The sequence below is a fragment of the Eriocheir sinensis genome, unplaced genomic scaffold, assembly GCF_024679095.1.
Source record: "Eriocheir sinensis breed Jianghai 21 unplaced genomic scaffold, ASM2467909v1 Scaffold847, whole genome shotgun sequence".
Lineage (NCBI taxonomy): Eukaryota > Metazoa > Arthropoda > Malacostraca > Decapoda > Varunidae > Eriocheir > Eriocheir sinensis.
Genome location: NW_026112216.1, coordinates 69694 through 141782, shown reverse-complemented (window position 1 = coordinate 141782; position 72089 = coordinate 69694). Strand labels below are relative to the sequence as shown.

The 72089-nt window shown below is 45.0% G+C and overlaps 2 protein-coding genes across 2 annotated transcripts; one reads left to right on the top strand and one right to left on the bottom strand.

The window, feature by feature from the left end:
* Nucleotides 1-29025: 29025 nt before the first annotated feature.
* On the bottom strand, nucleotides 29026-65892 carry LOC126994672 (organic cation transporter protein-like). The gene is made up of 12 exons (XM_050853960.1): nucleotides 65700-65892; nucleotides 45409-45588; nucleotides 44732-44867; nucleotides 43592-43772; nucleotides 43320-43423; nucleotides 39519-39673; nucleotides 38896-39064; nucleotides 30920-31064; nucleotides 30496-30686; nucleotides 30120-30292; nucleotides 29621-29805; nucleotides 29026-29326 (listed from the first exon to the last, which is right to left on the bottom strand). The coding sequence occupies exons 2-12, from the start codon at nucleotides 45581-45583 to the stop codon at nucleotides 29144-29146; spliced, it is 1797 nt and encodes a 598-aa protein (XP_050709917.1). The 5' UTR covers nucleotides 45584-45588; nucleotides 65700-65892; the 3' UTR covers nucleotides 29026-29143.
* On the top strand, nucleotides 52397-53581 carry LOC126994673 (uncharacterized). The gene is made up of 2 exons (XM_050853961.1): nucleotides 52397-53076; nucleotides 53362-53581. Exons 1-2 carry the CDS (start codon nucleotides 52975-52977, stop codon nucleotides 53575-53577), a joined length of 318 nt encoding a protein of 105 aa, XP_050709918.1. The 5' UTR covers nucleotides 52397-52974; the 3' UTR covers nucleotides 53578-53581.
* Nucleotides 65893-72089: the final 6197 nt, after the last annotated feature.

The window sequence follows — 72089 nt, the reverse complement described above, 5'->3', positions numbered from 1 at the left end:
AAATCACGTGTTTTTTTTTTACCCCCCCCCCCTTCCAACCAAGAGACTAATGATTTGCGATAAAAAATTTAGAGCACATTCATTCAAAACAGACCGAAATCTACCAGAAAAAACTAGTTTCGTCCACACAGGTGCATTTAAACTAAACATAACCCTAACATAACCTAACCTAAAACTAACCTAACCTAACACTAACCTAACCTAACCTAAAACTAACCTAACCTAACCTAACCTAACCTAACCTAAAACTAACCTAACCTAACACTAACCTAACCTAAAACTAACCTAACCTAACACTAACCTATATGCGTGCGCAAATCTGAAACGCACGCACGAACAAACACAAGGCTGGGGCTGGGAGGCGGCGGTGGGTCGGCGGGCAGTAACCCATCAACCATCAGAGCGGTCGTGTGTCACGTCCTGGCCTTGACCGCCCTCCCTCCCTCCCTCCGTTATAAATGATTTCCGAAGGGTGTTTATGGGGATGAATTTACTCAGAATGCGGAGCTCTTTCTAATGGTCAGGGTAAGAAAAGCCATCTCTAGACTGGTGTACTCCTACAATAATACCAGAACGACACACATACCACCCTTTAGGCCTTCTCCTTCCTTCCTCTCTTCACACACCCTGCCACAGGCAATCCCCCACAACGCAGCTTCAAAGTAGTAGTAGTAGTAGTAGTAGTCGGTCGGGAGTTTTGCCTTTGTAACGGCACTCCCTGATGTGTCTACTGTCTGGGTCTGTTGTTTTCCTTTTTCTTTCATTCTTTTTTCTCTTATTGTCCAAAACTTGTGTACTGTTGTTTTCATTTGTTCGGTGTATTCATTTTCAAATAAAAATTTTCCAATGGTGTCGTCCTCTTCTTCCTCGTAAGGCTGTTGCAGCCTCACGCACTTTATTCTTTCCTCTGCATAGGCCGGGCACCAGAGCAGGAAGTGTCGCAGGTCTTAGTGTTCAGCTTCACACATGTCGCACTTGGTTTCCTCTTGCCGGTGTCTGTTTCTGTCTTTTAGTTGCATGTTGTTTGTCCTGCATCTGAATAGCACTTCTGAGGCTTGGTTGTTGGTGTATACTTCCTCTTGTCCTCCCAACTCCTGTCTCCATTTTCTATATATCTTAAGGCTTGCTTTCTCATTCATTTGCCTCTTCCACTCTCTTGTATCCACCTCTCTCATTCTCTGCTTTATACTCTCCTTTGTCTCATTCCTCACACTCACACTCAGTCCCTCTGTTGCTCTCAGTTCATTCAACAAACCTTTCACCCACCTACTTTGTCTCTTCTCTATCATCTCCTCTCCCACCCTTCTCACCAATTCGTTTCCTTCCACAAGAGCATACCTTAAGTACTTCCACTGTCCCTCCCTTATCCTGTTTTTAACACTGGAGCTTCCTATCTCTTCTTCTTCTTCTTCGTGGGTGTTTTATGGCCCTGAGTGCTGCTTCCTGTGCATACATTGCTGCCCTCAAAAGTGTTTACTGCTCTTGCTCTTGCTCTTGCTGTACAGGTGACCCGTTGGAGAGTCAGGCCTTCGTATCGGCACGCCCTGTAAAAATAAAACAACACAAGCAGTATCCATTACAAATCTTCCAATTCCCTATTTCTTGCACACCACATCTTTTCCAGAAAACTCTTCATGGCTTCTATAATTCTATCATTTGCTTCATCACTCAGTCCCAGCAGCAGCAGCATCCATTCCCTCTCTGTCCTTGCAATCCTCCCATTCACATCCCAGCCCATCTCACTCAGAGCCACCCTCATCATCTCCGTCCTTTCTCTCCGGTACCTCCCACACACCAGTATCACATGCACGACAGTTTCATCCACACCCCTGTCACACAATGTTGGCCTTGGTCTGGGCGACGCCCAGCCTCCCATCTGTCAGGCTTGCCTTTGGCGCACCTGAAAGGGGCGATGTCGCTCGTGAGAATCCAGTCTCAGTTATAGTATTATAGCCAAAGTGAGTTGAACACCGTGAACAGTTCTTTCCTCACCTGAAAGGGGCGATGTCGCTCGTGAGAATGAGCTCGCTCCCACAATCTAGGGCGAGCAGGGGGCAAGCTAGGGGCGTTAGTCTCGGCCCCAAAATGCCTTGGTGTGACGTCACGGAGTGACAAACTGGTCGCAGGGTAGGCCTGCTTGAGACCTATTGTAACGTACCCGCCGGCATACCAACACCGCAGAAGCCAGTTAAAAGCCAACTGGCTTATTTACCGGATCCAGTTTCTCCTCAGCCGAAACAATACCCGTAGCAAAAAAAAAAGTCAGATTTATAATCAGCACATCGAAATCTATCAGAAAAAAAGTACTTTCAACCCCAAAATCCTATTCTGACCACTGTGATAATATTACCGAAAAATACATACGAACAATAGACTTACCAATAAGACTTACCAATAAAATCCACGGGATTTACATATGATCTACATTGATCCTGTTGCCCGCCTCCATATTCATCTGTGTTTTGTGTTTGTCATATTTGTTTTTGAATGTTGTGGATGTAGCATTTACTACGTGTTCTGGTAGTGAGTTCCATGTATTTATAACTCTGTGCGTGAAAGTGTGTTGTGTTTGCGTTTTGTTGCATCTCTGTTTGTATATTTGTTTGGAGTGGCCACTTCGTGTTGTGTTTGTGGTTTGGAAAAGTGTGTGTTTGTCAATGTTTTCCATGCCACTCATTATTTTGAAGACTTCGATCATGTCCCCTCTCTCTCTCCTATCCTCCAGCTTGGGAATGTTAAGTCTTCTCAGCCGCTCTTCATAAGGGAGGTTCTTCAGTGATGGGATGATTTTGGTGGCTCTTCTTTGTACTTTTTCTATTCTATTGATGTTTACTCTACCTTGTGGACTCAACACTTGCACAGCGTATTCCAGATGGGGGCGTATGTATGTTCTGTATACACTGACAAAGCCTTCCTCTGTCCAGTGCTTGAAAGTACGTTTGAGGAGGCCTAACATGCTATTTGCTTTCGATGTTATATTATCAATGTGATGCGTAAATTTTAGATCTTCTGAGAACAGAACACCCAGATCCTTTTCTTATGTTATTTGATTTATGTAGATGTCTTCCATCTTGTAAGGGTGTCTGTCATTATGGTGGCCAATGTGCATCACTTTACATTTGGGGATGTTAAATCTCAGCAGCCATGTTTTGGACCATTCCATCAGTTTGTTGATGTCTTCTTGTATGATGTTCTTTTCTGCAATTGTGCTGCTTTTGTCATATAACTTTGGGTCATTTCCAAAGAGTTTGCATTGTAAAGTAATGTTGACAGGGAGGTCATTTATGTAAATCAGGAAGAGCAAGGGTCCCAGTACAGAGCCCTGGCTGAAGTGGACAAGGCTCCATTCACCCTCACCTTCTGGACTCTGTTTGTGAGGAAATCTTCAATCCAGCTGAGCATGTGTCCCTTTACACCAGTTTGATAGAGCTTGTGGATGAGTCTCTTGTGTAGCACAGTGTCAAAAGCTTTTTCAAAATCAAAATAGATTATATCAAATGGGTGGTTGTTGTTGTGCAAGTCTGACCAGTCCATGATTGCAGTCAATAAATTTGTTAGGCAGGATCTTGCTTTTCGAAAGCCATGTTGATTGTCGCATAGGGTTTGTTTTTCTTCATAATTGGTTATCAATGTGTCTCTTACTATTAATTTTCTTCTATAACTTTGCATAAAATACTTGTGAGGCTTATAGGTCTGTAATTTTTGGCTTGGCTCTTGGATTCCTTTTTGTGGATTGGGGATACTATGGCTTCTTTCCACAATTTGGGTACAGTGGCTGTTTGTATGGATTTATTGTACAAGATGGTGAGTGGGTGGCAACGCTCTTCTGCTAGTTCTTTCAGCAGGGTGAAGGTTGTCTGGTCCTGGAGTCTTGTATTCATTTAGGGCTTTCAACTTTGCTTTAACTGTGGCTTCACGTATATGGATTATGTCTACATCAATCGTGTTTCCAACTACGCTGGCAGTGAGTGGTTGTGGTGTGTTTACTTCATACAGGAGGGGGGCAGATTCATTGAGTAGAAGTTCCATTTGGTCATCCTCCTTTGTGAAAACAGATTTGAAAAAGATGTTCAGTTCATTTGCTGTGTCTAGGTTGTCCGAAGTGAGTTCATTACTGCTTTTCAATAGCCTGCCAACATGTTCTTTGACCCTTTTATTGCTATTCACATATCTATAGAGTGCTTTGGGGCTTGTTTTCACCTCTTCAATAAGTTTTTGCTCATAGTCTTTTCGCACTTTCCTGAGTGTCTTGGTGCAGGTGTCTCTCTGTCTGATGTAGTCTTGATAGGTTCGCGGACATTTGTTTGCAAGGTAACGCTTCCAGGCAAAATGCTTCCTCCTGACTGCTCTCTTGGCAAGGTTGTTGAACCAAGGCTGTTTGTCTTTCTCGGTTTCCACTTTCTTCCTTTCAGGTATAAATTCTTCTATTCCTTCCTGTAAGATTTCCTGAATGGTGTAAGCAATTTCATTTGTGTCAAGATGTTGTAATAATGAATCCCAATTTTTCTCGCTCAGTTTCTCTTTGAAGTCCAGCTAGTTTCCTTTGAAGTAATTTAGGTTTTTCCTTTAAGGGTTTGTTTTGGTCTTGCATTGGTAAATATAGTCGAAAGAGACAACACAGTGGTCACTTTTTCCTAAGGGGCTTAAATAATCAATGTTTTCAATGGATTGTTGATCGTTGGTATACACAGCATACACAATATATTCTCTAAACATGGCACACCACATTCTCTCCAAGTACTCCTTCACTGCCACAATCATCTTTTCAGTCGTCTCCCCACATAGTCCCAGCAGCAACACCATCCATTCTCTACCTGCTCTTTCCACCATTTCATTCTCACAAGTACACCCCAGTTCTTACAGAACTACTCTCATTATCTCCCTTCTCTCTATCATACTTCTCACATTCCAGTACCACGTGCTCAACAGTTTCATCCTCTCGTCACACAGGTACACAAGGTTCCTGTTTTCCAAGTTTAGAGTTGGTCTTGGTACCAACACAGGAAACCAAAGTTCACGCCTCTCCACTCCACCTGGTGGTCACACCACTCTCACACACGCCACAGGTGCTCACAGGCATCTTCAAGTGTAAGTAGGCTTACTCACAGCAAAAACTAGGGTCAGAAGAGTCGCAAAATCGTCGTTAAATCAGGTGAATCAAGTCCGTCCTCTCTCCGCTCCATTTTGAATATTCTTGATCCTGATCTTGATGTTACAGGTGTCTCAAGATTCCTTTTGAGTCAGGCCTTTGAAACGGCAGCTCCCGTAAAAGACAAAACAAAAACATACGAACAATACACAAACTACACTACCTGGAACACTACAATCATCGTTTCTGTCATCTCCTCACTCTTTATTGTTTACGCCTTTTCCTCGGCCGGACTAAACAGCTTTGCAACAAAATAATGTGCTATCCAGATTAATAATGAAGTTTTATTTTAACTTTTCAGGCTTCCAAACTATCATGGCCTTTAAAATTAGAGAAAATTCACAAAATACGTTTTAGAACACTCCTGACAGCTGATCCAAGGTGGCCCACATTGCCCAAATGGGTCCCACATCAGACCCATGCTTATAAACATTCCCCACATATTGCACAAGGGCCCACATGGGCCAAATGGGCCCAACTCCGCCCACTCACAAACCCATATGGGGCCCACATTTTTTGCTGGCTGGGTCCTTTACCAAGGCAAGTATAGAGGTATCGTCACTCATAGAACGTGAAGAACCAAATTTTGAAATGAGCTTTTTTATTAGGACCTCTCGGATGTTTTTGTATGTTATAAACTACTACAATAAAATAAAATAAGATGTGGATTTTTCCTTATATACCCTATGAAGCAATTGTCGGTGAATAAAAAATATAAATAGAAATGTTCACGGCATCTCATCCTGGACGATGATTGGCTGGCGTCTCGATAAGCTCCGCCCCTTCCTCGAGCCTAATTAAGCCCGCCCATCCTCGTCGTCTGCCCAAACGACGACACACCTCACTCACACCTGTTTCCTACCTCAGCATTTATTTTTACGAAAACTGAGACCACCATCATCTTCCTGAAAATTCTATCACAAGAGGATAAAATTGTAACCATAATGTAAAATTACACATACGAAAATCAGAGTTAAATGAAGTAGGGAATACATATTTTCTTGCACTTATTTCCCTTCAACTCCTTAGTACTCAGCTGGTTTTCGACGCATCACTTTTTTAAGCACAGATCCTAAATCTGCATGCTTTTCTGCTTCTGATGATATGTGGTACGTCCCGAGGTAAAAATACGCATAGGGTCAAAATCGCCTCTGAACATAAGCCGAGCCATGACAGCGTTCATGCGCATCGGCATTTGTTTACTCAAGTCAGACTCGCCGCTCACGCACAGCCCCAAGGCCACGGCTTGAGGCAAAGAGACTTGGCTTGAGGTGGGCGGCGAGCCTGACTTGAGTAAACAAAAGCCGATGCGAATGAACCCCGTCACGGCTCGGCTTATGTTTTGACCCTATGTATATTTTTACCTCGGGACGTACCTTACATCATCAGAAGCAGAAAAGCATACAGATTTAGGATCTGTGCTTAAAAAAGTGATGCAACGAAAACCAGCTGAGTACTAAGGAGTTGAAGGGAAATAAGTGCAAGAAAATATGTATTCCCTACTTCATTTAACTCTGATTTTCGTATGTATTTACATTATGGTTACAATTTATGCTCAGTGATGCAGAATTTTCTCAGGAAGATGATGGTGGTCTTTTTTTCGTAAAAATGAATGTTGGGGTCAGGAAACAGGGTGAGAATGAGGTGTGTGAAGTCGTCGGTTTGGGCAGACAACGAGGATGGGCTATAGGAGTTGCCGTGAAGCGTGAAGGTTTTAGGAGTTGCCAACGAGTGATTTCCTCCCGCCAGTATGACGATACCTTCTCTATACTTGCCTTGACCAACATGTCGGTTACTCGTGTGGTCGGTAAGTTGTGGTCACAAGAAGAAGAGCGTATCGGCTGTTCGGTTCAGTAGCTCTCCACGTGTTTATTCCAATACTGCAAAGAGTTCCACGAAACCAGGTAAGCTTGGAGCAATCATTTTGAGCAAATTTAGGACTTTAATCTTGTTCAAATGTAGTCATTGCCTCATTCTGTCTGGGTCCTCACTGCCAACTTCTTGAGCATTTAACGGTAGCAAGCTGTAACACACTCTCCCTTTGTCTCCGAGCTAACCGCTCACGAACCAACAAATGCTACGGTCGCTGAGCCAATCAGCGCCCAGGATACAGAACACTGCTCTGGTTGGTCGCCTCCCATCCATCAGCCAATAGTGTGCCGTGTACGATCACACGTGGGCAAACTAGATCAAGCGGAAGCGGCCGTAGCTGCGTTTTACATACGTGCGAGTCTTTGTCTATTCATCTGCTGTGCGCTACGTATTTTATTTCAATTTAATATTCATTTAATATGTTCTTATTAATACTTTCTTAATCTCTTTATACTGTTTACAATTTTTTATGATAGAAAATGCTTCTTTTACTGCAAAATAAGTAAACTAATAAACATATTAAAATACCTCTATACCGCAAAATCCCGCGATATAGCGAAAAATCCGCGATATGAAACTAAATACTTACAATTTAAAAATCCGCGATACAGCGAGACCGCGATAAGTGAACCGCGACATGGCAAGGGATTAATATATATATATATATATATATATATATATATATATATATATAGATATATATATATATATATATATATATATAGGGATGAGCTAAAGTAGAAAGTCGAGTGCAGCTGGACCGCGGGAAGAGGAGAGGCATGCAGTTAGCAAGTTCAGAAGAGCAATCAGCATTAAAATATCGATAGAAGATAGATGGCAAAAGGGGAGATGGCGATTCGTGGCTCTTTTACCGCGCTGGACCCTCGCTGTACTACCCAGAGTATATACAGAGAGGTATTCCATCCGCTCGGCTTATTTTGGTCTCGCCCGCGCATGTGCGTCACGTGAGCCTCCTTTGACCGCCTCGCTCTGGGAGCCAGCGTTAGTCTGGGATGGGCTGTGTGAAGGTGATGATCTCCAAACGCGCTCCTGTAGCCCGTGATACGCTCCCACCCCATCACTCACCCCCCCCCCCCATCCTCTCAACCACCAAGTGGTCCCATTCTCTCAGCTTTCTGTCTGTATTTAAGGGGCTCTATTTCAATTTCTCAATCTGGCATATTTATAATAACAAGAATTCTCTCTCTCTCTCTCTCTCTCTCTCTCTCTCTCTCTCTGTATTTAAGAGGCATTTATTCCAATTTGACATACTATAATAAGAATCTCTCTTGGGGAACTGGGGCGCGGCGCGTGCGCAACGAGCTGATGTCAAGGTTAGACTGAGTGAATGAGCCCCAGCCTCGCACCGACCTGAGGCTCACATGAGTCACAGTCACGTGACCTGGGATGCGCGGATGGAATACCTCTCTGTATATACTCTGGTACTACCTCCCGTCTTTTCGGCTGGTCGGAGTAACGGATACAGCGCGGTGATTCGGATTGCTTTCGCCGCTCCTCGGCCGTTCCTGGCTTCCGGGGCTTCGCCTCTTCCTCCCAGCTGTGCCAGTTGGCTGGAGTGTTGGATGCAGTGCGGCGATGCGTGGTTTATTCGCCGCTCCTCGGCCGTTCCTGGCTCCCGGAGCTTCGCTATACTTCCTCCTACCACTGACGGTTGGCCGGAGTGAAGGATCCACAACGGCGATGCATGGCCTTTTCGCCACGTTCCTCCTCGGCCGTTCCTGGCTTCCGGAGCTTCGCTACTTCCTCCTCCCTCTGTCGGTTGACCGGAGTGAAGGGCACAGTGCGGCGATGCGTGACCTTTTCGCCGCTCCTCCTGGGCCGTTCCTGGCCTCCGGAGCATCGCTACTTCCTCCCACCTCTGTCAGTTGGTCGTAGTGAAGGACATAGTGAGGCGATGCGTGGCTTTTTCACCGCTCCTCCTCGGCCGTTCCTGGCTTCCATAGCATCGCCTGATCCTCCTCCCACCCCTGTCGGGTGTTCGGAGTCACGGGAGGAGGGAGTGCGACGATGAGTGGCTCTTTCGCCGCTCCTCTGTGTTCACTCGTGGCTTCCGGGCCGTTGCCACCACCTCCATCCATCCCTGTCAGATGGTCGGAGTCACGGGAGGAGGGCGACCACTCTTGGCTCTTTTGTCGAGCTTCCTCGGCTTTTCTTTCGGGAGCTTCGCCGTTACGTCCCTTCCTCTTCGAATGGTCGGAGTGAGGGACAGTGTGGTGTTTCGCGGTTCTTTCGCTGCTCCACTTCAGCTTTTCTGGCTTCGTTGTCGCCTCCCTTTTCGGTTTAATTGCTGGTCGGAGTGACGGAGGGAGGGCGGTGTTTCAGGGCTCTTTCACTACGCTTCCTCGGCCGTTCGTGGCTTTCAGAGGTTCGCCGCCACCACCTTGGTCGTGATGGAGATGCGCTGAGATTCGTAGCCCCTCGTTGGTGACGCCATCTCCTAGTCACTTGCAAAAATATCCAACCGGTCCCGACTCCCAATACACTCCCCTGGTTTAGGCGAGGTGAGGTGATGGCCTGCTGGGGTGAGGTGAGGTGAGGTGAGGTGATGGCCTAATGAGGTGAGGCGATGGCCTGCTGAGGTGAGATGAGGTGAGGTGATGGCCTGATGACGTGAGGTGAGGTGATGGCCTGCTGAGGTGAGGTGAGGTGAGGTGATGGCCTAGTGAAGTGATGGCCTGATGAGGTGAGGTGAGGTGAGGTGATAGCCTGATGAGGTGAGGTGAGGTGAGGTGATGGCCTGATGAGGTGAGGTGAGGTGAGGTGATGGCCTGATGTGGTGAGGTGAGGTGAGGTGATGGCCTTCTGAGGTGAGGTGAGGTGAGGTGAGGTGATGGCCTGATGAGGTGAGGTGAGGTGATGGCCTGGTGAGGTGAGGTGATGGCCTGATGAGGTGAGGTGAGGTGATGGCCTGATGAGGTGAGGTGAGGTGATGGCCTGATGAGGTGAGGTGAGGTGAGGTGAGGTGATGGCCTGATGAGGTGAGGTGTGGTGAGGTGATGGCCTGATGAGATGAGGTGAGGTGAGGTGATGGCCTGATGAGGTGAGGTGAGGTGAGGTGAGGCGAGGTAATGGCCTGATGAGGTGAGGTGAGGTGAGGTGATGGCCTGATGAGGTGAGGTGAGGTGAGGTGATGGCCTGATGAGGTGAGGTGAGGTGATGGCCTGATGAGGTGAGGTGAGGTGAGGTGATGGCCTGATGAGGTGAGGTGAGGTGAGGTGATGGCCTGATGAGGTGAGGTGAGGTGGAGGTGAGGTGAGGTGATGGCCTGATGAGGTGAGGTGAGGTGAGGTGATGGCCTGATGAGGTGAGGTGAGGTGATGGCCTGGTGAGGTGAGGTGAGGTGATGGCCTGCTGTGGTGAGGTGAGGTGAGGTGATGGCCTGATGAGGTGAGGTGAGGTGAGGTGATGGCCTGGTGAGGTGAGGTGAGGTGAGGCGAGGTAATGGGCTGTTGAGGTGAGGTGAGGTGAGGTGATGGCCTAATGAGGTGAGGTGAGGTGAGGTGAGGTGATGGCCTAATGAGGTGAGGTGAGGTGATGGCCTAATGAGGTGAGGTGAGGTGAGGTGAGGTGATGGCCTGATGAGGTGAGGTGAGGTGATGGCCTGATGAGGTGAGGTAAGGTGAGGCGAGGTGATGGCCTGATGAGGTGAGGTGAGGTGAGGTGAAGGCCTGATGAGGTGAGGTGACGTGAGGTGATGGCTTAACGAGGTGAGGTGAGGTGAGGTGATGGGTGGAATTCTGAGATGTGAAGTGATTGATGGCCTGCTGAGGTGAGGTGAGGTGAAGGTCTGCTGCGGTGAGGTGAGGTGATGGTCTGCTGAAGTGAAATGAAGTGATGGTCTTGTCAATTTTGGTGATGAAGTGAATATTATAGTTGTTGAGATATGGTGGGAAAATGGACAGCTGAGATGAGGAGAGATGATAACTTGGTGAAATGAAGTAAGATGATTTCATGCTTAGGTATGTACGTACAGTGAGGCTATGGCCCGGTTGGGGTGAAGGCCTGCTCGGGTGAAATGAGACGGTGATGGCCTGCTGAGGTGTAGAGGTGATGGCCTGACGAGTTTTAAGCCCCGTTCACACCATGCCGACTCTGGGCCACGACAACCCACGACTCTAGGGTACACGAGGTCTTGGGTGTTGATGTGAAAGGGTCGAGCATGTCTTGGAAAAGGTCTTGAGACTTGCCGAATGCTGCGCCAACGTCGTGACGGGAGTCTGGAGTCGTGAGGGTTAGCACAACATGCTGGCAACTAGTTGGCCGAATGTCCCAGACAGTCGGCAAGACACCAAAACCCCAATAAAACCTTCCCCCCTTCTTGGAGCGTGGGAACCAACTTGTCAAATGGAAAAGTCGCTGGGTTGTCGTGGCCCAGAGTCGGCACAGTGTGAACGGGGCTTTATTCAATCGTGTTGCACTGAACCACTGAATGCTTAGGTGTTTTCCATTCTCGTGCTACGACGTTGGAAAAGAAAACAAATGGTGCAAATCTGAATCTTTTTGTTTTTACTTAAGTTTTGGACATTATTTCTCTTTCAGAACGTGTCATCAAATACAATCAAATACAAAAAAAAAAAAAAAGGGCCCAGCATCATATGGTTCGTTGCGCAAAGAAGAGATCATCTTTGTTGCCCTCAGTTGAACATCTAATTTAGCGGTATATCCCTCACATGGTGGAGAGACTAAAATTGTGCCGCCTATTCCAAGTGGAGTCTGACTAAACTATTGTAAAGTGGTAGCAGGGGCGTAGTTAGGCCTGGGCTTTCGGGGCTATAACCCCGAATATTTTATGAATAGCCCCGGATCTCAAAGTGTTTTTTTCTTCAAAAGAATAGCCCCAGCCAGGCTAATATAAAATGTTGATTCTTGTTAAAATGTTAGTGCTAGAAATTAGATTTCATATATCTCGTACAGAGATCATACGGTTTCTTCCCGTCGGGTTCACGTTCCTATCACGCATACACGGCCACTCGCCAGTCGGCCATCAGTCAGGCAGTGGTTCCAGGCGCCATCGAAACTGCTTATCCCGGCCCACGCACACGGGTGAGCGAGAGAGCTTGTTGATTGGTAATAGCGAGCAAGACCTGAATCTATAAGGCTGTGGATATAAGCAACTTTAAAAAAAAAAGGGGGACCAAGGCGATGAATTGCAGCCTGCAAGGTTGTATGATTTTCCATTAAAAATTGCATTTTTCTCCACTTAATGAAAATAAAACATGTAGGCTACATCAACATGTTCCGATAGAAAAATAATTGTTTTTTTTTATTGATAGTGACTGTGAACAGCTTTCAAATGATACCAATAATATATAGATTGTATGACTTGCCGTTCAGAAGTTGTAACATTTTTTGCAAAAAGTTTAAATACATATGGGGCCTACATGTATTGGCGAGTAGCGCATCACTGGCAGAAAAAGGATGCTTGGATGGGTGATTTTGAAATCAGCGGCCAAAATTACAGAAGAGTAGGCCATGTCCACACTTGCATCACGCCTGGTGGAGCGAACGTCCAGTAAGAACCCTACTAGCAGTCTAAGGCCACTCGGCGGCGGGTGAAAAATCCCAGCTTGGTGTCATCGGGCGGGGTGCGAACCCGCGTCTTCCTGAACGCGGCGCCGTCACGCTATCCACTCAGCCACCGCCTCCCCCTTTTTGTAAAGAGACGCATAGAAAACGGAATTTTATTGGCTAGATTATTGGCACCTCTGCTCACTGACATCTGAAGATAACCAAAGAGTTTGGAAGGAAAAAGTAGGTGAAGCTCACCCTTCTCTCCCGTGGTCATACCGATTGTTTACCTTCAAATGATTCATATCCTGGAAGATGAAGCACTCAGATGTCGCCTCTAGCTCAATAGGGCGATTTTTGGCGCACTGGTGGCCCCTCTGCCGCTCAGTGCCTCATATCCGAGCAGTGTTGAAAGTTGGAAATGGCAATTCTATAGAGTATATAATTGTGAGTGTTTGGTACATCACAACTACTCCAGCCACCATACATCACAAAGCTGGAGTCAGTGAAGGGAGTTAAGTTTTTTTTTTTTTTATAGTAACGCACGGACAGCACATCACGAACCGTTGACCATTATCACTTTCAAAATGCCCATTTTCACTTGACATACGTATTTCACCAGTTTGTCATTCCATTCCATCCCAATAGCACAAAATTCATCTCGAAATAATACCGTATTCATTTCACGGTACCACAATAAAACATCGTATTTCTTAGGCTTCGGTATGTATAATCAAACAGATATGATCGCTGTTGTCATCGCTGATGTTGGTGGCAGCAGCGGTCAAACTCATACTGATTACTGGGTACCGAAGAAAAAAAATTCAGTATGATCGCAATATTTTTTTTACAACAAAGGAAGCAGCTCAAGGGCAACACAAAGAAAGCATAGAAAAAGCCCTCTAACCACTGCTCCTATAATAAGACGAAGTAAAGAGTAGCCGAAAGAGAGGACAATTTTGGGTAGAGTGGTGTCTTCATACACCCCTCTTGAAAGAGGTCAAGTCATAGGCAGGAGGAAATACCGATGAAGAAAGGCTGTTCCAGAGTTTACTAGTTTAAGGGGTAAAAGAGTGAAGATGCTGGTTAACTCTTGCATAAGGGGTTTGGACAGTATATATATATATATATATATATATATATATATATATATATATATATATATATATATATATATATAGATATATATATATATACAGTAATCCCTCGTTTATCGCGGGGGTTAGGTTCCAGAACCCCCGCGATAGGCGAAAGTCCGCGAAGTAGCGGCCTTATATATATTTTATTATTTATATAATTTATATATTATATTTTATATATATCATTTATATAAGCACGCATATCTGTGAATCTCACCTCAGCCCGTGTGAACAAGGTCACGCAACCACTAACTTCTCGAGAGATTCAAAGTCGGCTACATTTCACAGGAAACTCGTCGAAATTCTAGTCAGAAACTCAGTCACCAACATCAAGGCAAGTATAGAGGTATCGTCACTCTCATAAAACGTGAAGAACCAAATTTTGAAATGAGCTTTTTTATTAGGACCTCTCGGATGTTTTGTGTGTTATAAACTCCTACAATCGTCTCGATAAGCTCCGCCCCTTTCTCGAGCCTAATTAAGCCCCGCCCCATCCTCGTCGTCTGCAGAAAAGCATGCAGATTTAGGATCTGTGCTTAAAAAAGTGATGCGTCGAAAACCAGCTGAGTACTAAGGAGTTGAAGGGAAATAAGTGCAAGAAAATATGTATTCCCTACTTTATTTAACTCTGATTTTCGGATGTGTAATTTTACATTATGGTTACAATTTTATGCTCGTGTGATGCAGAATTTTCTCAGGAAGATGATGGTGGTCTCAGTTTTTCGTAAAAATGAATGTTGGGGTCAGGAAACAGGGTGAGAGTGAGGTGTGTGAAGTCGTCGGTTTGGGCAGACAACGAGGATGGGTTATAGGAGTTGCCGTGAAGCGTGAAGGCTATAGGAGTTGCCAACGAGTGATCTCCTCCCGCCTGTATGACGATACCTTCTCTATACTTGCCTTGTCCTTTACAACCTCCCGGATGCTTCCTGAATTCGGGTGTAAGGGTCGGAGGTTGTACCTCGGCCTTACAACGTTGTAATGTTTTCTGAATATGGCGGGACTCAGGGAACGGAGTTCTTCTTTTTGGGTGTTTTATAGGGCTAGTTAGGCTGTGGGGCCTCAGCCTCTAGAGCCCCGTCAGTGGTACTTGTTATCAGGTGTTGTTTTTTGTGTTGGAGTTTGTGTCGTGGCAGCACCGGCTGGGAGTGAAGGCGAGGTCAGTACACCCATACAAAACAAAGCTGCAAAATGGGCTAGACTTGATTACAGACACACCATATCAGTCACTTTGCTTAAACATGACATAAAAATAGATCATTAGCAACACGAAGACAAATAGGGGAAAGTGGGGTAAGATGAACCGTAGGGTAAGATGAACCAACCCTTGCATGGAGGTATTAAAACAGGAGGCGCCCTTCCGCGCCGTTCCCATACAGGCGAGTGAAGCCAGTGGGCGGAGCTTACCGAGTCTGTGGGCGGAGCTTACAATCGGCAGATAGACCCAAGACATTGCGATCTACTGGGCTGAACTAAGGGAATTTACCACTTTGTTTTGCATACCAGACAAAAAATTAAAAAAAGAATTGATGGTTTGAGTTATGAAAAGTACATAATATTTTCCTATATATTTAATGTAGATCTATTATCAACGACATTTAAGGTCAAGGCAGTCCCGTGGCTTAAAAAAAGCAATGAAAGGGCCCTGGCATTCCATGACAGTGTTGCAGTGTGTGACCCCTCGGCCTGGCACACAACGTGCAGCAGACAGGGGAGTTACTAACCTCCCAATAGTACCTATAGCCTAGCCTAAGACGCATTGCTACCACATCCTGAGGTGCATTGTGTCGCCCATAGGGGTAAACACAGTGGTGGGAGACACTTGCATAATGGAGGCTGCTGGTGCTGCCATTGTCACAGCAGTGTCTGAGTTGGGTAGCAATGCTATTATGGAAATAATCCCTAATTCTATTCTTAACATAGCTAAGCGTATAGTCAGTGCCAGGGTCCACTGTGTCATCCTGAAGGGCACGTCGAGCAAGGCAGTCGAGATATGCTGTCTCCGTAGGAGGCAGCGGACGTGCTAGGTGGCTGTGTGGCCACGTGTAGACCTGCTGGAGTGCTGGAGTGATCCCGGGCTCTGTCTATCGGGACGCGCCCGCTAGATTTTTGCTCTCGTGCGTCGAGTTGCCGCGGAGGCCGAAACATCGCAGGACATCGCGCCTTGAGGAGCCAGCAGGAAGACAGGCTGCACGGCACCTCATCCTTCGTCTCCACACTGAGTTAAGTAGCCAATCGTTAGTGTAGCCAGGTTAGGTTAGACTGTGCTCGCACGAGTAACGAGTTAGGCCAGCTTGGTGTGTGAGCTATTTGTGTCTTTCTTTTGAGTGTGTAATAAAGTTAGTGCACACGAGCTTTATCAGTAACCCTTTTGCCTGTGCGTATGTGCCTTCCAGCCACATAAGGAGAGTAAATAAGAACCCCACGGGAGATTTGAGCAGGTAAGTCGTGTTAGTACTCCCTTTTCAGGGTGTGTACACCGTTGTGTCTCCTGGCGTGCCGCGGGAATCAACCATTGTCGGCTAGCTACCGCCTTGTGAGCACACTCCTGGTATAATTTTATTTTACCCCGTGACAGCCAATTATTGTGAATGTTACCCGAGATACCGTGCGCCAATAGTTTACTGAGCAACCGTTTGGGGGGGACATTATCAAATGCCTTCTGAAAATCCAGACATATGATATCTACTGATCTGCTTTCATCGAACACCTAAAAAATACAATGAAAAAAAATCAAGTAGGTTAGTTAAACACGAACGTTTACTACGGAAGCCATGTTGCGAGTTATTTATTATATTATTTTTTTCGAAGAATTTCACAATATTGTCGCGAATTATAGTCTCCATTAACTTACAAACAATCGATGTCAGGCTAATTGGTCGAGTGTTTCCTGGATGAGACTTGTCCCCCGTTTTGAAAATTGGCGTGACATTTGCAAGTTTCCAATCCGACGGCCGAAACTTTTCCAGCTGTTAAATATTTATTGAATAAGACAGAGAGCGGTTTACAAATTTTATGTTTCATTTCTTTTAAAATCCTAGGGGTAATTTTGTCTGGACCAGGAGCTTTAATTGCTTACTTTAATATTTTCAATTGTGTGTAAAATGTCACTTTCTACGGTGTGCACTCCATTTAAAATCTTTTCGGCCCTTCTAACCTCCGGCGGTTGAGGTGATAAACAACCTTCGTCGGTAAATACTGATGCGAAAAAGTTATTTAGGATTGTAGCTATTTCATTTTCATCGTTCGTGTGGTTACCATTTTCATTAGCAAACAAGTGAGTGACTTTTTTATTATTTACATAGCAAAAAAATTCTTTACGATTAGATTTACTTGTTTCCACTATATATTCTTCAATTAAGATTTTTCTTGCCTCGTTTTATTAATTTCTTGGTTTTGCGGCGAATTCTGTCCAACTTTAGTTTGTCAGCCTCACTCTGGGTTGATATATATTTACTGTATACGCGTTTCTTTTTTTCTTTTTTTTTCAAGAGAGCGGCTATTTTTTATTTCGTTATTCCACCATTTGGGTTTCTTCTTAAAAGTTGAACGTTTGTTACGATAGGGTACACATATGCTTATGGCATTGTTCACTATTGTTGTGAAGGCCTCCTAAGATTTATCAATATCTGTTTCCATAGAAATTACAGTCCAGTCAGAATTATTTAGAATTGATCGGAGTCTTACGAAATTCGCTCTCTGATAATCTGGCACCTTTTCTTTACTAGGAGTTTCTTTACTTTCTTTCATCTTGATGCTGAATGTGATTATTCGGTGATCGCTAGAACTAAAAATTGGACCACCTTTTACTTCGTTAACTAGATCAGCTGTTGTTGAAAAGATAAGGTCAAGTATGTCATTTTCCCGAGTCGGTTTGTAGTGCCAGATTTTTATAAAGTGTTAAGTGTTAAGTGAGGCCCGCAGTGGCCGTTAATTTTCTCACGCCAGAGGCCCATCCCCCCTCCCCGGGGTTACCCCTACTCTCCGCCAGACATACTCCCTGACCCGCCGCACGGCCAGACACGCCCGCTTCCCTGCCAAATTCCTGGCTTGGCGTCAGCCACCTCACCCTTGTTCCCCCCTCTCCCTCTCCAAGTCACGTAGTCCAGTCCTTCTAGAAGCTTCCTCCCCTTCCGGCCGCGCGCATTGACCGAGATGCCATACAGTCCCTTGCAAATTTACCTCCCCGTAAGTATTGAACCCAAAATAGATTTTTGCCACGAATAACCTTGAAAACCATGCTAACTGGATTACTTTGTAATACAGTAGTGGACGTTGTTAATTTCCTCCCCCTTTTATTAATTTAAGAAATCATGTAAGCCTTTCCGGCAATCTCACCCCCCCTGTCTCTGGCCTCTCCCGGCCCCGTATAAAAGAACCAGCAACCCTTCACACGCCCTCATTCTGCCCCCCTCTTCAACTCCAGGTAAGCGCTACGCCGTGCATTGAATAACGCCCTCCCATCCCCCAGTGAATCCAACCCCCATTTTCCCCAGTGCATTTATTCTCCCCCTGCTATTATACTGCTTACCATCTTGGTGAAATATGCCCCTCACACGCCTCTCATTCTGCCCCCCTCTTCAACTCCTGGCCCGAGCTTGCCTTGCAATGTGACTCCCGTCCACACACACACACACACACACACACACGTCCTCTTACCCCAACTTATATTTAACGCACTGAACGCTTGTGAGTTTAACGCCGCGCATTTCGTAATCGAACTTCTTATTTCTTGTTCCAACTTGAAGGACCTGGCACTTGTCTACGTTAAAGGGCATCTCCCATCTATCCGACCAAGCTGAAATTTTGTGCAAATCCTCTTGGAGGCTTTGCCTGTCTTCGTCAGTGAGAACCGAGTTACCAATCTATGTGTCGTCTGCAAATTTACTAATGCGATTATTGAGTCCAACATCCACGTCGTTGATGTAAATAATGAAGAACACTGGGCCAAGAACCGAGCCCTGAGGGACGCCACTAGTGACCGGCGCCCACTCTGAGTTAAATTCGTCAATCACCACTCTTTGTTGTCTGTTGCTCAACCAATTCGCGATCCATTGGTTTACTTGACCGTCAATACCTATTTGCTTTAATTTATAAAGTACTTTATGATGTGGGACTTTATCAAACGCTTTCTGGAAATCAAGATAGACTACGTCCAATGATTTGGTTACGTCATAAACTGAGAAGAGGTCGTTATAAAAGGTCAATAGATTTGATAGGTAGGATCTTTTGTTACGGAAGCCATGTCGTGAATCCCCAATTAATGAGTGGCTTTCGAGGTAACTCATAATTTTGTCTCTAATTATGCTCTCAAGTAGCTTAATTACCTACAATTGAAGTTAGACTAATGGGTCGGTAGTTACCTGGTATTTTTTTGTCTCCTTTCTTAAAAATCGGTGTCACGTTAGCCTTTTTCCAATCCGAAGGGACGATGCCTTGTCGCAAGGACATGTTGAATACGGTTGTGAGGGAGGAGAGTATTTCGCTCTTTGTTTCTTTAAGCAGTATAGGATATACTTCATCGGGTCAGGGACTTTTATTTGTTTTAAGTGAATGGAGAGCTTTAAGGACTTCATCGGTTGTTATTTCAAAATTAGGCAATGCATGCTCGAGATTTACATTAGTATTGGTGTTGGTGGTAGCGGGAGGAAGACTGTTAGTATTAAACAACGAGGAAAAGTAATTGTTTAAGAGGTTTGCAATGTGTTGGCTGTCAGTCACTAGTGCACCGTTGCTGTTTGTTAAAGGTCCAATTCCACTTCTGATCGCCTTTCTGTTGTTTATGTAACTGAAGAAAGATTTCGGATTATTCTTACAGTTGGCTGCAATATTTTCTTCATATCTGCGCTTTGCCTGACATACTAATCTTTTTATTCGTCGCCTGGCATCATGATAAAGTCTAATGTTTTCGGGCGTGCTTTGTTCTTTCTTTAACCTGTAAGACAATTTTCTCTCCTTGACTGAGTGTTTAATTTCGCTATTAAACCAAGGTGGGCTTTTATTAGTGTTAATTCGCTTCTCGCACAAGGGGACGAATGTGTTCTGCTGAGTGAGTAAATGATTTTTAAAGCTTAGCCAGGCTTCCTCTACATTGCCGTCATCTGATAGTTGTATTTCTGTTAGTTTTTGTCGGATTTCTACGAAGTTAGCTCTTTTGAAATTGGGCACCTTTACTTTATTTTCAGTCACTGATGTTTGAGCTCTAATGTCGACGCGCACTAATTTATGATCGCAAGAACCGAGGTGTTCTCCTACCGTGACATTACTGACTAGGTTATCTTGGGTCGTTATAACAAGGTCGAGTATGTTATTTTGTCGAGTTGGTTCAGAAACCATTTGGCTTAGATAATTTTCTTCTAGAAATTCGATCATTCTATGTGACTCGCCTTCTGTACCTGACAGTGTCGCCCAGTCGATATGGGGGAGGTTAAAGTCTCCTAATATCAGTGAGTCGTTGTTATTAAGTGAATATTTCAAGGTCGTCATCGAGTGATTGCCCGGGAGGTCTGTAGGTGACAGATATATTTAAATTGACTTTTGCAATGTTTACTCGCACGCACAAATGTTCAACGTTACTGTCTCTTGGTGTTTTGTCAGTGGGTTGCAAATAGCTTTTGACAAAAAGGGCGACGCCACCGCCTCTACGGTTTACACGATCTTTGTTGAAGAGTCTGTAGCCATCTATGTTGTATTCGGAACTTAAATCAATGTTTGTGGTGTCGATAAATGTTTCGGTTATAACAATTATGTCAAAATTTTCTGTTAGATCAAGACATCTCAGTTCATCAAATTTGTTTCTTAGGCTACGTGCATTGAAACTAAGGATTTTTAAGTTATCTAGAGGCTTGGTAATAGAGGTGGTGGTACTTACGGGATCACGGTTACGGGTTACGGGTTTGTTGCGATGCATGGCGTCTATTTACACGGGCGGGCTGGAGGGACGTGGCTGAGGGTCGTTTTTTGACCGGGTGTCACGTACTGCGTCGTTGAGAGAGAGAGAGAGAGAGAGAGAGAGAGAGAGAGAGAGAGAGAGAGAGATTTACTTAGATTTACATAGAAAATCAGACCACACAGACCCCATGGTCCAGACTTGGTGGTCTGTCCTTAAACCTAAGTGATTTTACATTAATCAGAAGACTCCAAAACGTTGCATTTCTACTCTAGTTGATATTAAGTTGAAGGAAGTGACGGTCGAGCTTATTTTTGAAGGAGTCAATCGTGTTACACTGGACCACTGACGGTGGAAGCTTATTCCATTCTCGCACTACAACGTTGGTGAAGAAAAATTTGGTGCAGTCTGAATTTACTTGTCTACATCTGAGTTTTACGCCATTGTTCCTCGTGCGCAAAGTGTCATCGATCATAAACAATGTTGATCTGTCTACATTCGTGAAACCATTAAGTATTTTAAAACATTCGATCAGTTTTCCTCGGAGGCGACGTTTCTCAAGAGAGAACATGTTTAGGGTAGAAAGCCTTTCTTCGTAGGATTTGTTGCGCAAGGAAGGGATCATTTTCGTTGCCCGACGCTGAACACCTTCTACTTCTAATTTAGCAATATCCTTTGCATGGTGGGGAGACCAAAACTGTACCGCATATTCCAAGTGGGGTCTGACTAAACTGTTGTAGAGCGGGAGTATTACATCTTTATTCTTGAATACAAAGTTTCTTTTAATGAAGCCCAACATTCTGTTCGCTTTATTTGCTGCATCGATGCATTGCTGTGAGAATTTGAGGTTTGACGCGATTTTGACCCCCAAGTCTTTGACGCATTGAACGCTTTTGAGTTTAACGCCGCGCATTTCGTATTCGAACTTCTTATTCCTCGTTCCAACTTGAATGACCTGGCACTTGTCTACGTTAAAGGGCATCTCCCATCTATCCGACCAAGCTGAAATTTTGTGCAAATCCTCTTGAGGCTTTGCCTGTCTTCGTCAGTGAGAACCGAGTTGCCAATCTTTGTGTCGTCTGCAAATTTACTAATGCGGTTATTGAGTCCAACATCCACGTCGTTGATGTAAATAATGAAGAGCACTGGGCCAAGGACCGAGCCCTGAGGTACTCCACTAGTGACAGGCGCCCACTCTGAGTTAAATCCGTCAATCACTACTCTTTGTTGTCTGTTGCTCAACCAATTCGCGATCCATTGGTTTACTTGACCGTCAATACCTATTTGCTTTAATTTGTAAAGTAATTTATGATGCGGGACTTTATCAAACGCTTTCTGGAAATCAAGATAGACTACGTCCAGTGATTTGGTTACGTCATAAACAGTGAAGAGGTCGTTATAAAAGGTTAATAGGTTTGATAGGCAGGATCTTTTGTTTCGGAAGCCATGTTGTGAGTCCCCAATCAATGAGTGGCTTTCAAGGTAATTCACAATTTTGTCTCTAATTATGCCCTCAAGTAGCTTACCTACAACCGAAGTTAGACTAATGGGCCTGTAATTACCTGGTACTTTTTTGTCTCCTTTCTTGAAAATCGGTGTCACGTTAGCCTTTTTCCAATCTGAAGGGACGATGCCTTGTCGCAAGGACATATTGAATACGGTTGTGAGGGAGGAGAGTATTTCGCTCTTTGTTTCTTTCAGCAGAGTTGGATATACTTTGTCAGGTCCAGGACTTTTATTTGTCTGAAGTGAATGGAGAGCTTTAAGGACTTCATCGGTTGTTATTTCAAAATTAGGCAATGCATGCTCGAGATTTACAATAGTACTGGTGTTGTTGGTAGCGAGAGGAAGACTGTTAGTATCAAACACCGAGGAAAAGTAATTGTTTAAGAGGTTTGCAATGTGTTGGCTGTCAGTCACTAGTGCACCGTCGCTGTTTGTTAAAGGTCCAATACCACTTTTGATCGCCTTTCTGTTGTTTATGTAACTGAAGAAAGATTTCGGATTATTTTTACAGTTGGCTGCAATATTTTCTTCGTATCTACGCTTTGCCTGACCTACTAGTCTTTTTACTCGTCGCCTGGCACCATTATAAAGTCTAATGTTTTCGGGCGTGCTTTGTTCTTTCTTTAACCTGTAAAACAATTTTCTCTCATTGACTGATTGTTTAATTTCGCTATTAAACCACGGTGGGCTTTTATTAGTGTTAATTCGCTTCTCGCACAAGGGGACGAATGTGTTCTGCTGAGTGAGTAAGTGATTTTTAAGGCTTAGCCAGGCTTCCTCTACGTTGCCGTCATCTGATAGTTGTATTTCTGTTAGTTTTGTCGGATTTCTACGAAGTTAGCTCTTTTGAAATTGGGCACCTTTACTTTATTTTCAGTCACTGATGATTGAGCTTTAATGTCGACGCGCACTAATTTATGATCGCAAGAACCGAGGTGTTCTCCTACCGTGACACTACTGATTAGGTTATCTTGGGTCGTTATAACAAGGTCGAGTATATTATTTTGTCGAGTTGGCTCAGAAACCATTTGGCTTAGATAATTTTCTTCTAGAAATTCGATCATTCTATGTGACTCGCCTTCTGTACCTGACAGTGTCGCCCAGTCGATATGAGGGAGGTTAAAGTCTCCTAATATCAGTGAGTCGCTGTTATTAAGTGACTGCCTTAAGACGCTGTACATTTCAAGGTCGTCATCGAGTGATTGCCCGGGAGGTCTGTAGGTGACATATATTTAAGTTGACTTTGCCAATGTTTACTCGCACGCACAAATGTTCAACGTTACTGTTTCCCGGTGTTTTGTCAGTGGGTTGCAAATAGCTTTTGACATAAAGGGCGACGCCACCGCCTCTACGGTTTACACGATCTTTGTTGAAGAGTCTGTAGCCATCTATGTTGTATTCGAAACTTAAATCAATATTTGTGGTGTCGATAAATGTTTCGGTTATAGCAATTATGTCAAAATTCTGTTAAAGCAAGACATCTCAGTTCATCAAATTTGTTTCTTAGGCTACGCGCATTGAAACTAAGGATTTTTAAGTTATCTAGAGGCTTGGTAATAGAGGTGGTGGTACTTGCGGGATCACGGTTACGGGTTTGTTGCGATGCAGAGAGAGAGAGAGAGAGAGAGAGAGAGAGAGAGAGAGAGAGAGAGAGAGAGAGAGAGAGAGAGAGAGTGTGTGTGTGTGTGTGTGTGTCACCTGTCCTCAGGGGCTGACCTCACACTCTCATCAGAAGAAATTTTGGGGCTGTTAAGACGGGGACGAGGAGGGGCGGGGAAGGCAGGTACTGGGAGCGTGAGGTGGCTATGGACGATGAATTGGTAAAAAATTGAAAAGATTAGAAAAACAGAGCCCAGCTCAAGTGTTCATGTGACAACGGCTGTGACCTATCACTCTAAAATAGTAACTTTCCCCGCGTGTTAAAATCTCAGAAACGAGGAATAATTATTCAAACCGGTATCAGAGTGATGCTTAATAAATATATATAGAAAATAATAGAGTGAGTTGGGTGCGATTCTGGAGTTTTACCAAGACGTATGGCATACCAGAAGTAACATTCATTCTTTTTATCCAAAATCTTGTAAAACGTCCAGTCCGTGAGACTGACATTTATGAGACTGTGAAATATCCATTATGAGTCTACAGTCGTGTGGGAGAGATCACAGCTGTTGCCCTATGGGCGACAGCTTCCCTCATCAGCAACGATGTCTGGACCTCTGATGACAGTGAGGTGAACGATTGTTTCAGTTCTTGTAGCATTATCTCTCTCAATAATCTCCGTAGAGAGTACAAGGGAGGGCAATTATTATTTCAAAATACACACACTGTATATATGGCATAAACCTGACCAACGGGATCGTTTCCTCCCAAGAAGACTGACTTTGTTAGCACAACTCTGTCTTCTCAGCGGACTTGCAGGGAATTTATAAACATTGTATCCCCTCTCCGGCCTGTTATTACAGCCGCAAGCCAGGCAGCAAGGCATTCCTACATTAAAAAGCAGCCGTGTCCGCTTCAAGAATAGGAAAAAATATGTTTTTGATACCTCAGTTCAAAGTTGGCGCGGTGCTTGAGGGGCCAATAATGGCGCCCAGCAGCCTTATACACAGGGCCGCCTATGACGGTACTCTCTCTATCAAGGGACTCTAACTGTAAGTTGAGGGGTGGAAAGGCACCTGACACCTGTAACATCAGTGCGGAGCTGCTTAAAGCTGGAGGTGAGGCCATGATTCACGGGTTGCATGCGGTCTTGACTGTCGTATGGCAGTCCGGTACCATTCCTCCTGACTCGAAGAGGGGGTTGGTCGTCCCTCTCTAGAAATGGAAAGGGGACCGCCAGGACTGCAACAACTACCGTTGTATTACACTGCTCAGTGTGCCAGGCAAGGTGCTTGCCCCCCTATAGCTGATGCAAATTCGTAGCCAGCTGCTGAGGCTGCAGAGACCTGAACTGTCTGGGTTCACGCCTGGTAAGTCGACAACTGACCGTATCCTAGCGCTTCGCGTACTGGTGGAGCACCGACGTGAGCTTCGACAAGGGATGCTTGCAGCCTATGTCGATCTCAAAAAGACATTTGATTCAGTGCATCGCGAGGCACTCTGGGATCTTCTGCGACTCCGTGGGATTCCTGCGAGGACTATTGGTTTGCTGACTGGCCTGTATTCTGGGACAGAGAGTGCTGTGAAGTGTGTGTGTGGAGGGTAGCTTGTCCAGCTTCTTTCCCGTGAATGCGGGAGTGAGGCAGGGCTGTGTCCTTGCCCCATCGCTTTTCAACACTTGTATGGACTGGGTACTGGGCAGAGCTGAGGACCAGAGTCACTGCGGAGCATTCATTGGCAATACCAGGGTCACTGACCTTGATTTTGCCGATGATGCAGTAATCCTGCATGGCGGAGTCGCTGGAGGTTTTGATAATGGCTCTCGAGGCACTGCACGAGGAAGCAAAGCCCTTGGGACTTCAGGTCTCCTGGGCCAAGACCAAGGTACAAGTGCTTGGAGGCTTGCTAGATGAAACAGAACAGTTTGTTCATGTGTGTGACGAGGACGTTGAATCTCAGAAAGTTTCACGTATCTTGGTAACGTATTTCATAACAACGGTAAGTCTGGCCAGGAAGTCTTAGGGCGAATTGGCCCAGCCCATGGTGTTATGGACTCGCTAATATCGTATTTTTCACTGAAATACAAATATAGAAATGGCAATAGCCCATTTACCCTATGGATAGCCCGATTATCTCATTATACCGTTGGTGACCACGGCGAGAAACTGGATAATATGAAAGGTTCATGGTGCCGGGCCGTCATTGTTCCGTCAACGGCCACGGCGAGAGACAGGATAAAGTGAAAACAACTTGGCGTGCCTTTAGGCTCTTTGACACGCTCTCTTGATATATTTTTGCTTATGGGCAAATAATACTAACAGTTGTGCTTTCTGTCCATAACAGTTATTGATTGATGGTTACTATAATTAGATAATGCAGCTGCCCAGTTCATATGATATTGGCCCTGTGTCCCGAGTAATGTATTTTTCTCACACAACCAGGTCAAGGGACAATGTGTTGGAGATAAGCACCGAGGGCACACGCAGCTATAGCATATACCCACTAATTTACCTCTATCTATTTCATGTTGGCTCGATAAGTAGGTCAGAGATAAAAGAACGAAACTCGTGCCCTCAAAGTACATCTGGTGAATAAAAAAAAAAAAACTTGAAATGAAGTCTAATGACTCCCTCTCTTCTTTGTAAGGAATGGCTTCAGCACAGAAGGAGGGAGAAGAGCAGCAGCGGTATGGCAGCAGTGAGGAGTACATTATGAAAGGCAGCGTGGCATGACGCAACGTATTGAAGAAAGTACAAATGGTGACCGAAGTGAAATCTGGGCTTATTATTTTGGGGGGAGGGGGGCATCAGCCGAATGTATGATTAGGCCAGTTTAATGGTTCATTGATTTTATATATTTTCAGTTATTTGTTTGTTTAGTTTTTCATTCTTATTTAGCATTCTAAAGCAAGCACATCATTCATTCTACCGTACATACATGCATACAATGCCCACGTTGTTAGTATTGGGGCCTATCGCAAAGCTATGTTAGTATGAAAAGGGACTTGGGAAGGGGTATATACATGTACTTAATATGTATACGTACAATATTGGTACATAACATGTACACCATTCATACAAGCATCCATTACTTTCAGTCATACCCAATCATACGCTAAGGAACTTTTACCACCACCAAATGACATGAATTAAATCATAACTCACTGATCAAGTTCCTCTCCTTGGGGAAAGTCATGAGCTTACCGATTACATTGGGATGATCGTTGGGTAAGCGGTGGCTGAGTGGTTAGCGTGCGGGCCCCTCATTCACCGCGTGATGGACGACGCAGGTTCGAATCCGCCGCTACCACCTATAATTTCTCAGTCACCGCCGAGTGGCTTAAGACTACCCAGAAGACCACCCATCAACCCGGACTCTAGAGGAAACCATCCCAGTAAATCAAAAACGTGCTCCGGGGGGCAGCATGAGCCAAGAAAAGATGGCGCCACTATAAAAAAAAAAAAAAACTTGCCTGCGCCATGACGGGCTGGGGTCGACTACCATCCAGGCCCCTCAAGAAGCCTACCGGCGCTATAGGCTGGCATGTAAAAAAAAAAAAAAAAAAAAAAAGGAGGAGAGGACGAGGGGCACGCCCATCCTCTCGCAGTAATCCACGAGAGGCCGACGCGCCTCTTCGTACTCTCCAGAGTTCAAAAGGATGTGACCAATAGGAAGCATTCGATTGCAGGGGGGAAGGTTCAGTTCCTGCATCATCTGAAGTGGGTGAGGAGAGTGGAACCTGCCCTGAAGCGTCCGAAAACCACTTCCTCTCGTCGCGACGGACGACTGGAAGGTGGGGTTGACAGTGAGAAGTTTTTGGGTTATTCATTGGCATTGCCACAGAAGATTTTCTGATGAGTTTCCGAGGGTGAGACATGACTACAGATTTTGAGGGAGGTTACACGTTTCGTCGAGCTTCATGGACGATTTTGACAAAATGTTAGCCCGTTCATTGCCGTAGATGTGGCAATGTCCGGGCACCAATATCAGCGAGAAAGATTTACGAAAAGTATGTAACTTATTGATGAAGTTGCCCTGGATTTCATCAGTATCCGTATACCCAGATTCTATACCCTGAAGGGAGGACATACAGTCGGTGAAAATTGTGATTAGATTATGATTGGAGCTAAGTGCATAGCCTATGGCCTTATCAGTTGCAAAAAGTTCCGCAGAAAATAGCGATGTATAGGAAGGCAAGCGGAACTTCAGGGAACATTCACGCGATCAAACACTCCCACCCACAAGTTTCTTTCTTCATCTTAGGGCCGACGGTGTACAGGTGGAGGTGGTTGGAGTAGCCCCTGGTCGGCTCCAGGAAACTCTGCCGTGCCGCCACAGGACTGATGGTGCTTGTTGTGCAGGGGAGTCAGGTCGTGATGATGATGGTGGTGTGGTGTGGTATATCCCATGGTGCGACAATCGGCCGGACAATCCTGTCACTCTGGTCCATATCTATCCCCGTCTCTTCGCAGAGATGGCACATTCCCACTGCTATGGGGTGACGGGGTGAGGTGATGAGTGTTGCTGGTGCAGTGGGGTGCAGGAGATGTTGCCAATTGTGTTTTTCCCCGCCGTCTTTAAGGTGTAGGTTGCTATTATGTGCTGGCCTCGGATGAAGAACAGGAGAATGTAGGCTGTCTCGCCTTCGACGAAATTGATAAAAAAACATTAGGGCGTCAAGCAACTGGACAGAAATCGTAGCATCCATTGTTTGATCTCCGTGGGGTACATTGGCTTCCGCTGCGAGTTTTACACTCAGCCCTCAACCTCTGGCTTTGAACTTCATCACCTTTGACCAACCCACTTTCCTGGTAGCGGCATGTGTCCACCCAAGGTCTTGGTTCACACCAATCAACAACCAGGGTGGAGTGTAACATTTTGGAAGCGGAAGCCAGGGACCTCACAGAGACACAAACACCTGTCAGTTCTAGTGTTGGGAGGTTGTCGATTTGCTTGACGCCGTAATGTTTTTGATAAATTTCTTCGAAGGCGACACTGATACACCCGGAGCTAGTACTCAGCAAATATTGTAATATAAATAAATTATGTTTGATTTTGCAGGGCTTTCATGCAAGAAAGATTTTTCAAGAGAGAACCTTGCATCGGTCATTTATTTTCTCTCGTTTACCAATAAATAAAAACGATAATGATCAACTACATTTTTATCTACAATAATAACGTTTATTGTAATGAAGTGTAATTGTTTTAGCATTACACCACATCCATCGATATTTGTGTTTTATGTTGAGCAGCCATAATATGGAATAAATCCACACTATGTTACAAATTATATCCCCAATAATGCCAAGTAAATCAAACCAGACGTACGGAAAAAAAATTAATAATATGCCTAAGCAGTGACGGGCGTTGCGAATAATTAATAAAAGTTACTGAAATGTTTGTAGTCAACAGTCATATCTTCTTCAAGCAGTATTCAATGGATTCCGTCTGCGTCTCAGTGTCCTACGCCACCGCCTTGCTATTAAGTGGTTCCTGGAGAGGGTAGTCGTCTTGGTGGTCGTGGCGGCAGTCGTCTCGCTGCGTGATCTTACTGTTAGTGGTCTCTGGGAGCAAGACCACCAGGCCCGCACCGACGAGGGCTGCCAGGCTGCATAGGACCCCGGGTGCCCAGGGCAGCACTTCACCCTGTAGCATCAGCAACACAAGAACAGCATGAAATAATATTACAGTTGTGTTCGGTGAGGCGCGGCAGGACACGGTCTATGTGTATAACAAGTTCGGCAGACTTCTAGGTTTCACCAGCGTGGATTAGGTGGCCACGTTTAGGATTAGATGGAGAATGGGATTAAACAAGACTAATTATAGCATAGACTACGACTTCTTCAAATTGACTTTAAATATGGCTGTAAGAATCTAGCCGTGGCGAATATCTGCTTATATAAAGAGTTCAACAAACACGACATCATGAGGTGAGCCCACCAGCAGGTCGTTGATGTAGGGCACGGACACGGTGGACAGCCTGCACAGGATGCTGGCCTCGCCCACCACACGGGCCCTGTTGGAAGTGGAGAACAACTCCAGCGTGTACACCCACGCCAGGTGGTACGAAGCTGTCATGGTCATCTTGCCGATGAGCGATAAAAGCAGCTTAACGAAGTTCGAAACTGACGGAGAGGAAGGAAGGAGGACGAGGAAATAGTGAAAAATAAGAAAGTAGCAGTTTGGATACGTTTTAGTACATTGAAGCAATTCATTCATAGTATTTAACATGAAAACTTAAGAATCTTGTTAGTATTGTAAATATTCCCTTCGAGGCCGTGACAATCGGTACACAATGTCGCAGCGCGCACGAGAACCGCTGTTCGTGCTGCTGCCCGTCGTTGCTGTGAGGACCAAGCCGTGGCACCTTTCATCTGAATTACTAAGGTTTAAGCATCCTACCTCATAATTATGTCCTCCACCTGCCCCCGCCACCCACCTGCTAGACGCGTCACCATGGACAGCGTCATGAAAGTCATGGACACACTGCACACTATCAACAGGAAGGCAAGGGTTTTCCTGCGGCCCAGGTAGGTAATGGCTGGCCACAGGAGGAACACCGCTGGCACCTCCACCAGCCCCGCCAGGAACGTGTGCAGGTACACGTTAGCGCTGCCAACATATACACACAAGTGGTGACAGTGCGTCATAATGGATACATTCATTAAACGTTAATACTATAATTACTTTTGATAGTTCAGGTTTCTGGTAAATACCAACGTGAGAAAGGCACTGGCACCACATTATTAGAATGTGATTCATGCTGCTCTTATCTCTGAGCTACTCTACAGCATGAAGCCCTGTCTCAAGCCTACCTAAGAATCCTGGCGTTGTGGCTCAGGCCGAAGTAAGACGCCCCCGCAACTGCCCATATGTAGAACATCACGAGAGCCTTCAACCGCAGGCCGGGGGTCAACAACACTGCAAATAGGTAGCGGCTGCCGCGGCGCAGAAAGCTGGTGGTGGTGGTCGTAGTAGGAGACCCATCGGGGGCGCGGCGTCTTTCCTTAAGGACCAAACAACAACTGAATACCTATCTCAGCTTGGACCCCGTCCCCCAGCACTGCTGACGACACACTCTACAGTAGGCCCTAGGCTTAGAGTGCGCCCCATAGTATAGGCCCTACGGCAACAAGTTGTAAACTACAGAGAAACAATGAAAATATTTAAATCATGAATGTTTGCTGTGCTTAACACACACACACACACACACACACACACACACACACGAGCACACACCCTCCTCATGATGGTTTGCATGGTGGCAAGGAGTCGCTCGTCTGAGGGAAGCGTTCTACGGTTGACACGCGCCGCCCAGCGGAGGACCCGCAGGGCCTCGGAGTGGCGGCCGTGGTGGATCAACCAGCGCGGGGACTCGGGCAGCCTGGCCAGGGGAACAGTTAACACTTCAGGAACCCTTAGCACGCAACACGCATACAGTTAGGCCTGTACAAGATATTTTCCCAGAGTTTGAGTCAATAAAGAAAGAAAAACAGGAATCTTTCCTGACATTAGAGCGCTCACAAGATAACAACAGTTTCGTGACATCATTCCTACTGATAACATCATGACATGTTCTCTAGACGTATTTCTGGCCACAGGGTAAAATATATATATATCTATATATATATATATATATATATATATATATATATATATATATATATATATATATATATATATATATATATACGTATACATCGATTTAAAAAAAAATAAAGAGACAGTGACAATGAACTAAGGAGAACAACAAATAGAGGCGGGGCAGCGATTAAACAATACCTAATGAGTTACAGGCGGGTGTTGACTTTTGCTTTAAACTTATCAGTGTTAACAAGGGAAACAGTCTCATCTAGAAGTACATTCCGATTTTAAATCAAATGCTCAATAAGTGCATGGGAAAATTGGTTACTTCCGCAAATAATTGGGTGCAGAGCAGGCCCATTGAAATGTAAACCATGACGTGTATGGTCAATAGACTGAAAATGAGCCAGTAGCACTCTGTGGTCCTTATTATCAACAATCTAGAAATATATGTGATCACAGCATCAACCATTCGACGATGACAAAGTTGCATGTTAAGCTTGGGTAGTAGAAACTATGAAGGTAAAATAAAGATCATAAAGTGAGATGAGATGGGGTTTCCGACATCCAAACTGGACGACTGTACTAAATCTACGGCAAAAAGAAGAAAAAGAAAATCAGATTATTATCATCATTAAAAATATCATTGCATTTCCTTAACAGATCAGCCTTCTATGAAATTATTAAAGCAGCTTTCCTAGAGTGGTTTTCACAACTTGGAATCTAATGTTACTCCAAGTTAGTCAAAGGACTTGCGAGAGTGGATGACTTCGTTGTTATTAAAATATCGGGATGAAGTGGATTAGCGGTTCTTGAGTGACTAAAGATGATGCATTTTTTTTTTTTTTTACGTCATGGCCTATTGCGCCGGTAGGCTTCTTCCCGGTGGATCCTGATGGTCGGTCCAAGACCTCTTCCCGGTGGGGCCTGCTGGTCTGCCCAGCCCGTTCTGGCGCAGGCGAGTGTTTATAGTGGCGCCATCTTGCATTGGCTCATGCTGCCCTCCCGGAGCTCATCTTTAATCCTAGAATCTAGAGTCCTGGTTGATAGGTGGTATTCTGGACAGCATGTGGGTAGTTTTAAGCCACTCGGCGGCGGCTGAAAAATCCCAGCTTGGTGGCACAGGTCGGGGATTGAACTCGCGTCCTCCTGAACGTGGGGCCGTCTCGCTATCCATTCAGCCACCGCCTCCCCAAGACCAGTCTTTGCAGGATTTAATTTCATGTCCCCACGCTGACACCAGGGAAAAATTAAATCAAGATCCGCATTCAATTGAGTTGCCACAAGGGAACAGTTTTGAAGCTCAGGAATAAAACTAAAGGAGTATCATCGGTATAGGGATACTATAGGCCATTAAATGAAAGGAAGTGCATGCCACATATCAATAGTATAGAAAATTTATAGAAGCTGACCGATAACACTGCCCTGATGAACACCGGACTTGACTTGAATAAATATAATAAAATATTCATCAGTGTCTATGCGTTGGTGCCTGTCAGATAAAATCAGATATAATATTGTAAAAAGAGCCATCGATACTTACTGATAAAGGTTTAAACATTAATCCTTTATGGTTAACTAAATCGAATGTAAAGGAGAAATCAAGAGAAACAAGCCTTGTATTCGACCAGCAACCAAAGAAACTTGAACTTGATGCATCAATGTCAAGAGCGCATCACAGGCTATTTTCTTCAAAACCAAATTGGGTATCTGGTAACAAATTCAAATTCAAGAATCAGGAGAGACGTTTATCCTGTAGTCACTCAAGCACTATTGATAGGGCTAGAGTAATGAACTTTTTGCCCTTTTTTTTGTACTTTTGGCAAGGATATAGCTGACGATCCTTTAGGGCAAGGCGTAACGTTCGCAATATGCCAGTAAGGAGGAGAATTTCCTTTTCTTATATAAATGCAAAAAGATAACTGGGAAAAAATTGGAAAGAGACTTTGAGGTTCCATGCCACCATAGGAGTTAAAGTCAATCAACAACTTGTGAAACTCCGAAGATTTAAGTGCAGATGTTGAGGGAAGGTTAGGGAAAATAAGTATGAGGTAGAACAGCCTCCACATTTCTCTGTTTGCTTGAAAAAAAAAAAAGTTGGAAAAACTTCAATTTTCTGTGGAAATGCAAATATCCCATCTGGTTTAGTGATGGGAGAAATTTGAGTCATGACCAAACGGAGCAGACTTCAACGAAACCTGCCAGTTATGACCTTGTGATGTACCAATGAGGGTACCTTTCAAATGATTAGTACAATTTATCTCTATTGCCCTTTAATCCTGCTCCGCAGTTCTACGACCATGGCAGTAGCTTTCCCAACTAGCACCTGAAGGCGTGGAAGAGCAGACCTAATAAGAAGTCTGTTCATTCCAAAGAGCCTCTCTACATTCTGCAGTAAACCATGCCTTGAAATTGTAACGAGTATTAACAGTCTTACATAGAACGCTTCGATCTACAATATCCGTGATTATGGAAGTAAGAACCAATACAGGTCACTCAGCACGATATATATATCTTCAAACAGTAGCTGGAATGTCATTATTAACTTGGTTACAATTAACTCGAGATTTCAAGTAAACTTTACGTGACAAACAGACATTTGGCACGGATGAATTAAACTGAACTGCAATATTTAAGAGCATAAGGATTCTACATGAGGCCGGTAGGCTTGTATCAGGCATCTTCTGTAACTAGAGGAACTAATGGGAGGCCCGACACTAACATCAACAAGTCAATGAATATCAGTGAATAATATAATTATAAGCAGTTGCCAAAAGCATGGGTAGGAACACTGACATATTGTTCACAACCGTCTGACTGTAAACAACTTGTTAGGCAGGAGTAAGCATGGGCAGCTTGGCCATGACGATCGGTGGGGGACAGAATTCAGCCAACCAACATGGTGGGCATTGAAATCACCACTGAAAATAAAAGAGGATTTCCTCTCAGTCTCTTGTATCGTCGCCATAAATAGCAATAGACAGTCATAAATGGAGTCATCCAAATTAGAATTTAAATAAAAGAGAAAGTGTATAATTATATTATTGAATTCAAAACTTTACTATGGCATTGCATTCAGCTTGCAGGTACCCAGCACCTCTTTACGCAAGAACGAGGTAAATCCACATGCCCTGGGCCCTGGGAATGAGGAAAAGGTTATTAAACCCGGTATGGATAACTATTAGGAATGTCTAAAATTAGACAAGTGTTTTTGAGCAACAGAGAATCCACAATTAATTAAAGGCCTGAACAGATGGCTTTCTCAGATTCCTCTTTAACCCACGGAGATTAGAATACAAAACTGCAACACCCACCCAGGGCAGGGTTAGGGTGAATATAGTCAGATAAGAGCAATAACTATAAAACTATAAAACAAAAAGTGACAAAATAAAACTAGAAATAGTAAAAACAAACAACAGTGAAATGTCTCAATATCCATAAAAATGATAATAAAACAACGGAAAAAATGGTCCACTTCGCATGACGCCGCGTTCCCCGGCCGCATATTTGCGAAATGTACTCACCTGCGGTACCAGTGGCAAAAACAGTAGCCCAAACACTTTTCAAGATGTCACTCAACAAACTTCGACATTCCGGCACACTAGCGCTCTCAGGCCCATCCTACTCCTCTCTTCTCTTTCTCTTTTTTTTTTTTTATTATATCTAAATATACTGGTATATTTACTAGCCCAAAGATGCATAGCACCTCTGAGAGAGAGAGAGAGAGAGAGAGAGAGAGAGAGAGAGAGAGAGAGAGAGAGAGAGAGAGAGAGATATATATAGATATATATAGATATATATATATTTATATATATATATATATATTTATATTTATATGTATATATATATATATCATGAGAGAGAGAGAGAGAGAGAGAGAGAGAGAGAGAGAGAGAGAGAGAGAGAGAGAGAGAGAGAGAGCCCCGAACCAGGAAGAAGCCTCCCTCAGCGATCCTGCCCAGTCCCGCCCTGACCCGGAGGAGCGCGATCATTATCCTCAGGAAGGGCTACACCTGATGGTGGGTAGACTGAGGAAGGAACATGCGTCATCCAAGGCACTAATAAAGACGTGATAGACGAACTCCTCGAAAAGAGGAGTGTGTTTGTGGAAGTATTATCCATAATAGACACTCGGACCGCTCTCAATAACAGTGCCGTGAACAAAATAAAGTACAGATTTATCGAGTGCACTGCTAGCCCCGAGAAAATTGACGACGAGTGGAGTGAACATTTACGGCGGGATTATCAGACAGTTTCTTCCCTCTTCGTCGAAGCGTCGCATAAAGAGTGTGTTTCCTTTAGGAGGTATTAGCAAACGCTCGCTTCTCTTCCCCTTCGGAAGCTATCTTTCCGTGTACTTTCGGTACAACTGTAAATCAAACAAACGTTGAAAACCGAAACATTAATGCATTGCTGGCACATTTCTATAATGGAAAATATTGTGTGGCTAATATTTATGTAAACAGTGCTTGATACAGTGACATACACTATATATAGCAGAAAATTTTATATTGATGCGTTAATTGGTTGGTACCCGTGGCGAAGTTTGTTTCGCTCCTGTGGGCGGAGCTTAGGAGACCTCGTTAGAATAAACTGTTTTAATTTTCCAAAACAAGGCTAGCGAAATATACATGCGTATATTATGGAAGCACACATAATAATATTGTAGTAGGTTTATCCTAAACAGTTCAAAATATAATTCACACGGTGCCTGGCTTCCCACAGCCAATCATCGCTGTTTCAAATTGTGACGTCATCTCTGGATGGAGCTTAGGAGACCGCTGGAGGATAAAATGTGTATATTTTCTTTATTCTCCACCTGTTCCATGAGACATGTCTTTCTCCCTTCGTTATTTCTCCCGTGTGAATATTTTTTTAACTAGTGTTAGAGCTCCTATCTGCGGGTGGAAAATGGTATCTGTTCTGCTGAGCTTTGCTTAAGCTCCACCCACAGGTGACGTCACGAGTTTGGACAACGATGATTGACCGTGGGAAGCCCAACACGGAGCACTACAAATTCATCTAGTTTTTTTTATTAAATTTACTATGTTACCAAGGAGATTGAAAACTACAACTCAGCACTCTTACACTTAACTCTCTTGTTTTTAGCGCGGAAAAAAATACGTGTCTGGAAATTAGACCGCCAACACGTTCAATATAATACCATTTTTTTAATAGGAAGGTTAAACAATTTATTTTTATAAATAATATTAATATTAATGGTAACCACAAGTCAAGTCCGAAGAAAAAATAGCTGTTCACACTCCAGCGGCAACGGAACGATCGATTTATTTTTTGCTCTACTCGCCTTAAACAAGAAGAATAAAAAACTTTCAGCCTTTAGCCTTACAATAGAGGTATTGTTTATCCCGTTGTCACAGCCAAGGCAACCGTATCACGAACGTAAATAATGTGGCCAGTTAGGTTTCATCTTAGCGGCCTACTACTTTACTACTACATTTTATAAATTTAGATGCTGGTTTTTATTCTTGCCATGTCATCAGTTCCTGCAGAGTGCAAGTTTATTTAATACAGGGTTAAAGACGCATTAAAAGCTTCTTTTACTGTAACGCTTCTAACTTATTTTTATATCAACGAAGTTCGATCTCGCGTAATTGACACGTAAAAATATAATGAGCACAGTGTTTTGTCTACAGCAAAATATCAACAAATTACCTCTTGAAATTCGTTAAATAATAACTGGATCCTTTGGAAATCAGAAAAATTATGGTCCCTCGATCCACTTCGAACTGCTGAATGCTGGAGCAATTCAGTGTAGTGTGCACATTTCCCATCATTACAGTATGCATAACAACCATATTTTTTTAAAGAAGTTAGTATGCTTTGTGTGACAAAAAAATTTGAGAACCATTCACCCATTTCTTCTTGAAAAAAGCTGTTTATATTCATTTTAGGTAGGCGGTGGCTGAGTAGTTAGCGTGCGGGCCCTGCATTCACCGCGTGCTGGACGACGCGGGTTCGAATCAGGGGATTTTTCAGTCACCGGCGAGTGGCTTGAGACTACCCACATGCTGTCCTGAAGACCACCCATCAAAACGGACTCTAGAAGAAACCGTTCAAGTGAATCAAGAATGAGTTCCGGGGGGCAGCATGAGCCAAGAATAAATGGCGCCACTATAAAAATTGCCTGCGCCATGACGGGCTTGGGCCGGCCACCAGGCCCCTGAAGAAACCCTACCGGCGCTATAAGCGAACACGTAAAAAAAAAAAAAAAAAAAAAGCCTCAGACTCAGGTCTTGCTCGCTAGCACCAATCAACCAGCACTTACTCACACGTGTGCGCGGGCCGGGATACGCACCTTGGCTGGCGCTTGGCATCACTGCCTGACTGATGGCCGACTGGCGAGTAGCCGTGAATACATGATAGGAACGTGAACCGGACGGGAACAAACCTTATGATCTCCGTATGAGATCTACGAAATCTAATTTCTAGTACTAACAGCTTAACAAGAATCAACATTTTGTATTGGCCTGGCTGGGGCTATTCATAAAAAAAAAAAAAAACTCTGAGATTCGGGGCTATTCATAAAACATTCGGGGCTATAGCCCCGAAAGCCCAGGCTTAACTACGCCACTGCACACAAAATTTACTGCTCAGGCCCAACCAGTCCTGGGCATTACGCTGTGTTCTTGCTTTCCACAAGAACAAGGCAGTGAATAGTAGAAACCCACTATGTTTGCAGTGTGTTTAATAGAGGAAAGTCCCTTTTCTCTCACTCAAGTTGAATTAACACAGATTTCTTTTGTTCCCGTGCGCTCTTATGAACTGTTGAGCAATAAAAAATACCTCTTGATGTGTTAAAATTGCAGCATCAACCACAAATGAAGCAGATAATGGGTATTGGATGCACACAGCGTTCTCGGAATACCTTTAATGCCTTGTAATCGTTTAAAAATATTTTTCCGCGAGATTTAATATTTCTTTCGCACTGCTCACAAGCCATTACTCAAACTGGCGCGCCCGGTCTTCCAGGAGTCTCTGGCGACTCTGATCTGATTGTCCGGAACGGATCATGAGACAAATGGCATTGATTTCATCGGTCCTTTTTTATGTTTCATTGAGGGGCCACCCGTTTCTCTGTGTGTCTTTTACGGAGGAAGGGGGAGAAGGCTCTGACGTAATTTTTTACTTGATTTTGATCAAATTAAAATGTTTCCGGAAGGTTTGAAGGTAGGAGAAGTCATATTTGACAAGAGAAGAACAGTTGGTTGAATAGGAGACGAGGTATGGAAAGGTGCATAAAGTAAATCTTAACCGCAATTAACCCGTGCTGTCCACCCTGCATTTACCTCACCGATGATCCCACCAGTTATCTCGGGCTACTGTTGGTGAAGTCTTCTCCAACCTGTGCCGGAGTGCCAATTAAAGTGATAATTCTAACAGCGTGGTTATCCCTCTCCTGACCAAAACAGGTGGAGGGGAGTGAACACCTGGCCTAGAGGGGACTGCTGCAGGTTCACTAACATCTGTACAACCACTGCAGTCCCGGTGCCTCACAGTGTCAGAGATAAATTGATAAAGAGTTTGCCAAGGGTGAGCATTAATTTTGACACTCACTGGAACAACGGATTACACGAAACGCGATAACAACATCCATATCATATCCATACCAAATGTAGATGAGAGTGATGAAGAAAAGCGCGGCGTACACGGCCGTCAGCCAGCGCCACGGCCGCACCAAGTAAGCCACCAACGGCATCAGCATGCAGCCGAAAGACCACGGCAGTAAATAGAGGGCGCCCATGTAGTTGCGCTGGCTAGGGGCACAGATCTCCATAGCTGTCAACAGTGCAGAAGATCCAGTTTAAAGCTTCCTCAAAATTTCGTACGCACTGATTCTCAATCGGTGGTCACTTAATAAGATATTGCAAGTCTAAGGGGGAGACTATGGGAGGACTGAGGAAAATATGTAGTAAAGATCAGTAAGATAACATTAAGTCCCTCCTTTTACAATCACGATAATTTACCTTTTCTTTACTGCTGAGGAGTTAGGCCAAAGGCAACGCAAAATGAATTAATTATAGTCTCACAAAGCACTATTCATCAAACGAGAGACAGAAGAAGCTTCCAAAAGAATTGTTCTTTTGTTTTCCTTTCCTTCTGAAGGAGCTTAATTCATAGGATGCAGGAAATACAGACGAAAAAGAGATGAAAGAATGAAGATATTTATATGACACTTTTAATAGGAAGTTGGACAGTAAGTAAATTATTAGTATTTTCTCGGTTGACTCACCTAATACAATGCCAGCAATGTAGTACGTGATTTGGATCATCTCAATAATCGCCTTTAATATAATGTAGACTGTGATGTTTGGTGCCAAGGCCAGCACAAAGCTCAGAACGATGTTGATGAAGCAGGCGACGACCAAGGCAGACCGCCTGCCCGTGCTGTATGTCCGGGAAGATATCACACTACTAAACATGATAATCCTATGCCACAGTTGTAACCTTCTTCCACAACTTTTACCAAACGTAAATATTGTAAAGCTCATCCAGTACTGCAACCATACACACATAAATATTAAAAAGCTCATCTTGTATTCCAACCACAGTCACTTAAATATTATTAAGTTCATCCAGTTTTCCAACCTCATACACGGAAATTTTGTCTCATCCAGCACTTATATATATATATATATATATATATATATATATATATATATATATATATATATATATATATATATATATATATATATATATATATATATATAAGTGCTGGATGAGGTATACAATATATATATATATATATATATATATATATATATATATATATATATATATATATATATATATATAGAGAGAGAGAGAGAGAGAGAGAGAGAGAGAGAGAGAGAGAGAGAGAGAGAGAGAGAGAGAGAGAGAGATAGATATAGATAGATATAGATATATATATATATATATATATATAGAGAGAGAGAGAGAGAGAGAGAGAGAGAGAGAGAGAGAGAGAGAGAGAGAGAGAGAGAGAGAGAGAGATATATATATATATATATATATATATATATATATATATATATATATATATATATATATATATATATATATATATATATATATAGGTGGTGGCTGAGTGGTCATCGTGAGGGCCCTGCATTCACCGCGTGATAGACGACGCGGGTTCGAATCCCCCGCTACCACCTGGGATTTTTCAGTCACCGCCGAGTGGCTTAAGACTACCCACATATTGTCCTGCAGACCACTCATCTACCCGGAGTCTAGAGGAAACCGTCCAAGTGAATCAAGAACGAGCTCCAGGGGTCGCATGAGCGAAGAAATGTTGGCGCCACTGTAAAACATTTGCCTGCGCCATGACGTGCTGGGGCCGAGCCTGAAGATATATATATATATATATATATATATATATATATATATATATATATATATATATATATATATATATATATATATATATATATATATATATATATATATATATATATATATATATATATATATATATATATATATATATATATATATATATATATATATATATATATATATATATATATATATATATATATATATATATATATATATATATATATATATATATATATATATATATATATATATATATATATGTATTCATTGGACAGAGATAGATAGATAAATAGATAGAAAGATATATAGAGACAGTTGATATATATATATATATATATATATATATATATATATATATATATATATATATATATATATATATATATATATATATATATATATATTGATAGATTTATAGATAGATAGATAGGTAGATAGATAAAAAGGAAGATAGATATCAGGAATTGGAACGAATAACGGGTTCTGCAGTGTAGGACTAGAGCTCTCCTGAGGAGAGACAAGAAGAGGTATGTCAGGGGTCTCGCTGAGGAAATCTAGGGCCATTGAAATGTGAATGACCTTTGAGCTGCTTATCGAGCCCTGAAGAAGCTCCACCTGAGCCTTATCAGGTGAGCGCTATCCGAACAGCTCTGGATGTGCAGAGAGCTCGTTGGGCTGAGTACCTTTATTTATTTATTTTTTTATTTATTTTTTTTTTTTTTTTACGTCGTTGCCTGTTGCGCCGGTAGGCATCTTCCTGGTGGGGCCTGATGGTCGGCCCAAGGCTTCTTCCAGGTGGGGCCTGATGGTCGGCCCAGCCCTTTCTGGCGCAGGCGAGTGTTTATAGTGGCGCCATCTTGCATTGGCTCATGCTGTCCCACGGAACTCGTTCTTGATTCGCTTGGACGGCTTCCTCTAGAGTCCGGGTTGATGGGTGGTCTTCAGGACAGCATGTGGGTAGTTTTAAGCCACTCGGCGGTGACTGAAAAATCCGAGTGGTAGCGTGGGGATTCGAACCCGCGTCGTCCATCACGCGGTGAATGTGGGCCCAGTACACTACCAGTTCGGCCACCGCCTACCCTAAGTTATACACAGCGGACCCTCCGAGTGGGCAGCTCCCAATAGGCGCACATAACATCACCATAGCCGATCCAAGATTCAGTACGTTTCTTAACTAGTAGGCGGTATCGTAACTAAAATTATGAATATTGTGTTTCTAGACCTGAGCTGTCTAAGTTCACGCCTTGGAAGTCGACGACAGACCGTATCGTAGTAATTTACGCACTAGTGGAGCACCGACGTGAGTCTCGACAGGGGATGCTTGCAGCCTGTTGCAGGCTATGTCGATCTCAAGAATGTGTTTGATTCAGTGCATCACGAGGCACTCCGGGTTCTCCTGCAACTCCGAGGGTTTCCTGCGAGGACTATCGGTTTACTTATTGGCCTGTATTCTAGAACTGAAAGTGCTGTGACGTGTGTGTGGGGGGGAGGGGGCGTGTCCAGCTTCTTTCCCGTAAATACGGGAGTGAGGGAGACCTGTGTCCTTGCTCTATCGCTTGCTTTTCAGCACTTGTATGGACTGGGTACTAGGCAGAGTTGTGTACCAGAGTCATTGTGGAGCATCTATTAACAAGACCAGGGTCACTGACCTTTTTATTGCCGATGATGCAGTAATCCTGGCGTTGTCGCTGGAGGTTCTTGTTATGGCTATCGAGGCACTTCAAGAGGAGGCGAAGCCCATGGGGATTCAAGTCTCCTGGGCCAAGATCAAGGTATGTGTGTTATGAGGACATTGAAATTTCGGAAAATTTCACATACCTTGGCAGCGTAGATCAGAACAAATCTGGGTCTCACCAGTTAGTCATAAGGTGGATAGGCCTGACCCACAGTGTTTTGGACTCGCCCACACAAGCATATGCAGTTGTCGATACCTGTGTAGAAAGACATCTTCATGTCCCTTGTGCTCCCTGTCGTACTGTATGGCTGTGAGACATGGACACTAAGTAATGACGTGGAGAGGTGGGTTGAGGCCTTTGGTATAAGTGTCTCCGCAGAATCGAGGGACATCGTTGGAATGCCTTTGTGTCAAACCGGCGACTACTCCGTGAGACTGATTCAATATATATTAACTGCGTAGTTCACCCGCCAACTCCGGCTATCCGGGCATGTGGCAGAACCTGACCTTGCTCATCGGGTTGTTTCTGTAAGAGAAAATCCTGAGTGGTTGAGCCACAGAGTTCGTGGTATGAGCAAATTGATAGATTCTGCCAAGAGGTACTCAGGATGAGGAAGGGGCCTGCATGGAGACTTATCCGGAAGGATCCCGCGGTTGATTTCGCAGGGTGGGCGAGGCGACGCGCTCCCTGACGTATGCCCTCATTGATCGATATACAGATATACTTCAAAGTTCTACTTCCTTTTCTGTGCATATGTTTCACTTTTTTTTTTTTTTTTTTTTCTGTAGTCCACACCAGCCAACAAATCCTTTAAGCCCCTCGACTTTCTCTGTTCAACGTCTTTTTAGATTAATTATACCTTTTGCTTAATGTGTATAAGAGTTCATCATGGTGTAGTGTTTTGTTCTAAAACAAACAACAAAAGTAAATTTAAACAACTCCACGAATGGTCGGGGTTAAGGGTAGACGTCGCCTGGCCATGACTAAATATCCATCAAGGCAATGTGAAGCATAGAAAACAGGTGCATTACATATCTAAGATGTGGCTGGAGAGCAGACCGCCGAAGAAACCGCCAGCATAGACGGCGGCTTGACTGCTGGCGTACAAGTGCCTTCGATCACACACCAGGTCCCACTGCGAGAAATAGACAGATAGACAGAGAAAAAAAAATCAAAATAAGTTTCAGAGTGCCTGCAACAAGATGTTGTATTCAAAAGAAGCCAGATAAGATACAAGAAGACAGTAAACAAATCATCCCCAGAGTGAGTGAGTCAGCAACAACTAAGCGCATCCCAAGCCCACCTCGGTGACGAAGGTGTCCGGGTGTTGTGAGTAGTTGAAGCTCCGGGATGGACAGGCGAGTGTGTCGTTGGAGGCAAGAAGCAGCGATGCGTTGGCCATGGCGCCCTCGTAGCTCAGCGCCGCCGCGGCCTCGTAATTGTAGTCCCTCATGACGCAGCCGTCCAGCCGTCCTGTGTCACTCCTGTCAGACAGTGGCGAGTTAGACTGCTGTTGCCTCGGCCCCAGACGCGAACAGTAACATAGAAATAATAGAAGCAAGAGGCGGGATATATGAAGCAAAACAGCCTCTGAGAATCACAGGGCTACAAGCGCCACCTCAGCGACAGTGGAGACTATGCCAGCAAAAGGTTCCATAGAGACGTGTTCTTTGTCTTGTGAAGTGTGATTTGAGACTTTATAGCTACATGACAGGATCTAAAATGGCATTACAACGCAGTAACTCTTTAGTCATATAGATAAGCCAAACTTTAATAATAACATTTGTTTGATGACTGTAATTGGTGATTGTAGCCTTGTGATGCTGAAGAACTCATTTTCAAAGAACTGAAACTTTCTGCTCTTATGACTCAGTTGCAATGGACCGTATTGGTTGTACAGGCAGCGCCACAAGTGGCCACTCAACTCAAGCTGCCCTTTCCATAGAGTTCGTTATAGACTAGAGTGCGTCTGAAGTTATCTCTGACCACACGGCCATGTTAGCGCCATCGCTCCAAGACGAATGATTGCACATACTTCACCCTACCCGATTTCAGTTTTTCTCCATGTTAAATAGTAGTCAGGAAATCGGGTAGGAGTGTGTGGTCGTTGGCTTGGAGCGGTGGTGGTACCAATGCCTTGTATCCTGAAGGCAGCCTCATATGCACTCTAATACACAACTTGCATTCTATAGAAAGTACTGCTTTGACAGTTTACCGACTGTCCACGTGTGGCGCTGCCTGTATAGCCAATACGGTTCATTGTGGCGTGAGTGGAAACACAATGTGGAACAGGTGCACCGAAATGCATAACAGATTTTATGGATAATAACGAAGTGGTGCAATTATGTTCACTGGAGATGCCCTGTGTACGAGACATACGAGCTTGACTCGGGTCCCGTAAAAACAAAACAAAAAGGTCAGAACAAATAAGTAAGCTCTTTACCTGATGGGGATGGCGAAGGATGTTATCTGGTATTGGGTCCAGTTGGCACGGAGCAGCGGCGCCACTCTACACCAGTGGTCGGGAGTGGCGCCCACCAGCTGGTACGTCATGCTGCTCGACGGCGCGGGCACGTTTCCTGTGTGTGTGTGTGTGTGTGTGTGAACTCGGTTAATGCTGGTCTAGTCTGATATTCGTGCTTCAAACACACATGATTAAAAAGGGTGAGGTTGATAAAGAATGTTAGGGCCCGAAGCAATGAATTCAGACAGAGAGAAGTCGGGTCCAGGAAGGTGATAAACAATAACTGCCGAATAGAGTAGGGCGTTAATGGAACAAGTCTTGCATTTAATGTCGGTAATGCAAACACAATAATAAGTTTCTAATGTAGGATAGATAGATGCATGAATAGGGATAGCAGATGAAGAATAACTATTTTGAAGAACTACCATGTGTATAGGACGAGCGGGCTCTTCTGAGTGCCCCTAAATCCTTGTGTGACTTTGTGTATAATTATTACTGAGTTGTAAATGCTGTGCTGACGGCAAACACTCGTGTGATAACCACCTCAACACAAGAAAGAAAGGTGCTGCTTCCCTAATCATGGCTGAAACTCGTGTGACAAATACACAACACAGCACAGGGTGGCATCGTGCGTGCGTGCGTGCGTACGTACGTACCGACGGCACAGACGAACACCACCATGATCGTCCAGCGGCCGTACGGGCCCACCACCTTCATCAGGTCCTCGAAGGTCGTCGCCCCTGCCAGCGGATCGTCATGGTCCTTCTCAGCTTCGCGGGGGTCATCCTTGAACCCTTCCTCTGTGGCTGGTTCAGGAGCATTTGTATCCATCTTTCCTGTGCGACAAGGAGGCCATTATGCAGCGTCATGTTTACACTTCCTGTGGACTGTATTCGTCACCCTTATTACGAGGTTTACTCTCTGTCTGGGGTTGAGGGAAGGCCAGTTAATGTAATCTTTCCTGGACTCAAGGTCTGTGAGGTGAGGTGCTATCCGAACATCGCTCCAGGTCTTGGACCTTGTAAGTCCGCTAGGGCAGCCTTGTAGGTTAAGAGAAACGACTAATATTTTATTTCTGGGCATATCAATGTTTTTATAGATGGTAAATAATATTTACAAAGGTTGATATACACTAATGTATACACGGTTGGTGAGTTGGTGTTATTATGTATGTCGGTGAGTTTGTTATAATATACGTGATGATTTGGTATATGTGTATGATGTAGTGACCCACGACTCGATGAAATATGGAGGATGAGATAGGCGTGTGTGTAATAGAAGGCGGCAGAGAAAGGGAACGTGGTGAGTTAAAGGGCAGACTGAAGAGATGGAGGTAGAGAAAACGGGAAGACTTAGGGGGTCACTACATAACTCCCCCCCTAGTGACGAGGTAGGAGGAACGTTACGTGTTTTTTTGTGGCATTGGATTTTGTCTGTAAGCACTGGACTGGGAGACACTGACACGGTGTTGGTGGGTGGAGGATCTGGCTGCAGGAGGTACGCGAGTTTGACCCGGTCGATGGCGATGACATCGGATTTGCCGTGGCGGTCAATGGTGACGTGTTTACGTGTCCTCCTGGTGACAGCGAACGGGCCGTCATATGGCTGTTGTAGAGGCTTCTTCGCGGCGTCCACCCGTACGAACACATGTGTGCAGGTGTCGAGGTCCTGGCTCACAAACGTCTTGGAGGGTGATGTACGTGGCGGCACTGGTTGAAGTCTGCATGGCGTCCTTGAGGTTCCTGGCGTAGTCCTGGATGTCGCAGGGAGGGCAGGGAGTGGCCAAAGTCTTCCTTGAGGGACGTCCGTATGCCGAGGAGGGCTAGGGGCAGAGTCGTAGGCCAGTCGCTGCGGTCTTGTACTGTTGCTGCCAGCGAGGCCTTGAGTTGGCGGTGGAAGCGTTCGATAAGGCCATTTGACTGAGGATGGTAGCTGGCGATTCTGATCCGCTTGATCCCCAGTATGGACATGACCTTGTCCTACAGGCTCGACTCAAACTGGCTTCCACGGTCTGATGTGAGGCTGAGAGGCGCACCGAAGCGCGACACCCAGGTGTTGACGAACGCTTTGGCGAAGGTGTCCGTTGTTATGTCTTCGACCGGGACAGCTTCGGGCCAGCGTGTGAACCTGTCAACGCAGGTGAGGAGGTACTTGTAGCCGTTGGAGTGTGGAAGTGGGCCGACGAGGTCGACGTGGACGTGTTCGAGTCTGGGGGCAAGGGGCGTGAATGCTGCTGGAGGCGAGACGGTGTGGCGCGTCACCTTGGAAGCCTGGCATTGGACACAGGTGCGGGTCCAGTCTCTGACGCCCTTGTTGATCCCCGTCCATATGAAGCGCGAGGACATCATCCGTTGTGACGCTCGGATCCCGGGGTGAGAGAGGTCGTGCAGCTGGCGGAAGAGTGGGTACCGGTGGTTCTTCGGCAGGTAGGGCGGGATGGTGGCGGTAGATGCGTCAGCGTACAGGTGCACGTTGGTCCCGGGGAACTCGACTCGCCTCATCGACAAAGCGGGGTTATCCTTCAACTGCTGCAGCTCGACGTCGTCAACTTGGTCTGCAGCAATAGCGGCATAATCGATGAGGGAGGAGGATGTTGCAGAGGTGTTACGGGAGAGAGCGTCGGCGGGGATGTTGTCTTCGCCTTTGACGTACCGGATGTTTGTCGTGAACTGAGAGATGAAGTCGATGCGCGCAGCTGCCTGGGAGAGTAGGTAGACTTGTTGTTGATGAAGGTTGTGGCAAGAGGCTTGTGGTCGGTGTAAATGTGAAATTCTGGCCTTCGACGAAGTATCTGAAACGCTTGACAGCCTTGTAGATAGCGAGAAGTACTCTGTCTAAGGAGCTGTACTTCTTTTCGGAGTTGCTGAGTTTCAGTGAGAAGAATGCACTGCGTCTCCAGGCTCCGTTCACGTGCTGCTGCAAGACACCACCAACGCCGGTGTCTGAGGCATCCGTGGAGATTGAAGTAGTGGCGTCTGGAGTAGGGAAGTTGAGTGTAGTTACAGCCTTGAGTGCTTCTTTGGCTTTGAGGAAGGCGACCTCAGCTTTGGGAGTCCAGGCGAGTGTGACGGACTGGCCTCTCTTGCAGGGCTTGATCATGGAGTAGAGTGGCTGAAAGATGAGCGCGCAGCGTGGAATGAAGCGGTTGCAGTAGTTGATCATCCCGAGGAACTGCTTGAGCTGGCGCTGAGTTGTCGGCTTCGGGAACTGTTGAATGGCGTCACATCGGGAAGAGATGGGATTGATGGCAGGAGAGACTATGTGGCCGAGGAAGTCTACGGAGGTAGCACCGAACTCTGACTTGTCGACGCTGATCTGAATGCCGTAGTCCTGGAGACGGGTGAAAACTTGTTCTAGATGTTGGCGGTGTTTCAGCGTCAGGACTGGCGATGAGGACGTCGTTGATGTAGGCGAAGCAGAATGTCAGTCCTCGCAGCACTTCGTCCATGAACCTCTGGAAGGTTTGGGCAGAGTTCTTGAGGCCAAAGGGCATCCGGACGTACTCGTACAAGCTGAAAGGTGTAGTGATGTCCGCTGGGTTGACTGGGATCTGATGGAAGGCTTTGATGAGGTCGATCCTGGAGAAGATGGTGGAGCCAGCAAGCTGTGAGGAAAATTCTTGAATATTCGGCAACGGATAACGATCCATGACGGTGCGCGAGTTGAGGGCTCGGTAGTCACCGCATGGACGTATGTCACCGTTCTTCTTGGGAACTACGTGGAGGGCAGACGACCAGTTGCTGGAGCTGGGGCGGATGACACCTTGGCCCATCAGCGACTCGAACTCGGCCTTGGCTTGTTGGTAGCGTTCTGGAGCTAAGCGGCGAGCCTTGGCGTATGTTGGTGGTCCGGTCGTCTCGATGTGGTGCGTCACGTGGTGCTTCATGGGATTGTTGGCTGTGTGTGGCTGCGTCAGCGTCGGGAAGGACTTGAGGAGAGACGCGAACCGGTTGTCTGCTCTGATGGTGGAGATGTGGGTGCTTTCACCTGCTGCTGCCCTGGTCCTGGTTGAGATGGATGTCAGTGGATCCAGGAGCTTGCGACTCTTGAGGTCGATCAGGAGATTGTAGTGAGTCAGGAAATCGGCGCGCAGTGTGGCGGGGAGAACGCTGACTTCGGCTCCAGTGTCGATGAGGAAGTTAGTGCGGGAGAGTGGATCGAAGATGTGGAACAGCTTCGAGGTGTGTTGGCGGACGCTGTGAGCTGTTAGTGCACGCCGGGGCTGTTGTGACGAACCCTGGAAGCCGCAGGGAGACGTGCACTTCCTGGCATCCTCGCCGAACCTCCTGTGGTAGTAGCAGACGCCGGGGCTGTGTGAGGGGCTACTACTGGAAGTGGAGTGGCGGCGGGGTGACGAGGAGTGGTGGTGTGGTGGCGAGGGGTGGCTGTGTTTCGACGAGGACTGGCGTCGTTGGCTCCTGATGTCCTCCCTGAGTGTGCTGACCTCCGTTCGTAGCGTAGTGATAAGAGCCGTGAGCTGGTGGGTCAGACTGTCGCTGGTGACGGTGGGGGCATGGAGGCTGGCCACGCCCTGCGCAGCGTCGTCGTCGGACACCTTGGAGGGGCACGTTTGGGTAGGGTCGGTGTCGGTTGTGGAGGCCATGACCGCGTCTAGAGGTGCTGGCAGTGTAGCCAGGGGCCGCGGCGGCTGGAGGTCGAGAGTCGCGTCAGGCATCCCGGAGATGTAACGGAGCACACCACTAAGCGGTAAACTACGTCGGGGAGGCACTGACTACCGACGGGGACGATGATGCAACGGAAGAAGAAGAAAAGAAAAATGGATGAAAGAAATACCGGAAAAAAAACGTTGAGGTGGAAGACTAGAAGCACCGAAGAAAAAAAAAAAAGATGACAAGGAAGGAAGTGAGTTAAGACACGAATGTAACGAGAGGATGAAAAATGAATAATGGAAAAGAGAAATACTAGAAAATAGGAAGAAAACATTGAAGAGGAAGAGTAAAGGTGTGGACGCCAAGGAAATGATACAAAGGTGAGGGAGGCGGGGAAGACACGTTGCGCCAGTGAGGGGGGGGAGGAGGGGGGTGGGGAGGGGGGGAGGGGGGGAAGGAGGCACGAAGGATATTGCGTACAAGACAAAGGGAAAAAAGTAATATAAGATCACACACACACACACACACACACACACACACACACACACACACATATATTCACTCACTCACTCACTATCTATCTATCTATCTATTCATCTATCCATCAATCTCGTGTGTCTTGGGTACGTTTCTCTTTTTGTTTAGAGTGCAATAAATCCTTGGTAGAGAAAAAGACCGCTATCAAGATTAACTACACAAAAAGTAAGTGAAATATACCAATTATGATTACACTTAAAAAAATGTATAAAAAGGAGATAAATGGCCTCGTGGTGGAGAGAGGGAGAGAGGAAAGTGAGGTAGACGGAAAAAGAATATAAAGTGAGAACAGATAGGGGTGACGGGAAGCGGAGGAAAGGAAGGGAATGGGGGAGCGAAAAGGGAACAGAAAGGAGAGGAATGTAGGAGAGGAGGAGGGGAAGGGAAAGAAGGCGAGTTTTGGAGGAGGGACGAGATGAAAGGAATGAAGAGGGAATGGATTGTAGCAAAGAGAAGTAAAGAAAGATGAAGGGAGGGGAGGAAAGAATGAATGGACGGGAAATTAACTTTAGAGGAAAGGAAGGGGAGGAAAACAGAGGGTATTAATGACATGGAATGGAGAAGGAAAAACAATTAATGGGAAAAAAAAAATTCGGGTGAAAGGATGGTAGGGGAAGTAAGTAAATGGAAGAGTAGGGAATAACAATGAATAGAAGTGACGGGAAATGAGGTAAAATGGAATGAAGGAATATGAAGAGAAGTGGAGGGAAGGGAAGGAAAGGAAAGGAAAGTGATGGGGTGTGAAGGGAAAAGGGCAAGGAAGAGAGGGGAGAGAATGAGATGGGAAGGGAGAGGCAGAAGGAAAAGGAAGGGAATAAAAGTGATGGAAAAGGAAGAGAAAGAAAAGAATAAAAAGGAAGGGAAAGGAAAAAGAAAAGGAAATACGTAAAAGCAAGGCAATGGATGGGAAGGGAAGGCAAGGGGTAGGAGGGGATGGAATAGAAAGGGAAGGGAAGAGAAAGGAAGGGAATAAAAGTGATGGAAAAGGAAGAGAAGGAAAAGAAAAAAAAGGAAGGGAAAGGAAAAAGAAAAGGAAATACGTAAAAGCAAGGCAATGAATGGGAAGGGAAGGGGTAGAAGGGGATGGAATAGAAAGGGAAGGGAAGAGAAAGGAAGGGAATGAAAGTGATGGAAAAGGAAGAGAAGGAAAAGAAAAAAAAGGAAGGGAAAGGAAAAAGAAAAGGAAATATGTAAAAGCAAGGCAATGGATGGGAAGGGAAGGGAAGGGTATAGAAGGGGATGGAATAGAAAGGGAAGGGAAGAGAAAGGAAGGGAATATAAAGGGGAAAAAAAGGGAAGGGGCAGGGAAGCTTTTCTGCAGGAGGGACAGAGAAGGAAAGTGTGGCAAATGGCGAACAAAAGATTTAATTTTTCATTACATGATTTTCGAAAAGGCGAGTTACTCTCCCTCACCCTGAGAGTTATTGGTGCCATCCATCTCCATCACTTCTCTTTCCTGCCGCCGCCGCCGCCACCACCATCATCACCACCACCATTTATATACAGCACTTATAAATTTGCCATAACTACCACTAACCGTTAACCATCTCCACACCCACTAACCTCACAACCACTTCCACTACCGTCGTCACCGCCACTTAAATACACTACCACCGTCACTCCCTCCACAACTTTTCCATTTTCACCACCACCACCACCACCACTCCTATCACCACCACCACTACCACTAAAACCTTTTTCTCCCCACTAATACCACCACCAACACCACCACAATTACTGCTCCACTTATCATCACCTTTTCAATCATAAGTACTTGCTGTCTCTACCCCAACCACCATCACCACTCACCTTCACCACTGTCACCACCACCAACACTACCACAATTACTGCTCCACATATCATCACCTTTTCAATCATAAGTACTTGCTGTCTCTACCCTCACCACCATCACCACTCACCTTCACCACTGTCACCACAACCACCACCTGTCACATCCATCACAATCAGTAACAACAATATTTCCACAGCCAACACCGCGGGCAAACAGTGTCATCATCATCAAATCAGCTGATATCACCACCATCTCCAATATAAATAGAAGTAATATCACCAGTACTATCATCACCAGCACCACCACCATTACCAAGCTCACCCCCTTCCCCCCCCTACACACACACTGCACACACACATACATACACATCTTTGAACTGCCACGGAGATACAAAAGCGTTTTCTCCTGTTTTTTACCCTGCAACTTAAAACACTTCATCTACAGACTAATCGCACCGTCCTTCCACCCCTCAACACCGGCTCTCAACGCCAACACGAAGGGTGACGTCACGCCTTTGTCCCTCTCAAGCGGACCCACACAAACACAGACGACGGCGGGGAATCAAGGTTGTGTCGGCACCTTAACTAATGCATCTCTTGGCGGCCTTAAAAATATCTTGGTATTAATTAAGAGAGAGAGAGAGAGAGAGAGAGAGAGAGAGAGAGAGAGAGAGAGAGAGAGAGAGAGAGAGAGAGACTCGCATAGGCGGATCCAGGGGGGGGGCCACGGGGCCATGGCCCCCCCCAAACGCTCTGAGAGTATGTTTTGGCCCCCCCCAAAGAAATTCGTTACAGATACTGTCAGCCTCCCTCAATCATATACATATCATGTAGAACTCGATAGTCGATACTGCATCGCTCTACTACATAAAACAAAATCCAATTCTATGGCCTCAATGCACAAGCGAATCGGAATTAAGCGCTGAGAAGGAAGGCCTCTTCGGCCAATCAGCGATTAGGGAAAATACCAAGGTTGAGCTTCAGCAAGGACTTCTAAATATAGAATTTACTCAGGGCGTGCGCTGTCGAATCTTTAGCCCATAAACCTCGGGCTAGGGGTCTATTGTCACTCTCCCAGCGCGCGAGCGATACTGCAAATTTTTGGAAGCAAATTCGGCACGACACACTCACCACACTCAGGCGTTCTCGCTTTCCGCCATTCTGCCAACGCGAGTGGCCGGCGCATCGTGGGAGGACATCCGTCCAGGCTGGGAGCTCTTTCTGCCGGTTCTACCTGAGAGCTTTGAGTGCGACACCAAGGCAGAACTCCAGGTCTATAAAGCCATGTGGCGGCGCAACCAGGACAAGGTGGTACCCGACACCGCAGTAGCAGCCCTGGACCACTGCGACCCCGTTACCTTCCCGACCATCCACCGTCTCCTGCAGGTTAGCGTTTTCAGTCCTCACCGTACTTACAAATTCATTCCTCTATTTACCTTACTGTCGTTTCTAAAAGTGATATGTTTAGCACTTATTGACACAGATAGATAAATGAGAAAAATGTGCCGGGACGAGATCATATCTGGTTGTTATTTTTGTAACTCACTGAGGAAGATATTTTCTTTATGTCCCCTCGGTACAATCCGTTGCGTTCCCGGTACGTTTTACATGCCGTAGGTTATGCTCCTATATCCTCAATCAACACTAAATTCCTTTAATACCTTCCTTCAGATCCTTGCGGTACTGCCGGTGTCCGCTGCGGAGGCCGAGCGGACCTTCAGCAAGGTCACCAGGACGTTGACCGAGGTCCGGGCGACAATGGGGGAGGAACGTTTGGAGGCGCTGGTCATGTGCCAAACGCACCGCGACCTTCTCCCAGCCTCCGAGAAGGTGGTCGACTTCTTTATGAAGTCTGGCTCTGGCACTCGCCGAGCGCAGCTGAAGTGATAGACTACTGTTTCATCTGGACTGAACAACGACATTTGGCTCTTGCGAGAGTAGGTCCGATTTTTCAAAGAGGCACAACTGCATAAACATCGTGTTTTTTTAGCTATGTAAATAATAAAAAGTCACTCTCTTGTGGTATCGGACCGCTTGCTAATGATAATGGTAACCACACGAACGACGGAAATGAAATGGCTACAATCCTAAATATCTTTTTCGCATCCGTATTTACCAACGAAGATTGTTTATCACCTTAACCGCCGGAGGTTAGAAGGACCGAAAAGATGTTAAGTGGCGTGCTCATCGTAGAAAGTGACATTTTACGCACAACTGAAAAGATTAAAGTAAGCAAAGCTCCTGGTCCAGACAAAATTACCCCTAGGGTCTTAAAAGAAGTCAAACATCAAATCTGTAAACCGCTCTCCATCATATTCAATAAATCTTTAACAGCTGGTAAAGTTCCGTCGGATTGGAAACTAGCAAATGTCACACCAATTTTCAAAAAGGGGGACAAGTCTCATCCAGGAAACTATCGACCAATTAGCCTGACATCGATTGTTTGTAAGTTAATGGAGACTATCATTCGCGACAATATGGTGAAATTCTTCGAAGAAAATAATATCATAAATTATTCGCAACATGGCTTCCGTAGTAAACGTTCGTGTTTAACTAACTTACTTGATTTTTCATTATATTTTTGAGGTGTTCAATGAAAGCAGATCAGTAGATATCATATATCTGGATTTTCAAAAGGCATTGCTCAGCAAACTAATGGCGCACGGTATCTCGGGTAACAGTCACAATTGGCTTGTGGACTGGCTCTCTGAGCGGAAACAGAGAGTAGTTCTAAACGGTGTTACATCTAACTGGCTCGATGTCAGAAACGGCGTACCTCAAGGATCAGTGCTTGGCCCCATGCTCTTCTTAATTTATGTTAATGATATCGATGATGGGCTCACTTGCAAAGTATCAAAATTTGCTGATGACACAAAAATTGCTAGTAAAGTAACTGTGACACTCGACGAAGATCTAGATCGACTTGCGCGATGGGCCAATCAATGGCAAATGAAATTTAACGTTGATAAATGTAAAGTGTTACACATCGGAAAAAATAACAATCGCGTTCGGTACGTAATGAATGGCCAACAACTTTCTGCAGTAAGTAAAGAAAAGGATCTTGGAATCACTATATCAAGCGATTTAAAGCCCGGTCAGCATTGTTCAGAGGTAGTTAAAACTGCAAACAAATTGGTTAGCCTCGTCGGACGAGTCTTTAATAATAAATCGGAAAAAGTAATATTAAAACGGTATAATTCGTTGGTTCGACCCCATCTAGAGTACTGTGTACAGTTTTGGTTTCCCTGTTACAGAAAAGACGTAGAAAAGTTGGAACGGGTTCAACGAAGAGCAACAAAGATGATTCCTAGGTTGAGAAATTCGTCATATGAACAAAGGCTTAAAGAAGTAAATTTATTCAGCCTATCAAAACAAAGAATGCGAGGCGATCTAATAGACGTGTTTAAAATGTTTAAAGGATTCAGTGATATTAATGCGGAAGATTACTTTACAATTGATCGATCAAATAGAACAAGAAGAAATCACAATTTGAAGATAAGTGGTAAAAGATTCTCGTCGCACGAAGCTAAACATTTCTTCTTTAATCGAGTTGTTAATGTTTGGAACTCTCTACCCTGTGATGTTGATAGTACAACAGTTACGGCCTTCAAGAATAGATTAGACAAGTATTTTGAATCCAACCAACTAAGATATTACTCATTGTCGTAATAACGTTAAGTTCTTTCGAATACTGGTGTCCTTGTCCGCTTTTATCGCCCGGTTAGTGGTAGCAGTAATGGTAGTTCTTTCCTATTTCCTACATAATTTCCATGCAGTTTTTCCATGCTGCATGGTTCTTTTTCCTTTCCTGCCAGCTTTGGCTTGAGGGATGAGGGGTGGGGAGGAGCTTTCGCCTTTGCTGTCCTTCATCCTCCACCTTTGATTAGATAGTTAGCGTAGCTCGTCACAAACAGCCTCGTAAGAACCAGCAGGTCTGCTGTTGTTTGTTCTTCCTTTGTGTTCCTTTGTGTGATAACGTCCAGCGAGGGGTGCGCGGCGGCTAGGTGAGGCGGCTTAATGACGCTCCTGAATGAGCCACGCCCCCTAATCCAAATATTAAATGCAGAGCCACTCAGCCCCCGCCACACAGGTGGAACGGAGCGGACATGGACGATTGAAACCACGTCGCAACAGAAGCTTCCCTATTTATAACACTGGAGCTCCAAAGGCCAACGAGAAGACACCAAAAGAAGAAAAATAAACACTGCACAAGGCTCACCAAAGAAAGAAAGAAACAACCACAGCCGCTAATCCTTCGTGATAAACTCCTACCCCACTCAGCTGACATGTGACCAAAACAGATATTCATCAGTTTTACGGCGAGGATATAGATAATTCTCTTAGGATCTGAATCCCTCATTATAAACTCTTGATACTCACTGCAGACGCGGGATACAGACAGTAGTTCTTAAGTATGCAGAAGCTATAGCGACTTGCCCGTAGAAGTTTTAATCTGCCACAAGAACAAAGGGCGAAGAAGGGATGGTTAGTGAAGAAGGGAGGGAAGAGGGCAGGAAGGGGTTAGGGCACGGTAGAAAAGAAGGAGGGTATTTAGGGCAGAACATCATCATATCACACAGAGCCAAAGGATGAGGGGATGGGAGGGGCGGCTAGCAAAATGTTCTCTGTCTTCGTAAATGCATTCATCATCAGCAAGGAAAGACTATACGGGGAATGGAAGTGAGGATGAATCTACGGTTATCTGTCTTGAATATGGGTCATTGTTTATCATTTCGCTTTATTAGGGGGTTGGAGGGTGAAGGATGGAAATTTATGGTTATCTATCTTATTAAGGCCATCTATACATGCATTCCACAAAGGGGGGAGAGAGAGAGAGAGAGAGAGAGAGAGAGAGAGAGAGAGATTTACATAGATTTACATAGAAAATCAGACCACAGACCCCATGGTCCAGACTAGGTGGTCTGTCCTTAAACCTAAGTGATTTTACATTAATCAGATGGCTCCAAAACGTTGCTTTTCTACTCTAGTTAATATTAAGTTCAAGGAAGTGACGGTCGAGCTTGTTTGTCAAGGAGTCAATCGTGTTACACTGGACCACTGATGGTGGGAGCTTATTCCATTCTCGCACTACAACGTTGGTGAAGAAAAATTTGGTGCAGTCTGAATTTACTTGTCTACATTTGAGTTTTGTGCCATTGTTCCTCGTTCGCAAAGTGTCATCGATCATAAACAATTTTGTTCTGTCTACATTCGTGAAACCATTAAGTATTTTAAAACATTCGATCAGTTTTCCTTGGAGGCGACGTTTCTCAAGAGAGAACATGTTAAGGGTGGAAAGAAGAGAGAGAGAGAGAGAGAGAGAGAGAGAGAGAGAGAGAGAGAGAGAGAGAGAGAGAGAGAGAGAGAGAGACTATCACGTCACTCTTCCGTATGTAGGTCACTTGACACCATCGATTTACTTACCTAACCTGACCTGACCTTGTATCGTTCAATCTCATCAACCAGACATTCGTCACATACTCGCACAATACACACACTCCCCGTGTAGCGTACACACACTTGCCCCACAAACAAACACACTCGCACGATACAAACACTCACCACATCCACACACTCGCCTCACAAACACACACTCACACGATACATACCTTCCCCGTGTACACACAAACGCCCCACAAACACACACTCGCACAATACAAACACTCACCGCGTACACACACTCGCCTCACAAACACACACTCACACGATACATACCTTCCCCCTGTGTACACACAAACTCCCCACAAACACACACAAGAACAATACAAACACACACCGCTTACACACACTCCCCTCACAAACACACACTCACACGATACAGACCTCCCCCCCCCCCCTGTGTACACACAAACGCCCCACAAACACACACTCGCACAATACAAACACTCACCGCGTACACACACTCGCCTCACAAACACACACTCACACAATACAAACACTCACCGCGTACACTCACTCGCCCCACAAACACCCACTCGCCCAAGACAAACACTCCCCGCGTCCCCACACTCGCCTCACAAACACACACTGCACAATACAAACACTCACCGCGTACACACACGCCCCACAAACACACACTCGCACAATACAAACACTCACCGCGTACACACACTCGCCTCACAAACACACACTAACACGTTACATACCTCCCCCCCCCCCCGTGTACACACAAACGCCCCACAAACACACACTCGCACAATACAAACACTCACCGCGTACACACACTGCCCCACAAACACACACTGCACAATACAAACACTCACCGCGTACACACACTCTCCCCACAAACACACACTCGCACTATACAAACACTCACCGCGTACACACACTCGCCCCACAAACACACTCGCACAATACAAACACTCACCGCGTACACACACTCGCCCCAGAAACACACACTCGCACAATACAAACACTCACCGCGTACACACACTGCCCCACAAACACACACTGCACAATACAAACACTCACCGCGTACACACACTGCCCCACAAACACACTCGCACAATACAAACACTCACCGCGTTGACACAAACGCCCCACAAACACACACTCGCACAATACAAACACTCACCGCGTACACACAAACGCCCCACAAACACACACTCGCACGATACAAACACTCACCGCGTACACACACTCGCCCCACAAACACACACTCGCACGATACAAACACTCACCGCGTACACACACTCGCCCCACAAACACACTCGCACGATACAAACACTCACCGCGTACACACAAACGCCCCACAAACACACACTCGCACGATACAAACACTCACCGCGTACACACAAACGCCCCACAAACACACACTCGCACGATACAAACACTCACTGCGTACACACACTCGCCTCACAAACACACACTCACACGATACAGACCTCCCCCCCCTCCCCAACCCCCCCCGTGTACACACAAACGCCCCACAAACACACACACTCGCACGATACAAACACTCACCGCGTACACACACTCGCCCCACAAACACACACTCACACAATACAAACACTCACCGCGTACACACACTCGCCCCACAAACACACACTCACACAATACAAACACTCACCGCGTACACACACTCGCCCCACAAACACACACTCACACAATACAAACACTCACCGCGTACACACAAACGCCCCACAAACACACACTCACACACAAACACCCACCGCGTACACACAAACGCCCCACAAACACACACTCGCACAATACAAACACTCACCACACACACTCCCCACAAACACACACTGCACAATACAAACACTCACCGCGTACACAAACGCCCCACACACACTCGCACGATACAAACACCCACCGCGTACACACAAACGCCCCACAAACACACACTCGCACGATACAAACACCCACCGCGTACACACAAACGCCCCACAAACACACACTCGCACAATACAAACACTCACCGCGTACACACACTCGCCCCACAAACACACACTCACACAATACAAACACTCACCGCGTACACACAAACGCCACACAAACACACACTCACACAATACAAACACTCACCGCGTACACACAAACGCCCCCACAATCACACACTCGCACGATACAAACACCCACCGCGTACACACACTCGCCCCACAAACACACACGCTCGAGGCGCAGCAACACTCGCATCCCCTCACGCAATTAGCTCTCGCGAAATCGCGGAAACTCATTCTCCTTTCATTCTCGCTGCCAGTGTTCAAACTGCCGGTCCGTATTTCCTCCCATGCGATTCCCGCCATTTGCGTCATCAAATTAGCGAAGCCGAATCCCTACAGTAACGACCCTCACCGGAAGCTGCAGCTTGATAACGAGCAACAAGCTGACTGTATTTTATTACTCGAATTAAACTACACTGACCCAGAGATGGATACATGATTGGACGGATTTCGTGTGCCTACAGATTTACCTCTCCTATGCTGATGTGAATATAAATAACGTTTTTTATTCCGTTTCACACACAGTTACTGTAGTGTTCCATGAGCCGTGGTGAAAACAGGAGACATTGGGGAGATGACTGTGAGAAATGACTGGGGGGAAGGGGGCGAGAGGAAGTTTGGAGGAGGAAAAGAGGGTGGAAAATATTTGGGGGAGTGATGGAAAGGAGAAGATGGCATATCAGTGATAAGCGGTTGGGAGACGAAGTAAGAAGAGGTAGAGTTGTAAGAAGCAGTGGAAAAAGGAGACGAGAAGAGGAGAGAAGAAAGTGAGAGGGATTTGGGAGAGAGGGGAAGGGGAGAGGTGACGGATCAGTGAAAGGCGGGGGAGAAAGATGAGTAGGGAGGCTGCGGGGAAGGAAAGATAAAGGAGAGTGTGGGAAGAGTGAGATGCGATGGGGTGGATGAAGGAGGTAAGAGAGGGGAGAAGTGAGCGTATTGGTAGCGAGTGAGAGGTGGGAGAGAAAAGTGTAAGAATCGATGGGGTGGAAGCGGGCGGAGATATGGGGAGAAGTGTGCGTAGTGGTTAGGAGGGAGAGGGGAGGGAGAGATGTGTAAAAAAAAGATGGAATGAAAGAGGGAGAGGAGAGGGGGGGGGGGGAAGAAGAGTAAAGAGTCGTTAGGAGGAAAGGATAGAAAGGTAACCTTGAAGTAAGTGGCTCGCGGCTTTACAATTTCTTTTTGCCTACCTGAACACTGCCGGCTGGGACATGGTGGCGAACGTGGCCTAATGAGCCTGTGCTGGAGAAGAAAGGGTGCGGATAGAGAAAGGTAGAACATACACATACGTATTTGTGTCTCAGCCCCTACTCGGCCCCAACATACATATGGGGAAACATACATTCATACAGACAGACAAGCAAACACAAGCACACACTATGCGTACAGGTAGCAGGCACGCGGGTAGGTATAATCATACAGACACAGACATGTAGGTAGGTTGGAGGCATTGGTAAGGAGACAGGCAGGTAGGCAGGATATACGTGCACGAAGGTACGCAGGTAATGTACGAATAAGCAGTCAGTCTGTTTGTCTGTACTGGGGAAGGGGGATGGTGGAAAAGTGTACGTAGTGGTTGAGAGAGAGAGAGAGAGAGAGAGAGAGAGAGAGAGAGAGAGAGAGAGAGAGAGAGAGAGAGAGAGAGAGAGAGAGAGAGAGAGAGAACATTATTGACTCAGAACTACCTGACTTACATATAGAGGGGAAAAACACAGATGACATAGAAACCGCTGTCAACACCTGGTATACCGCTGTTAAAACTGCCCAAGCACAAGCAATACCCCTCACAAGGCACAAAACACTATCATACCCCCACCGCAGCCAAGAGATTACGGACGCACAGCTACGTTTTACCAACATCCTCCGATACGCCGGGAGGCAAGGCTGGACGCAGGATCTTTATCAACAAAGTAGAGTTCTCCAACGAACGCTACAAGATACGTGCAAAACAGCATACAACAGGCACTGGGAAAACACAATAAAAGGCCTCGCCGAGAAATACAAGGACCCAAAAGCCTTCTGGCAGGGAATAAAACGCCTGCAGGGCAACACACACCACCGCCCCATACACCTAGAAAAGGGAGGAGTCAAAATACAGGATGACGAGGGTATTGCCCAAGAGTTCAGAGAAACCTGGAAGTCAGTGTTCACAATAAGACCTGAAGACAACGCTCATTATGACCAAGACAATGAACGGGAAGTAAAGGCATGGCTCCAACAGGACCCAACAAGAACCAGGCCACACCATACGATTGATCTGCAACGCCTAACACAGGCCCATCTGTTGACTATGGAAATAGGCACAGCCGAGCTCCGATCAGCTATAAACAAAACGAAAAACACGTCGCCCGGAGAGAGCAAAATAGATAAACAACAAATCAGCATGTTACCCCCCCGGGGGCTGGCGTACCTACTCACCATATACAATGCGATGTTAACAACAGGTTACTTCCCTCAACGATTTAAAGTCGCCACTCTCACCATGATACCTAAACCAGGCAAACCATCCACGGATCCCAAGAACTACAGGCCAATCTCACTCCTAGAAGTCCCTGGAAAAATCTTTGAAAGAATAATCAACTTACGACTCAGATGTCACCTGGAGGAAAACAACCTTTATAACCCGTTCCAGTATGGCTTCAGGGCAGGGAGGAGCACTACGTCAGCTATCTCCATCGCCAGCGAAAAGGTAGCACTCACTAAAGGACAAGGAATAAACTGCACTATTATCCAACGCGACATCAGCAAAGCGTTTGATAAAGTCTGGCTACAGGGCCTGCAATACAAAATACTTCAACTCGGACTGCCAGAGCTAACGGAAAAACTGTTATGTAGCTTCCTTGATCAGCGCTCAGCTTCCATTCGAGTTAAGTCAGCAATATCCTCCCCGTTCCCCCTGCACAGCGGCGTGCCACAGGGCAGCGTGTTATCACCAACGCTCTTCATCACCTACACCTCTGACATGCCCCGGTCTGATAACAGAAGCTGTATGGATATATATTATGCTGACGACGCGACACAAATAGTGACCTCCAACGGTACCCTAGACCACCATGACGCCCTGGTCGTGCGGGAGGCGAACAGACTCAACACATTTGAAAAAAAATGGAAGATCAAAACAAACATAGACAAGTTCGCTGTGATCGCACTCGGCAGGAAAAAATTAAATGACATACAAATACAGGGCAACACCATCTCCCACCAAAAACAATGCCAGATATTAGGCCACACAGTGACATCCACCGGCCTGATCGTTAAATATGTCAACGACAAAACCATGAAAGTTAAAACAGCCCTCGCATCACTAAACAGATTCTGGCACTTCACAGAGCGGCTCAAACTGTATCTAGTAAAGACTAAGATACTCCCTATACTAGACTACTCACCCACCCCGATACACATGGCTTCCCACACCAAGATGTTACAGCTTCAGAGGCTGCAGAACAAAGCGCTGAGATTTGCCACCGGACAGAAATACCCGTACACGGAAAACACAGCAGCACAACACCGCAGACTCGGAGTACAACTAGTCAGCACAAGGCTACGGGAGGCGGCCGGAAAGATATGGGAGAAACTAGACCAGCAAGACGACATGAACTACACCCACGTCAAGGAGCTTGACGGCAGCACGAACTTGGTCCACCCCTGGTTTCCGCGCAGCTTGAAGTCACTACGAGAACAACCGCCCACACATCACTTCACACAAGTGACGCCATAGCTTAGCTTAGCTCTCTATACACAAACAATCCAAACACACACCCCCCCAGCACGCCGGGGGTATACAAATAAGGTGCCCGATAAACAATAACTACACCAGAACAACTAACGAGCCTACACCATACAACTGTACACTCCTACTGTCTTTCCTATTCCCCACCTGTACCTCACCACTAACCCACTTCCTCTTCGTACTATACCCTTGATTAAAAGAGAGAGAGAGAGAGAGAGAGAGAGAGAGAGAGAGAGACCCTCCATCACTACGAGGAAAATTAATAATGATTGGACTCAGAGAGAGAGAGAGAGAGAGAGAGAGAGAGAGAGAGAGAGAGAGAGAGAGAGAGAGAGAGAGAGAGAGAGAGAGAGAGAGAGAGAGAGAGAGTGCTAAAAGCGATGGGGTAGAAGAGCATAAGAAGGAAATTCTGAAAAAAAGACACTTTCAGTTACAATTATAAGAAATTGTCATACCCGCAGGCACAGCCACCACGGCCATTAACAACCATCTGAGAGATGCAGCAAAGGTTATTAATAGATTTCTTGAAAATTATCTTCCCCTAGACCTTCGTCCTCTTCTTGGGTCATCTCGTCATACATTAAAGTTACATGAAATATCTTTCATATCAATATAGATAGACGGCCGTTTTGTTTCCCACACCAACCCTCACAACCCAGCCCCTCATCCCTGTCCGGAAGGTTACTACAAGTATTACGTCCATCTCACACCCACACCCTCATACTGTATGCAAGGCTGGTGCGTTGAGAGGTATACAAATATGGTGGCAAATAACTATGGCAATGTAAATAATAGAAAAGGTATAGGAAATACTTGAAATGCTCGCACTAGCGAAGGCAAACACACACACACACACACACACACACACACACACACACACATCAAAGCTTGCATGTATAGACCATTAAACTTCAATAGAACGTAACTTTGAGCCTTTTCACAGCAGCGGCGATCATGAACCACCAATCCGGCGCCTCAAACACTCCTGTCCCCCTCACCCCCCTCTCCCCCGCGGCTCCGGTCTTTTAATTCCTTCTTTAATCCTGCAGCAGCGAGGCGGAACCGAAATACCACAAGTGTCGCGGCACAGCAATAATGTTCGCCTGTTTCTCGTCGCCATTATGTGGACGTGTTTCTTTTGAAGTGTATTGCGTTGGCTTTGGGAAGCTTTTGAAATTATTTGTCTTCTTAAGATCCGTTGCGAGAGCAAAAAGTTCATTTATTTATGCCTTGCTCTTTCATGTTTAATGGTGGTGCGTAGATCTTAATATGTTTTTAGTACCATACTGATTCCATTTCTTCTTTTTCTTCTCTTCTACGTTTTCATCTTTTACTTCGTCTTTTAACTACTACTATTTTTCCAATTACTACTATTAGGTTATGACTGCTTCTGCTGCTGCTACTACTACTACTACTACTACTACTACTACTACTGCTGCTGCTGCTACTGGAAGTTGCTGATGATAAGTATTAGCAACGAATTACCGTCAGTTACCATCACAGAAAAGAGACTGATATACACACTTTCCTACGACGAGTTTTTCAAGAACAAGAAAACTGAGCCAGGCGGTGCCGTCGACCGGCCTGCCCTGCCCTGCATTGTCCTGCCCTGCCCTGCATTGTCCTGCCCTGCCCTGCATTGCCCTGCCCTGCCCTGCCTTGGCACTGGCCGCTCACCTACAACTTCTCCTCCACTTTATCCTGCCCCTTTGTTTCTCCCCCTCCTTCCCCCTCCCCTTACCCCGCCCTTGAGAAGACCACAGGGCGTTACTAAGCGTCACTGAGCCTCGCCACTCTCCCCGGTCTCCCCGTCAGTCCCCTGCCCTGCCCTCACCCCGTCCTAAGAAGGCCGTAGGGCGTCACTAAGCGTCATCTGAGCCTCGTCCTCGGGTTGTTGCTCTGTGAGGTTTAATGGGGGAGTGACGGAGAGGGAGGGAGGGTAGGATAATGGAAATGATAGGATCAAATAAAGGCAAAATACGGTCGAAAAGGGATGTTTTAGGGTTCATAGGATTGAGGGAACTTCAAGCATCTAAATTTATCACATCACGCTAGTTAGCGGTAACGTTTGTGCCCTGAGGAAACAAAGATTCTGTGTGTGTGTGTGTGTGTGTGTGTGTGTGTGTGTGTGTGTAATATATACATATCTATCTATCAATCAATCTATCTATATCTATATCTATATCTATCTATCTGTCTATCTATCTATCTATCTATCTATCTATCTATCTATCTATCTATCTATCTATCTATCTATCTATCTATCTATCTATCTATCTATCTATCTATCTATATATATATATATATATATATATATATATATATATATATATATATATATATATATATATATATATATATATATCTATATATAGACACACACACACACACACACACACACACACACACACACACACACACACACACACACACACACACACACACACACACACACACACACACACACACACACACACACACACACACACATATATATATATATATATATATATATATATATATATATATATATATATATATATATATATGTACATATATATATATATATAAAAAACGAAGATGTTTCTTTTTCTTGTAAGATGATGACCATATATAACAATGAATAATGCCCGAGACATGAAGAAATACCAAGAAATATCAGACAGGTCTTGACGCCTTCACATTCGAAAAATAAACGCAGTACATTACACCACAATGCTACATTACGCCCAGCACACCCGGCTGATCCCCGCCACGGCCCGGTCATCAGCTCAAGGAAGACCAAGAAGTGAGGTAGGAAGTTATAGGCAAACAGACAACACCATCACACTCACCCCTTCCCGCTCAGCCCGACGAACCTAACGGTCGATTACCAGCCACTCATGCAGCAGAGTGAGGGGCATCAGGTATTGCCTCTCTCGGGGCGGTTGTGAAGTGGGCGATGCAAACGAGACCCGATAAGAGACGAGGGACAGTTTAGGGTGTGATGAAGGAGGTAGTTTATGTGCATCGGTTCCACCTTTCCTTTTTGATGTCCCTGGGAAAGAAAAGACGGAAATTGATTAGAGAGGGAGGAATGGAGTGGGATGAGGACAGGAAACAGCACACATTCGTACATCACTAAAGTGTTCCCTTCCCTCATCCCCCTGAGAGAAAAAGACGAGAAAGAGTGGGCATAAATGCATTATGCATATGCACCACCTACATCACCTGTTTTCCAGCCCTGGTAAAATAAAATAGAGAAGAGTATAAGAGAGGAGGCAACGGACACGGGTGAGGTAGAAGAGGTAGCGTACGTATATATACACAACTTCCACTTCGCTTTTCCTTATTCCTACGAAAGAAAAGGACGATAAAGGGAAAAGGTGGGAAGGAAGGAACTACTTTGCGTTGAGGACGAGCAAACATCACACATCCATCACCTCCATCTCACCTTTCCTGTCAGTGTAAAAAGAAAGAAGACCGAGCTCCTGAGTGACTCTAAATGAGAAAAAAAACGTCCAAGAAGGGAATTCTTTGGGTGACGGACGAGATACATCACAAACACATCCTCTCTTCCCCTCGTACACTATGAAGAAAGAAACAGTGCCCGTAAGGGACTCAGGACTACCTTCCCCTCCTGCAGACTCTCGGCTCATCAGACCTCTCATCCTTGTTTATTATGACTTCCTCTGAATCGCGGAGTTCGCGCCACAAAACCGAGAGTTCGCCGCCGCCGCCACGCGAGGACGGAAGCCTCGAGAAGACGAGGAGCAGAAGAAAAAGCCGTAGAATATTTTTTCCCAGAAGACGCTCGCTTTATGAAGCCGTCTTGTGTTTACTGGCGGCTGCGCGAGAGATATTTACTAGGAAATGGACGGAATGAAGAGGAGGAGGAAGAGGATCAGGAGGAGGAAGAGGAGGAGGAGGAGGAGGAGGAGGAGGACTGGAGCTGAAGTGGAGGAGGATGAAGCTTTGCTGGTTGCTTGGACGGGCGACTTATAAGGTGAAATAAAAGTGTGTGTGTGTGTGTGTGTGTGTGTGTGTGTGTGTGTGTGTGTGTGTGTGTGTGTTTCACAGGTAGTGCATGAATAAGTTGAGTAGAGTTCATAGGTTGTTTATGTTTATGCATCATTCCTCCTGATAGCAGTAAAGTGAGTGAAAGTCTCTGTAAAACATTTAATTCGAGGTTAAAATTGTGAAGAAATTCCAGTATTATAGCATTACACTACAGTAAAAAGCTGCAACTTGAAAATTATGTATTGATCTGGTGGGTAACTGCTTTCTTGTATATAAATGAGACGGCGTGCGGTGGCGACCTTGGTGGTGGTGGTGGCCGACGTTTGTGAATAAACGGAGGCGCTGGACAGTGATACCAGGAATGACGAGGTGCAGAATTGTCCTGGACAGAAGCGTGGTGTGGAGTGTGCTTGGGAGGGGTGTAGCAGTCGCTTTCAACAGCCCTTGAATCTACATCCCTCCTCTCCACCTCCTCCTCCGCATTTCCATCTACGACCGTATGTGGGACAGTGGCTCAGGGGACAAAAGCTCTCGTTGTGCGCTGGCTGGTGAGCCTCTCCGGACACAGCGGCACCGGTCAGATACACAGAAGCAGGCAGCTACGCGCCGCTAAGCTCATACATCACTGTGCTCCTCTCGCGTCCACCACAGTACACCAGCAGCACCATTATCACCACTACTACCACAATCACCAACAAATACATCATTGGACTCAATCTGGTATCCCTTAAATCACCACCAGCACCCCCGTTACTGCAACAAACATTATCACACACGTTAATAGACTCGCTTTCCCTACGGCCTACAGTCGTACACCATCTATAGTCTATAACACCACCACCGATATCACAACCACCATCACACATACAACACTGGGCTCATTCCCAGCCCGACCCCACCACCGCCGCAGCCGCTACCACTGCGATATCCAAAGCTTTGCACGTATACATGGAAATCGGAAACACATGAGTAATGCTCCAGGCGTTATCGACCGGATATACACTCGGGCCGCATTAATCTTGCGAAAATGTAAAATTCATCTGTAAATTATATGAAACCATAACACTTTTCCTCCTGCAATGTTTAGTTCCGTCATGCAGGACTATTTATAATAGTGACCCAACGTACTTTTTTATGACCCGTAGAGTTAGCCGAGGGAAGACTTGAAAAATCAATGTTCCTGAAACAAACTTTCCACTCTGCTGTATTTTTTCTCCAAAAGTTTCCTGCTATTTGCCGACCATCCTTAAGATTCATTCATTCTTCAAGTGTTTTCTTTCAGTATGGAGTTGGTGTGAATAAATGTTTTAGTCAGCAGGCGGGGAAGGGGTTGATGGGGCGTGGGTGTCGCAGGCAGCACGGGTGGTGAGAGGCGATGGTGAGATAAATTAAAAGTGAGATGGATGAGGAAAAAGAGAGATGGAGGGTGAAAAGCGGAAGTTACGTAGAGAGTATTGGCGAGGCGAGGCGAGCAGAGCGGGGCTGGGTTTTGAGGGACGTAGAAGAATTTTAAATCTGAGCTACCGCCACACCCAACGAAATAAAAGTGTGTGTGTGTGTGTGTGTGTGTGTGTGTGTGTGTGTGTGTGTGTGTGTGTGTGTGTGTGTGTGTGTATGAATAGACAGCAGCACATGTATACGTGAAAACATGACGAGTATTATTGAATCGCAGAACTAACACGACTATCAACAATTTCAGCACGAATATCCACAAAATGCGCGTGAATTCACATCAACAGGTATAGCAGAGATTTTTTTTTTTTTCAAGAATATCAGCATATATCACAAACATCAATGGTCTCGACCTGAATATCAACATAATGCACATTACTGTAGAGTCACCAGCTTCAACATGAGCATCGACATATCATAATTTTAAGTCATAAAATAACTTTTATTATGATTATTTTTTATCAACCTAACGAGAATTGATCTCCGATGAGAAGCTGTGAAATGAGAAAGGTCCTTCCGGTAGCCCCTGCAGCGCCTCCGTCATGAGAAGAAGTATAAGAAATAAAGTAGGTAAACGGGAGACGTGGCGGAAGGCTGAGAGGCGGAGGAAACACGAAATACTGTAGGGTAGAGGAAATAGGACACAGGAATGAGGAGGGGCATGCAGGTGGAGGACGTATCACAGAACTTCTCATTCAACTTTTTTGTACAAACAGGTCAGTCTCCTTTTTCGCCGAATCCACGTTGTTGTTGTTATTGTTGTTGTTGTTGTTGATGTCGGTGAGAAAGCAATAACTAGAATTCTGGAGAACAGATTAAGTTTTGAGGTCACAGAGCCTGAGCCGGTGTAGACGTTTCAGGACACTCCCCCTAAACGTGACTCCCGGAGTCACTTGAAACTAGTTTGAAAGCACTCCCCAGTCAATTGAATCTAATTTGACAGCACTCCCCAGTCAAGTGAAACTGCGTTTCACAGGACTCCCCATCAGGTTGAAATGACTCCCATAATTTGCTAATTGAGAAAACATTTTATTAACATTAATTGCCATACAAACAATAACTTGTTACCATACAATGTATAACTTGTTACAAGACTAGCCCTACACACCCATAACTACATTATAATGGACGCCAGACTCATTTTCTAAATACAGTGACTCCTTTACCATTTGGCCTGTGTAGTTCTGGCCCAAACTTTGCCCACACACAAATATTAACATTAAACATGTTGGCAGCTGCTAATATCTACGTTGATGTTCCCCACACCCTATCATTACGCATAGATTCCACTTTGATCCCTTCATTGCAGGCCATGAAATCACAAACCATGCTCCTGACAACGGTATGTTGATTCTCATCTCCTGTTATGGCAAACGATAATGCACGGAAGAGATAATTTCCGTCACCTTTAATTATTTTTACATTAAGAGGTTCGCTAGTGTTTTTGAAGGTCTTGTTTATTTTCCCGCATGGCCCCGACTTCTTGAATATTAGACGTCCACCAGAGTGAGAGCAGATAGTTCGTTGTGTTGCAACTGTCAATGGGGAGAACTTGTAGGTTATCTCCTCTTTCTGAACGTCTACAATCTGAACACTTGATGACGGAGATGCAAGTGCTGAAGTTTCTGTTTGTCTTTCGAAGAAGGGCTTTAGGTTACATCCATTTACTTTAGTCTTGAGGGGGACTTTTGTTGATGGATGAATGAGGGAATATAGCCCCTTCTCGCAAACTTGAGCTACTTCGTAGGGACCATCCCACGGATCGGTTTGTTTACCTCCTTTCCTGTCAGCCCTGCGAAGATTGTAGCACAACACCTTGTCGCCCACAATAAAATTCTTTTGTTTATATCGCCTCTTTGCAAAATCAGCTTGCTGTTTTGCCTGCGCTTGCTCAATGTTAGCCTCAGATTTCTTGAAGACAACATCCTGTAAGATAAAAAAATACTGTTGTAGTACAATATTTTTGATATGTGGATAAATTATTTTGTGTATATCTGCCACATAACCTAGCCAAACCTCGTCTGGATATGGTATAATGATATAAAGAATTAAATTTAGGGGATAACATTTCAAAGGTTTAAAGGAAAATTCTGTGATACAGTACGCAAAAAAAATATCCTTAAATATAATATGTAGATACAACTGTGACTGTTATTCTGAAGAAGTCCTTGGTGGGCGAAACATAAATAAACCAAGATTAAATATATACAGTTTAGGATAGCTTTTGCATTAAAAATATTACCTGTAATATTTCGAGCTTTGAGAGTGTTGCATGGAAGTCCGACTCCTCAAATTCAGGATCGTCTAGATTGAAAGTACAATCAGCTTGCTCATGGTCCACATCAATAGGAAGGACAGGTTCACGACCGTACAGCATCTTGAAGGGTGAAAACTTCGTGGAGGCCTGGACTGTAGATCTAAAACAGAAACAATGGAATTGAAACACCAAATAACCATATATAATTTTCCTTAAGTACTAACATTTAACCGGATATTAGACCTACTTACCTCAGTGCAAATAAGATACCGTGCAAACATTTGTCCCAGTTTTCATGTCGATCACTCAGAGTTCGAAGGAGAAGATTTTGAACAGTTCGGTTGCTACGCTCAACTAATCCATTTGTCTGAAATTAATAAAAAAAATAAGTGGACAATAAAGGTTTACATAGTTAACTATATAGGAAGATATAAATACAGATAAATAAGTAGATTAATAAGAAATATACAGATAAATAAATAGACATAAATAAACAGATAAATTAATAGACACACAAATCCAGATAAATAAATACACATAAATAAGTAAACAGACAGACAAACAATAAATAACTTAATAGACAGGTAAGATAGACCTTACCGAACCTTATTTAGTATATGATGATTACTTACTTGAGGATGATACGCGGATGTAATTCTTTGCGTTGTTCCTGTGAGCGTATGAAGCTCTGATGAAACAGAGTTCACAAATTCTCTGCCCTGGTCATTGATTTGTATGGCAACACATCCATGCCGACAGATGATGTCCTCATACAAGAAGCGTGCGACTTCTACAGCTTGTTTTGATATTAAAGGTCGAGCCTCAATCCACTTCGAAAAATAGCAAACGGCCATCACAATGGCGACATTACCGTTGGATGATCTGAAAATAAGTAGTGTAAAGCGCCCTGCCGAACCTTACCAGACCAAAAACAAAGGTCGCAAACAATCTTTGGCATTTTTGGCATTGTAATGCTTAGTACGGGATTTTAAAGTTCAGTAATATCAATTTAAAGCAAAACATGTTTATCATTAGAAACGTAATTGTCAGTATTATAAAATAATAGTAATATTGCACTTATATACAGATTTTATAAACTTAAAACTCACGTTGGCAATGAACATAGGTCAACGCCAATTTGGTACATGTTTTGAGGCTTAATTGGGACATTGTGGAGTTTCGGGTCAACTTTCTTGAACACAGTGCTGGCTTTCTGGCACCCCAGGCAGGTTTGTATGGTTTCCGACACATCTGCTGTAACGTTACGCCACCAATATCTCTGCATTACGTGATCGATGACTTTATCCCTGCCAATATGACCTCCCAAAGCAACAGCTTCGTCGCTGTCACCAACTCCTTGATGACAGGCCAACACAATGTCTAGCTGGCATTGGCGATCCTTAACCACCCGAAGAAATCTAACCTCTGCAACCATATATACCAATTATAGGCAACCCTTTCAATAAATATTGGTTAAGGTTATTGCTTTTGAATTTACTTTTATAAGGTTAGGTAA

Coding starts and splice junctions, on each gene's coding strand:
- LOC126994672 (XM_050853960.1), bottom strand. CDS start 45,583: ATGGATACAAATGCTCCTGAACCAGCCACAGAGGAAGGGTTCAAGGAT. Junction 30,687..30,919: donor TGCAAACCATCATGAGGAGG/GTGTGTGCTCGT, acceptor TTGGTCCTTAAG/GAAAGACGCCGCGCCCCCGA. Junction 30,293..30,495: donor CACAACGCCAGGATTCTTAG/GTAGGCTTGAGA, acceptor ATATGTTGGCAG/CGCTAACGTGTACCTGCACA.
- LOC126994673 (XM_050853961.1), top strand. CDS start 52,975: ATGTGGCGGCGCAACCAGGACAAGGTGGTACCCGACACCGCAGTAGCA. Junction 53,077..53,361: donor CCATCCACCGTCTCCTGCAG/GTTAGCGTTTTC, acceptor ACCTTCCTTCAG/ATCCTTGCGGTACTGCCGGT.